General features: G+C 37.7%; 2 protein-coding genes across 7 annotated transcripts; both read left to right on the forward strand.

The window, feature by feature from the left end:
* The first annotated feature begins 4,876 nt into the window (after window positions 1-4,876).
* Window positions 4,877-11,281, forward strand: LOC103938067 (afadin- and alpha-actinin-binding protein). Of its 6 annotated transcripts, none has more exons than XR_007255618.1 (16): window positions 4,877-5,036; window positions 5,117-5,145; window positions 5,234-5,345; window positions 5,465-5,562; window positions 5,902-5,998; window positions 6,084-6,173; window positions 6,280-6,342; window positions 6,505-6,579; window positions 6,668-6,733; window positions 6,808-6,885; window positions 9,309-9,419; window positions 9,502-9,579; window positions 9,699-9,818; window positions 10,343-10,417; window positions 10,518-10,545; window positions 11,094-11,281. XR_007255618.1 is itself a non-coding variant. In XM_009348065.3 (16 exons), exons 1-16 carry the CDS (start codon window positions 5,004-5,006, stop codon window positions 11,106-11,108), a joined length of 1,170 nt encoding a protein of 389 aa, XP_009346340.1. In that variant the 5' UTR covers window positions 4,877-5,003; the 3' UTR covers window positions 11,109-11,281. The 6 variants fall into 6 exon arrangements, 3 of the variants coding, with proteins under 3 accessions (XP_009346340.1, XP_009346341.1, XP_009346342.1); XM_009348065.3 differs by having other exon boundaries at window positions 10,374-10,417; window positions 10,485-10,545; XM_009348066.3 differs by having other exon boundaries at window positions 10,374-10,417.
* Window positions 11,282-16,334: 5,053 nt separating this feature from the next.
* On the forward strand, window positions 16,335-17,242 carry LOC103938068. The gene has a single exon (XM_009348068.3). It carries the CDS (start codon window positions 16,376-16,378, stop codon window positions 17,132-17,134), a length of 759 nt encoding a protein of 252 aa, XP_009346343.2. The 5' UTR covers window positions 16,335-16,375; the 3' UTR covers window positions 17,135-17,242.
* The last annotated feature ends 54,847 nt before the right edge of the window (window positions 17,243-72,089 follow it).

The raw sequence follows: 72,089 nt of genomic DNA on the forward strand, positions 1-72,089 counted from the left end.
AACTTATGAGACATCTCAATCCAAATGTGTTGGGTTTAGTTTGGTTTCGTCAGTTTCTCTTCATATACTAGGGGAATTGCACAATCGATGCATGTGGTAGGAGAGAGTTACTTTCGGAAAGACCAAGTTCGTGGGTGAGAAATGGTTCATGTTAGTGATATTACTAAACTACCCATGAACTTAAAATATTCAAAATATTCAAACTAAAAGTGAAATGAATTCATCTCCTCTTTAGTCGGTAAAGAGAATTATCTAAGTTAGTAAATAAAAAAATGGATATAGTTATATATAATGTTCCTATTCACGAGCATACATCAAAGCGAACTTCATCTTTTTTTTTTTTTTTTTTTTTTTTTTTTTTTTTTTAACAAACGATATTGTTAGTGAGTTAAACAGTTTGTTGTTAGTGGCAACGGGAATCAGTGGAAATTTAAAAAAATACCACAAGCATTGTGGCTCATTAAGCAGTTTTTAAACATGTTAAACTAACAACTGAATCGTAAATTAAAATTTGTGTTAACGCTCAAAATTTGATAGGTTAGCAGAGACCAATGTGATTGGCCCTTGGTGGGCTCAGGGTTGGAAGAATGAGAACTAAACAACAAGATCTAATTGGCTCACCCCTGAAATTGGGCTGCGTCCAAGGTCGTGCTCGGAGTATATTGAATGAAGGTTACAACAAGCGATTGGGGTAATCTAGTCTTTTTCTTGTCCGACCCGTTATAAGGAGTACTCGTCCTCCTTATATAGACCCTTGGTGACAAGAAGCCAGCTAAACTATATCGGGTCTCTAGTAATCCTAATTTCAGTATCTAAAAGCAAATCAAGACATTTGACCAAAAGTCAACGACATGTCAACAACTCTATGTAATCAAGTGTAGAAGATCCGTATATCGAATTTCTGATCTGTAAATTCCTAGGATCCTCAAATATTATGTACCACCACATACTATAATTCATGACAATATAACAGTTAGATCTTCATCTACTACAAAGGTCAAATGGCGGCCATTTATGAAACTAGACTCAAACAACAAAATCTTGTCAAACAAATATCAAAATAGATTTAGAACACCGAAATTAGTCTAGAAAGACAAGGTTGGGTTATTGGCCGAGTAGAGCATTTTTTGTACCTTCATCGGAGCATGGTTCTGGCCGGAGGATGGCCAAATACGCCGAGAAATACCAAGGGTGGTCGAAAAAGTCGCGGAGGGCTTCCCAAGAGGGGGTGGTCGCCGACATGATCAACAGAAATGAGAGATCACTGCCGGGGAAACTCATAAATGCATGGGTTCGATCCGCCACAAACGACAGGCAAACAATAAGAACCGTGGAAAATGATCGTGGTGAGGAAATGAGTCATTTCTAGGTGGTAGCCAAGATCAATTCGTCAGAAAAACATCGAAATGGCATCGAAAATATGCCCAGAAACGGGTTATGCCACCAGGTTAGGGAAGGTAGCAAGGTCAACCCGCGCACGTCCACTTTCCCAAAATAGAAAGGCCGCTCCAAATTTGTTGGAGCTTGCCTTATATAGAAATGCCAAATTACCAATATGCTCCTACATTTGTTCGTTATTTCTCCTTTGTTACAACTTCGTTTCGCTAACGGTTTTCGCTTGCGCGTTTGTGTGATCGAGCTCTATCAAAAAATACTTAGTGTCACTCGAAAAGGTGTACAAATTTTTAATGGCTAACCACAAAATTGAAATTTTAACTAACTAACCATAAATTAATAAAATATAACTATAAATTCCCAAAAATACAAATTACGAAAATCGAACTGGCTTCCTACACATGATTATATATGTTATCCGTTTGAATAATGTTCCATAATTATCATGAACGATAACTATGTTGTACATTGTAGAATCATTGGGAACGTATCAATGTGAATGAACAACTACGATAATTGCATGATCATTTGTTGAGTCCCAAATTGAAAAAGTATCAGATTTATGGTAATATGGAACTAAAAGTAGTTTAGTCCACTCTGCACCTTGATATATGTTTAGCCCAAAGTGCACGAAATAAAAGAGTGAAGGCCTTCCGGTTAGAGTCTGATAAAATGATCTATTGGGGACAGAGAGTTTGACAAGATGACTGATGAAGAGAAAAACGGGGTTGCCTATTAATTTGGCTAACATAATAGGATGAAGAGGAAACATTGCATTCATGCATCATCATTGCTTTCTTGTATTAAATGCATTGTGGTTTTTGCCTACGGAGCAAGAAGCTCACCCTTTATGAATATTTAACAAGTGTTGAACAAAAGACCCGAAAACGTAGTAGATCTTAACTGTAGGTATAGAGAAAACATTTGTAATGTAAGTTAGAGTGTGATTGTGTTGTTGTGAAACATTATGATGTAAATTAAGAGATGTTTATTTTCTTTTTGTACTTTTTATTTGCGTGCGCATAGTTATTATTTTTCTACCAACTCTGGGTCAGGGGGGACGTGACAGCCATTGGCTTAACAATGCACGTGGGTTGAAGTAGCTCCAATGATTATTGCAGCCATGAACTTCGTCCTGCATAAATGATCTTGGTTGTTTTTGGTTTCAATGAATAATCTTACAATTTATTCTCGCTCGTTTTGGTGAGAGTCCATCTCTGTCCTTGAGAGCTTTTTCTCATCTCTTTGTGTGAGTGTTCTCCATCTTTCTAAATTCTTGGCAGGTGTTGGCCCTAAATGTGGCCAGGGTTGGTGGCAATCCTCCCCTCATTCTTCTTCTTTTCCCTCTTCCTGCCATCCTTATCGGTCTTACTCTTCAACCTCAAATCCGTCTCCGATTTGTATGTCTTTTACTAAAGTCTCAACTTCAATTTCTTTTTTCTTCAAATCTTTGTTGTCCATCCACTTCTACGGCTCTCATTGTTCCCTCTCAATCTAAATCTCCCATTTCCTTCACTCCCTTTTTGGGTTGGCTCCATCCTTTATCGTTTCTACCTCATTTCCGTAATCACCTTTTTTCAGGTTCTTTCAAAAGGTGTGTAGAGCTTTGAATTAAGTATACATCCAACCACCTTCCATTTGTTTGCCTTTATTGGCACTATCGCTGATGAGTTCTCCATTGGCTTCTTTCGATTTGTGGTTGTATTTGATGTGGTGTTCGTTGCAAGATGCTAGAGTCACGATCTTCACCTTTTCTGGGGTGTGAATTCTTGGCAGCGATGTTTGCAAAAGGTTAGATTTTTTTTGTTTGTGATGTTTCTATTTTTGGTCTTTTTTTTTTTTTTTTGCTGTGTATCACTTGTATTTGGACTATTTGTTTTTAGGGTAAATTAGACAAAACTACCTGAATTATGGGTCGAACCACAATCTCATACCTCATGTTTTAAGAATTACAATGTCATACCTTATCTTACAAATTTGTTGCAATGTTAGACCTCTGTCATTTGTCTGTTAATTTTTCTATTAAATGCTGACGTAGCTTTGGGTGGAGCCCACTCCCAGGCCTAACTGGATAAAAGTATTAATTAAAAATTAATAAATTAAAAAATAAATTATTTAAATATTTTATAAAAACATCTGGGACCCATCCCCTACAATTCTCTCCCTTTCTCCCTCTTTCTCTTGATTTGTTCCAATGGCGTCATTCTGCTTGTCCATCTCCACCTCCCTCCCATGGAGCTCCTCCCCTTCCTCCTCCTCACCAAATCCCTATCGCTCATGAACCCACCCCTTACAAACCCATCACCCTCATTCATCTTCCACGGTCCAAAACCTCAAATCCCATCCCAACTTTACTCTCTGGACACTCACTTTCTGTCACCATGCTGCCCTCCGGCACCCCAATTTCGCTTAACAATGTCAAGATAACTCATGGGTCGCTCATTTATGACGACGGGTTCCTCATCATTTTTGAAATTGAGAACGACCTCAAGCCTTATCTCCTCATCATCATGATTCTTGTTGCCTTAGCCGGTGACATCTTCTACCTCTACTTCGACCCCCGCATCTCGGCCTTCTACCTCCTATCCTTCCAGATCCTCAAATTCGACCCCGTCATGCTTGACGGGACCCACCTACAAAAGAAAATTTGGATTTTTTTCTTTCAAAATTTATCTTGTTCTAGGGAGAGAGAAGGAAAGTGGTGAAATTTGGAAGATGAAGGTGAAATTTTTTTGGAGAAAGAGGATGGTGGTGAATTTTTTGTTTTTTTTCTTTTCTCTTAGCCGATTTGAATTTATGGAAAAAAGATGAAATGGGTTGTGAAATTTGGAGGATGAAGGAGAAGAATGGGAGAAGAAAGGAAGAATCCCAAAAAACCGAATGTGAGAGGAGAGAGAAGAAAGAGAAGGGGTGGGTCCCACATGTTTTTTTATAAAAATATTTAAATATTTTATCTTTATTTTATTAATATTTAATTAATTTTTTTATCCAATTAGGCCTAGTAGTAGGTCATACCTCAAGCCATGTCAGTATTTAACAGATAAATTGACGAAGGTCTGACATTGTAACAAATTCATAAAATAAGATATGTCATTGTGATTTTTAAAACAAAAGATATGAGATTGTAATTCGACCAATAGTTGAAGTAATTTGACGTAATTTACCCTTGTCTGTAATTGTTTGTTGGGAATAAAATTTTACCTTTTGCCAAAACAAAAGCAGAATAATCTTACGATTTAAAGCAACACACGTTATAGCAAGAGGGTCCTCAATTCAACATTCAACCATGAATAATCACTTCGCTCACGCCTTTTGTGCCGTCTGGACACCCGCGGCATTGACTTCAGATCCCCTGCACTCAAATAAAACCATCACATCAAAACCCACCAATTAAAATACAACACGTCACTCTATAAACAGATCCACCCCGGGTTCCCCCAATTCTATAGGCGGATACACGAAACTTGAGTACACCGTTCCACAAGCGAATATCGAGAAACTAACCACCTCGATCCAAAACAAGTCCGAAAAAATTTGAAACACTGCTCAGATCTACTGAGAGACTCTCACTCTGGCCTCTCTCTGTGCGAGCTTCCCTGCTTTCGACAATGGCAGCGACGGATGCAGACTTCCATCTTAGAGTACTATTCCTCCAAACCCTAACAAATGCACTTCCATTTTATCCTCCATTTTCTCACAATATCTTTCTGTTTTGGTGCAGCCGTCGCTTCAGTCTGCCATGCCAATCGGGTCAGTTCCCTACCTCCATTTCTAGGGTTTTTAACCTATGTATTATGGGCATTGTGTGTGTATGGGTTTTTGAATTTTTGTGCTTCAGAGAGTTCGGATTTGCCGATGTGGGGAATTTGGAGCATTGCATTAAGTATTTGAATCAGACGCTTGTTACCTTCGGATTCCCGGCGTCACTCGATCTCTTCGCAAATGATCCGGTCAGTTTTGCTTTGGTTTTATAATTTGCTCCAGAAAAATCCTATCTTTTTTCTTTTTCTTTAGGATTTGATTTTATTTGATTTTTTTTTTTAAATTTGTTTGTGCTGTTATTTGGTAGGTTTCTGTTGCTCGGACTTGCAATTGTATGTATGCCTTGGTTCAGCAGCGACAAAGGGATGTTGAATTTCGAGAGTCCGCTAACGAACAGAGACAGCGGTATGATTCTTTCTAAGACTTATGCATATTTGTTTGGACTTAGATCTCTGAATCAACAATTTGAGTGGAAAATGTGTACAAAGTTCCGCCTTTTTGTTCTTGTTGGGGTTTTATACAAAATATGGGTTAATTTACTGTTATTATGTATTTGATTGAGCGCATTGTCGTTGCTTATCCTTTCGCTGAGCCTCTTGTGAGATTGATCCTTTCGACGAGTAATTATGTTAAAAACATGTTAAAAGATGTTTGTCCAATATGCATGGACCTTTAATTTAGTGAAAATTTTCAAATTTCATTGTACTGAGTGATACCATTGATCGGTTTTCTATATTGTTATAGGCTATTGTCAGACATATCAAGATTAGAAGCTAAAGTTGAGAGGCTTGAGGGGCAGTTACAAGTCAAGGACAGGGAGATAGCAACTATTACACGAACGGTTTGAAACTTGCATTTCTTTTAAAAGAAGTACTTGTTATTGGTTTTGTTTTTTTGTTGATTCGTTGGGAATTCTCTTTGATTAGGAAGCTAAAGCTACAGCAGCTTTTAAATCCCAAATTGAGAAGCTACAGCAGGAGCGAGATGAGTTTCAGAGGATGGTCATTGGCAATCAGGTTGGGACATTTGAATTTAATGAAATTTCTTTTCAGAATTTTGGTAGCTACTATGTGAAAATGGACAAATATTCTGACACTCACTGCTATGTTGATGCTGCCAAAGCAAGTTAGGACTCAACAAATGCATGAGATGAAGAAAAAAGAAAAGGAGTACATAAAGTTGCAGGTATAATATTTCCTACATCTACATGTATATGTATCATGTGAGGAGAACATATTGGCTTCCTTAGGCTTAGAGAAATTGGATTTTATACGTGACGACTGATGATTACATGAGTGGACGAGATATTAGATTTGGAAAGAAAGAGTGATGCCGTTCTAATTTTAGGAGAGGCTAAACCAAGTGTTGATGGAGAAAAAGAAGGAATCTAGATCAGGCATGGAGATAATGAATTTGCTTCAGGTACTCAAAGGGTGACTTAATTACCTTTTACAACATCAAGTTCATCCTCCTAATTTTGCTTCTCTCCCTTAATGTTACTTGCAAACAGAAAGAAGGGAGGCAGCGTGGAACATGGAATGGAAAGAAGGCTGATAATGATTTTCATAAAAAGATTGTATGTAGCTTAATTGGCTTATTTAGCTTTTTGCAACCACTTTCTTGTCAAATTTTGACTTTACATTATTTCAGGTGGATGCTTATGAGGCAAAAAATCAAGAATTAATGGCAGAGAATTCCGATTTGAAGGCATTATTACGATCCATGCAGGTAATCTTAATCATTATAGTCAGTTTTGTGGGTCATGATTCCCAATTTTCACCAGGTGTACATATTTTTATATGCAGCATCTTTAAATATTTTCACTGACTGCCATGGGCATTTTGGGAAAACTAATAAAAAGGGCTTCAAAATTTTGAATTTTAACTAAAAGCCATCTAATAACTTTACTAATGATAAGGACAAGAGAAAGAAACGAAATAAAAAAAAAAAACAAAAAACATCTTACCAAAAGCGCGTGCAACAAGAAAATGCTGGTGGGTTTGATGCTGGTCATGTTTCTAGGAATTGCCGTCTATTTGCTGCTTTGTACCATCGTCTATTCCATTTCTTCTGATGAAGGCGACCCTCTCAGGCGGTAGTTCGACCTTGCGAGTAGGGAAGCAATGGATGAATCTGCTGAGTGGAGGCTAAAATACGATGAAGAAGCCGAAAAGGCTACCAAGTGTATGAATCAACTCAAATAGAAAAAGGGATCGTTTGGGGAGGGTGATGGAAATGCTGCTACCATCAACCAGAAATTGTTGAATCTGCAAAAGGAAAATATGGCTTTTAGTTGAACGGATGGAAGCCATGAAACAAAAGTTTGAGGCTGAGAAGCTGAACTGCAGCATTTACTAGGTTAATATATCATCAAGGGTCAAAAGATTTAGCATAACCAAATTCACCACATTTTTCATTTTGTCCAATCCATATGCTTTCAACCACGAAACACACCCCATAAGCACTCCAGTTTGAAAGGTTTTATCTTCAGTGGTTACTTAAACCATCAAAGACATTTTTGGACGGGATGCATGTGCCCCCTTACAGCTCTTAATTCAACCTTACAGCCCTTACTTATCTTCATGATCAGGAGCCAATATAAATCGTTCAACCTTGAATGTACCATTTTCTATTCCTTGTAAAGTTCCTTCTTGAAGTGTTCAACCTTGAATGTACCATTTTCTATTCCTTGTAAAATTCCTTCTTGTAATAGATCTCCAAGATTTCTCAAACCCAAAAAAAAAAAAAAAAAAAAAAAAAAAGCGCATGCAACTGCACTTGCTTTTGACTTTGCAGCTTACCTGCTACCTCTGTTATTTGATCAAACGTGTTCGGTTTCAGAAATAGTTAGTTTAAGAAGTAGTGTAGTATCCGTATTCAGTTGAAATAGTCAATTTTCTGTTTAAGAGATAGTACTAGTACTCAGTTTAAGAAATAGTGACAGTACCTGTGTTAGTTTTCAGAAATAGTACCTGTGTTCAGTTTTCAGAAATAGTCAGCGTTCAGCTTAAGAAATAGTGAGGGAGATGAGAGAGAGTGTGTGTCATGCACGCGCAGGGGTCCTGTGCGTCGGTTTTTTATTACTATTTTTTTTTTTGTTATTTTTATTATATTAAAATTGTGTCCTTTTCATTAAAGTTTATGTCATTTCATTAAGGTTTAAGCCCTTTTCATTAAATAAAGTTATAGGATGGTTTTTGGTTAAAATAAATTTTGCCCAAGCCCTTTTTGTTAAAGCTCCCTTCATTTTTTTCATCCTGTTTTTGGTCTTTTTGTGTTTTGCTGTTTCATGATAAAGAATTATTTAAGGTGCAAGTTCTGCGTTTCAAGTCCTACCAACAATTTAGATAGGTCAATTTTGTGTAATATTCCTGTTCCTGTAGGTGAGGGGAAAATACCCAAAATAGTGCTAGAAACATGGATTGTTATGTTGAAGCATAACTCTTTGAGCTATCTACATCAGATTAAAAATCAAGAGCGTAATTTCCTGTGCTTGAGTTTGGCAGCAGAAGCCATACATAGGGTTATGGGAGATAGGGCCTGTTAATGTGCTTTTGGTTTGTTGGAACTATTGTCCTAGTTTACTTTGGGGTGATGTTCAGTCGGTTTTTAGGACACCCCGTATATAATGAAAGTTCTGCTTTTTCTGCCTGAATATTTAGGATCAGCAAGTCAATGCTATTGTGGCAGCCTTTATTTTTCTCCTTCTGCATCATGTTTCTTCATATTTTAATTCCTATCCCTCTGTTTTTTCTTTAATTTGTAATCTTTTCTTTGGTCCCCGTTTACTTGTCTGTTTCTATCCTTTTTTTTTTTATTTTTTTTTATGGGCATTTATCCTCGTGCCATGTAGCAAACTGATCCGTATCGGCATTAGATATATCATAATTTGTGGATTCTTTTGTGATAGGAGTTCAATGTCTTAATTTTGTCAAGTTTCTGAGTATGTTGAATATGGGCGTGGTAATTGGGGACTCTAATCAGCACATAGGAAGCACCTTCCCCTTATCCAACGTCTTTACTACACCATACTAATTTCATGTTCGTCATACTTTTAGTCATATATTTTTTTGAGGGAAGTCTCCAGTTTCTTTTTCTTTTTCTTCATATTTCAATGGGTCGTGACTTATACTGGATTGGTTGCCTTACAGGTCGATATGCGCGATTTCATAAATGCTCCAAATGGGCTATCCAAGCAATCCCGTGATGTAAATGAACGAGTTGAAACTGACTGCACCCAGTCTCCATTGGGTGGGAGGACGGTATTACATTTTCTAAATGGTGCATGGATGAAATGTTTCATTGGTTCAAGACTATTTATATCACTGAGTTTACTCCTTGCAGGATGTCTTTGACTTGCCTTTTCACATGGCTAGAGATCAAATAGAAGAAAATCTTCGAAATAAGATGGCTTCCATAAAGGTAGATTGTTTTCCATTAATAAATGTTGATCGTGAATCTTCCATTAATAAATGTTGATCGTGAATCTTGCAAAAGATGAAATACTGATGGCTTTCATTTCTTATGTTACAAATTTGAAGGAGCGTATGGTTCAATTGCAAGATGCACAAAAAGAAGCAGAGGTTACATCTGAAGTAACCGAGAGGGAGCTTGAGCTTGAAGCTCAACTTGTCGAGGCAAGGAGCATAATTCAAGAGCAGGTCTCATCCTTTTACTCATATGTGTATATATATATATATATATATATATATATATATATATATATACATATATATAGAACAATGATCCCTGCCCGGATATTTGGCATGTTAGTTGCCAGGCTGTGGATCATGACCGCATATTCAATGATTCTACCTCATCAACAGTTTTTATCCGCAGTCGGACAACATAACATGCTATATTGTCTGATATCTTAAGACTTGGTTACCTTTTGATGCTTTTTTGTAGAATGTGCTTAGATGGACTTCTTCTCCATCTATTCATCTTTATTTATTTAAGTTATAGTTTCCTTTTTATTTTTATAGTGTCACCAGAAAAGTGCACAAAGTTGCAACGTTCAGGAGCTGAATCTCCAACTTTCTAGTTCTGTTTCAAATGCTAGAATTTCTTTGAGAATTTATATTCCTGTTGAAAAATGTTGTTCTTGCCGTTCAGCTTGTGCAAGTAGAGTGGACTAGGCATTTACGGCGGTGTAATTCAGCTGTTTATTATGTTTTTGGTTCAGGAATAAACATAGAGAATTGGTTTTGTTGCAGGCATCCATAATGTCTAAACAATTGGCCAAGTCCGAGAGGCCAAGGTATGCCCCTTTTCCTTTTACTCTTTCTGTGAAGTAGATATTTATATGGTTATGCATAATTATGTAGGAATCTGAATGGCGGCCATTTGAATTCTGGCAGGGATTCTAATATTTCATCACCTGCTGAGGTAAAAATAAGATTTTTATACAAACTTCTTCTAATTCTTAGGTTTTATTGAGATCGAGCTTCCATGGGGGATAAATTTATCTAAAATTTGTTGTGTTAAACAAAGGATAGATAGTCTTATTTTAAATAATGGCATAGCAAGTGCCTCCAATATTACGTCTTGCATGGAGATGCTTGGAGTGTGGTTTTGGTTTGAAAATTGTGGATTAGGGTTTTTCTGATTCACATATGTTCGTCCAGAGATTCCCCATAATTTTCTATGCTCTTTAAAGTCCTAATCATCTTATGTATGAATTGAAAAACCGCGGTAAGTTTGGGAACATGTTTACTTTTTACCAATAGATCGTTGATGACCATGCTTTTTGAGATGTCAGACTCAATTTCACCCTCTCAGACAGACATTTTTATACTGTGGTAGTTTTGAATTTCTCTTGCGTTGCAGTTAAGACCTACTTTCGAATGGTCGCTTCTTGGCAAAGTAACTAACGAATGTAAGAAGTGCGATGTTAGCTACATATTCTTCTCATTTTGTTCTTGATTGATGTTCAGGGGGTAAGAAATTAACAAGCCTGGAGATGAATGTCAACAAGCATGTAAACTATTCTGTACTTGTTTCTGACCGAAGTATTCACAACACTCATTCGGTATGTGGCTGTAACATAGAAGGCTATTAATCTGTATTGCCGTGTAATTATTATATTACTTTCCGGTTAATCGAGTTTTAGTTTGTCATTGTATTTTCATCTCTACTTTATGCTCGTTCTTGCAAACTCCTCTCACTGTACTAGATCTCTCATTTGTTCTTTACTGTCGTTTGTATTGATTTTTGTTACCTTCACAACGGATGCCTTTTATAGAATAGCAACTTACATGAAACAAGTTCACTGTCACAAAAAGCTTTCCGATCCGGTAATTCAACGTCATGTCATGAAAAACTTACACGTCATTATTTTATTAGAATGGGATGCAATTGTAATGGTGGACATACTCGAGTTCACTGTCAAACAAAGCTTCCTGATCCGGTAATTCAATGTTATGTCTTGATAAACCTACACATCATTATTTTATTAGAACGAGATGCAACGGTGATAGTTGACCTGTTTGTTATATGTATGTACCGTCGGTAGTGGAGATATTAATGGGATGACAGGATTTTTTGTTTTGGTCAAAGAGGAAATTTTTTTGGTCAAACGATAAATTTTGTTAAATTAGATGTTAGATTAGTTATTGACGGAATTTATATCTACATTATTATGCAAGGACTCAATATCTTTCCACCATTATGGTAAATGGTAATTTGCGGTTAAAGAGGATTGGATTACAACCATTTGGAATGTTTAATATAGTTTGGTTAACTACTTCCCATCTAATCTCAATAATTAAGTAATGTAATCATTAAGGCTTCAAATCTTCTGTACCCAAGATTTGTGCCGCAGAAGTATCAGCCTCTAATATTATGACATGTGGACACTTACTCAACCGCCACTTAACCCCAAACGTTAACAATTTTCTTTGTCTGAAATATAAAAATAAGAATGAAGTACATCAAATTTTAAACCTTTTAGTGTCATTCTAAATTGGTCTTAATCTTTTAAAATATTCTAAATAAGTATTCAACCTATTTAAAATCTCACATCCGTTAAGTCCCATTTAATTTTTTCGTTAAATGCACATCTGACAAGAATGCGTCCCACTTTTAGTTTACATGGACACTATTAATAATAAAAATAACTTAAAAGAAGACATGAAGGTTGGGATATATCAAGCTCCCACCAACTCCAAGCTCAACCTGGTAACCTACGGCCACCAAAACCACATCCCAACCTTTCTATTCAAAACCCACCAACTGAGTATATCATGGTTAACATTATATTAGTTGCCTCAAAATCTAAAATTCAAACATAAATTATATATTATGGAACCCAATGATATAACATGTATTGAATTCAATTGAAAATGAACCCAAATTGAAATTATATCAGGAGGGCAATCTCCTAAAAAAGAAGAGGGCTAATAATTTAGATAGGGTTTCAAGGAGCTTGTTTTTGCTCATGTGATTTCCTCATTCGGCGATTTTCGCCTCGTAAAGTTTCCAGTTCTTCTTTGTGGGCGGAGAAGATAGTGATAGTCGCATCATGGGAGTCCATACTATTTCAGCAACTTCCATAATCTTTTTCTTGATGTTGCATCTTGAATTGAACGATGTGACAGGTTGTCCCGAATTATTTTTTTATCGAGGGTGTGAAAAGACTGAATTGCCCTTGGACGTTAGTTGGCGTTGTGGGGTGTTGTTTAGTTTGTTCTTTGGTTTGGACCCATTTGGAACTAAGATTTTTATTTGTTTTTGGTTGGTGACTCAGCTGGACATCACACACACACAAACCTTTCCCGCTGACTCTTTTTCTCGGATTTTCTTCCATTTCCGTACAATCGTACGGACAAACCTCAAACTAACCCTTCCAGTTGTAGATCGAGATCGTTGTTGGTGTTTTTGGATTCCTTGCAAGCTTAGGAGTCGATTCATACCCTTGGTTGGACATGAAACCTTCTAAAACCCTAGTTTCTCATGAACTCCGATTTGGGTACTGTTCATGCAATCATGATCGTGAAGTATTTAGAAATTTTTAAGCTTCTAGGGAGCTTTGGAACATCTTCACGAAGCTCAGAGAAGAAAAACGAAGTGTTTTGGACGTCAGGAAGTCCTGGTTCGAAGAGTTGTAGAGGCGGCCAGAGTTTCGAAGTTTGTCTGGCGAGTTTTTGTGAGATTTATGTCCTGAAAGTGGTAAGGTTTTGTTCCTTGAATCATAAGCTTCATTTTGGTTCAGATTTCATGACTTTTAGTGAAGAAACGAACGAGTTATAACATTTAGAAGTTTTTCCTAGTTTCAAGCGACTGCGACGGGGACGGCGGCGGTGGTTCACCTGAGAAGAAAAGAGAATATTCCGGCAAAGTTGATAGAATATTCCTAACTGCAGCTAATGGCGTCAGGTTATTTTTAACGGAATATTTCTTACGGCGTTAACTTTTCCGTTAGGCGTGCCAGGCACGTGGCTGCGCGTGGGTGATTGGAAAATTTTTCTAAAAATATGGGGATGTTGTTGAGGTTGTGTAGATCATGGTGGTATATTCAAACATCCCATTTGAGCATTGTATGAGAAATTATTACCTAGTTTTGTTTATGTGCATTAAATTGACGTTTATATAGTTGTTTCGCATATAGGTGAGACCTATCCTGGGGATGAGCGTAGTCAATCGAGGCTCGGGGGCTACGATCCTTCGACATATCAGTGAGTGGGCTTTTGGTTTTCAGTATATATCTATATACTTGATTTTTCCCAGAAAATTATTTTAAATGAAAGTATGTTTTGAGTACCATGCCAAGTGTTCATATATTTTATACATGCATTAGTAGTTGCACATATTTATGGTTGACGCTGTGGACGCTCAGGTAAGTACCAGGTGAGTTATCGAATGTGTATGTAAATTGAGAATTATGTGAGATGTTTAGAGAGCTCATTAACCTGCACCCCGGTGTTAGTGCTCTGCCAGAGTTGAGGGCCTAGCCTTCACGTGATCATTCACCTCTCGCACCACACACGCTTACCTTGGATCCAAGGTAGGTGCCAGCTTGTCGTACAGACCACTTTAGGTGGTTCCGACTTGTAGGTGACTTGTGATACTTCGCACAGCCTTCACGTGATCGTAGCACTAGAGCGCATTTATTTACACCTAGCTTGTCATACTGACCACTTTAGGTGGTTTCGACTTGTGTGCAGGCATATTGTTGATGAGATATATATATATATTGTTGAGCTCTAGATTCTGCTGTACAGGTCACGTTAGATGACTCTGGCTGACTTGACATTTTTATTGTGATTTAGCACCTGGATTACATGTTTTATACTGGGACATTTGGCATGGCATAATATTGATGCATTTTGCTTTTGAGCCTAATTTGATATATGTTTATATATTCTATTTTATGGGAAAAGGTTGCAGGTTTTACAGCGAGGGGTTAGAACTTTTGAGAAATGAAATGATTTTGAAAAGCTTTGTTTTTGCCCACTCACACTTTTTGTTTTGTGCCCCTCTAGGTTCTAGGTAGGAATTCTCGTTGCTGGCTTGCGAGGGCTTCAAGGTAGTTATGACAAACTACCAATGTAGGATTATCTTTGAGTGTTACTTAATTAGTACTTATCTGGCTGGATTGAAATTTGGCTCCTTATGCTCTGATTGTGTATTTCACACTTATTTTATCTCTAGTACTTTGGTAGTTGGTTTTTATCTACTCATATTTCCCTTTATCTTTATCGCTTCCGCACTGTGCACATGGTTACGTCACTATCACGTGACGGCCAGCATGCCTTGATTTCGGTCAGGGTGTGTCATACGGTGAAGTTGGTGGTTATGCATTGGGTTTGGATGTTATAACCTTATAGGGATGGTGGTGACAGTTAATGGAGGCCATGCTTCCATGACCTTTTATTAATTTTGGAGACAAGTAAGCTCGAGTTAATTTAACAGGATTTTAATTGGGGCTTAATGGATGCAACCTTTTCAATGGGTTGTGTACTTGTTTGAAATATTTAAAAAGGTTAAGATCAATTTGAAATGACACTAAAAGGCTACGGTTTTAGGTACTTAATCCTAAAATCTCTTCTACACTGCTCACAAGTGTAATTTTCTTACTAATTATGGAAAGTTTGGAGTGCAAAATAAGATTTTTGAAGTGCTACACTTACCATCTATTCGTACTATCACTTCTACCATCTCTTCAATAAAGGTAGGGCCCACTAATGCATGTGGATCCCATTTTTATTGGAGAGATAATACAAATAGATGTTTAAAATAATATTATTGGAATTATAAATGCAAGAAACACAAAACATGAAAAGTCAACTTTATAGGCGATTTTACGGTTCATTGAATCAAGGATGCTTTACAAACACAACATATTATCTATTCTTGTCATTGAAAACCAAAAAAGGGCATTTCTAACTTTCTAGACTTCTAGATAATATGTTGATTAGGGACACATCGTGATTTTGTGTAAAAATTCTCTCTTGCGCATATGGTCGTGTGCATGAGCTCCATTTGACTTGGAAACGACAACATTACAACTGAATATCAATGTCATGTTAACGAGATTTATTTTTCTGTAAATTGTTCTTGTCATTGACCAAAAATAACGGGTGGTTTTGATTTTTTAGATTTCTGAATAACACATAGCTTTGTAACACATATCGATGTGACTGCGAACTCAAATTTTTTGTCCAATAATTGTCGATTTATTTCCTTTTAGGTAATTAGAGGTCGCATATGCACAATATATTAAGGGTAAATTGTCGTTTAACCTTATGAGCTATCACGTGAGTGTCAATGTCCTCCTTGAACTATTTTTTTTAGCTACTTGATCCCTTGAACTATGTCACCATTAAGTTTTTCAAGTTCGATCCAAATTGCCTTCAAAATTAAGGGCAAATGTGTCGTTAAGGGCAAGTTCCATCCAAATTGCCTTCAAAACTAAGGGCAAGTGGTAAATAAGAAGCAAAGGTGCCTTGTCTTAAGCGTTTGGTAATAGCACATGCAAGACAGGCCGCCCAACACCAATAGCGCTTTTGATTGGATGCGTGTTGAACGTAAGCTTAAGAATAAAGGTAATATTCCTATCTCTCTTTGCCTTCCTTACCTATATCACTTGCAATATTCATATAAATCACAAGTACATTGCATATAAATTAACATAAATTAACTTAAATTAACTTTTTAGATTGCCAATCAATCTTCAATCATCAAAACAAGAGGATCATGCACCCTAAGACACCATCACATGCCTTCAAAACTGGATTCAAATCTCTCTATATTTATACACTACCATTCTATAAACTCAATACTTCCCTCAAACTTCTCATCACTGCCTCGAAAACCCAGGAAACAAAACTGTGAAACACATCGATTCAAGTCCTCAATTTCATTCGAAATAATGGGTTATGAGCCTCGAAGGAAAATGGAAACGAAAGGAGTTTCGGTACTTGGAGGGGATCAAGAGTTTTTGTTCAACAGAAACCTCTTAAGAAACTCCTCATCCTCATTGGGTTGCTCTTCTAGGGTTTATTACTGCAGGAGCACTGAAGGGGTTCCATTTAACTGGGAACTGCAGCCAGGAACACCGCGGAACCCACCAAAAGAAGAAGCAATTCCACCAATAAGCCCTCCTCCGGCTGTGCTCAGCTTAGGGCTACCCAAGCCCTGCATTGATCAGCAGCTTCATACTAATAAGCCTCCAACAAGCCCTCTGCATAGGCTCAAGTTTTGGAGTAAAAAAAGTAAGGGAAAACAACAACGTAAGAATAATTTGCAACACAATGGTGGCTTATATAAGTTTGATAAGGTCGAGTCTTGCAGCTCTGATTCTGAGTTCATGGCATCGTCAACTTCACCTCGGAACTCAAGCTCTTCATCTTCATCTTCATTTTCTTTTTCAAAAGGGCAGTGCTCGAGTTTAAGAAGTACTCCGGCAAGGGATTCTTTCACTAGTTCTGGTCATTTCAGCTGCAGTCCTTGGAAATTAAGATCTTTTTCTCACTAGCGCTGCAAGGCGAGTTTGATACAGCGTGTTGTTAAGTTTTGCATTATGCTTTGTCATATACTACATACAATTATTCGTTTCTAGAAAGGCTTTTTTTAGCCAAATTGACTTTTGAGATTGGCATAACTCTTCATTTTGGTCTCTGAGATTTAAAATCAATAGAACTGATCATTGAGTTTGTCTACTATCAACCATTTTGGTCATTCTGTTAAAAATCTCAGTTAAATAAGAATAAAATAACAAAAATACCCTTAATTTTTGTCAAATCATTTGGGCTTTGTTTATTAAATTGAAGATATTTTTGTTATTTTGATCCTTATTTAGAGGATATTTTTCACAGAATGATCATAATGATTGACGGTGGACAAGCTCAGAGACCAATAGTGCCAGATCCAGGATTTTAATATTGGGTGGTCCCAATATAAATGCTCCAAAAAATATTAGACGAAATCAGTGTTCTAAAAATCGGCCTAAGAGCTCGGTGGTGAAGACCCGTCCCGATTTAGGGCAAATCGTTTCAAAAAATGCGTCTAGAGCTAGGCCGTCCTAGGCGGCACCTAGGTGGTCCTAGACGAATTTGGTTTTTTTATTTTTATTAATTGTGTGTTTTTTATTTTATTTTTAGTTTATAGTGGTATACTTGTGGAAATGGTGTACCTAATTTGCAAATGATGAAATAACACACCCCGACCCCGAATGTCCACTAGGACTCCGAATTGAGTTGTGCTGGCCGACACCTGGGAGGTGACGAAGCCATAAAGTGTGATGATGTGGAAAAATGTGAATAAATTTAAACCTAAGAGTGCCTAAATACCAGAGTGCGCTGGTGAGCAGGAATGAACCCACTTCACACGTGACGTTAGAGCATAAGTAAGTACAGTGGAGTGGATAAGAATTATACCCTCAAAAGTAACCACCTATCCTTAGATTTGCCAAGAATCCTCGTCAATACGAACCTTCAGCAATTAAAACCTGGAGGGGCGCAAAACAGAAAATGTGAGTGGGCAAAAAAAAAGCTTTTTAAAAACCATTTCAATTATCAAAGGTAGTAACCCCTCGCCGTAAAACCTATATAATTTCCCAGAAAATAGAATATATACATATATCGAAACCATACTCGAATTAGCAAAATCCACATATATGCCTTGTCAAATATCTCAGCATAAAATATGTAAGCATGGTGATATCAATCAATGCAAATGATATGTCAGCCGGAGTCACCTAACGTGACTTGTACGGCTCAACTCCACATCTCAACAAATATACCTGCACACAAGTTGGAACCACCTAAAGTGGTTTGTACGACAGGACTGTGTGTAAATAAATACGCTCAAGTGCTACGATCACGTGAAGATTGTACGAATAATCGCGAGTCACCAATGAGTCGGAACCACTTATAGTGGTCTGCACGACAGGATTATGCACCTAAATTGGATCCAAGATGAGCGTATGGTGCGGGAGGTGAACATCACGTAAAGGACTGTGCCTTAACCATGGGTGGGAGCACTAACACTGGGGTGCAGGTTTATGAGCTCTCAATGCATCTCAACATACTCATCAACTCACATTAACAATCTATAACTCACTTGGTACTTACCTGAGCGTCCACAGCATCAAATCACACAATATGCATACTATACTAACTCATAATCTAAGTAAAAATCATGAGGCATGGCATTTCAAAACATAATTCCATTTAAACGCATTTTCTGGGAAAAATACCAAGCATACATATATATACTGAAAACAAAAGCCCACTCACCTAGAGTTCACGCTACAACTCCCTAACACAACCATAGAGGCGTCATGAACGATTAGCGCCTAGAACCATTATCAAATCACAACTCAGAATTCTTATCAATAAAATATGTAACTTACATAACACACATCTATACGTAGTTTGGTTCGGAAGATCTGCATCATGGATTTCTGATCCCTTACTTCCAAAGATCCACATTATACTTCTAGACAACATCCTAAAGTTCTATTACGATCCAACGGTCGGATCTCCGCCAATTGCCAAAACCAAGTGGCGGTTAACATTTTATTTTATGAACTAACAAATCCAAGTCGAGAAGATCCGTATATCGGATTCCCGATCCGTAAGTTCCTATGGTCCTCAAATATTACGTACTATAACGTATTAAAGTTTGGTGACGATCCAACGGTCGGATCATCGATTCACATCTTTACCAAGTAACATATTGTAATGAATTTAGGTCCAAATGATCAACCTACGTCATACAATTACCAAAATTGAACTCAAGACATCTAATTTATTCTAAGAATAACATCATCGACCCTTGGCCACACACCGCCGCATGCGCCGCCGTGGGTGGCGGTTGGCTGCCTCGACTCGCCGGAAAATCCAACTATTTCCAAAAATTACCAAAATTGACAGGAATGAAGATCTCAATGAGTAAAGTAAAATTTATACCTCCAGCCAAGTCTAATTTGACCAGGAAAAGCTCCAATTTTGCTCAAACCCATCGGAACCCTAGAAAATGGTGGTTGTCGATTCGTCATCTTCGAAGCTCCACCGCCCCAACCACCGCTTGGTTCTTATTCCTGGGTCCAAGGGAAGGCTAACTGTGGTGGTAATCAAAGGAAATGGTTGTAGGAATGGCGGATTCGTCGTTGTGCACCCATCGGGTTCCCGATTCGATTTCTACGAATTAGGCCCCAATTGACTTAGATTTTTGGTAGAAATAGGAAAGGAGAGGTCGTGAACAAATTCCCAGGTGAAAGCTCGGTGAATTTCACCTGAAAAGTTGCTAGAGGACCCCATAATTTGGATTGGAGCTGTCGGGTCTACATGCGGGTCATGGTCTGAAACGGGTCAAGGAGAAAAGGTTCCTGATCCCCTGTTCTTCATTCCATCCTTGGCCCTCTCTTCCAACCTCCCGATTGGCCATCTCCTCACCTCCTTCTTTTGGTTAGTCACTCACTCCCTCTTCTTTCTAATTGGGCAGTAGCCCTTCTTTCTTTTCTTCTTCAACTTAAAAAAATAACTAAATGATAAATAAATATAAACATTATAAAAATATATAAATAGTGACTAAAACAAAAGTACTTCTCGAGTTTACAGTTCCATAAAACTTTAACCGTAACCCCAAATCCTCTTCTGCTTGCGCCTATGAATCCGTAATGTCGAGTACTTCAGGAAAATGCTAAAGGATTAATTCATACATCTCACTATACGTTGATCAACGAAAGTCAAGACCCTCGCCTCTAAGGGCATTTTCGTAAAATCACGCTTTTAAAATTTGTAAAAGCATAAGATTAGGGACAGGTCCAAAAATAGACATATAAAGCATAACATAGGGTCCAAAAATAAAATAGACGTATAAAGCATAACATCAGAATACATTTGTAGTGAAGTAAAATTAAAATAGTTATACTGAAATCAAAAGCAAAGATAAAATATTTTTCACAAACGCACTCATAGTATAACGTACTTCGAAACTAAGTTTGTAATATCTTTGGGTCAAGCCCAAACAACAAATTACTACTTAAATAAGTAAATACAAATACTAACGTAGAATGACCTACTTGTTTACTTGCTTAACGAACCCAACAAATAAATTATTGATATTATGGTCTACAACCCGCAATATTCACAACCACCGTTGTCTCGATAAGCAAGTAACAATCCCCGAGGGTGCAATATTACCATCTTGCCCCTCATTGGGAAATACACATATACGCCTCGATCGTGCTCATTCACTACCTTCTTAGACAACATCGTCAATAACATAAAATTTTCTACATAACAAATTCAATCATTCAAATACTTATTCACAATACTCTTTGTAAATCACAAGTTGCGCATGCAACAATATTTATATTATCTCTCAAATGATGCCATACTCCTAATCAGGAATGTAACCGTAGTTACCCATAACTCTAACAAAAGTAAGCGTCTACCAAATGTGCACTATGCATAAGGTAGGTATGTTAACTCCAATGGTAACATAGCTAACCCAAAATTGAAACCGTGGTTACAAGCAACTAAAATAGAGATAATGGTATGATGCAACCATGCTAATGGTGGGACGAACAAGGTGCAACTCGTCCACTAAGGTTTGAATAACTCGTTTCAGACTAATCGTTAGTCTAGGGGTAGAAATGTGATACTAAACAACATCTAATACTCAAAACCTTCATAAAGACTTCCAAAGGCTTGGAAGTGAAACATGTAGCACGATGAAATATAAATACACCAACGTTAATCAAAAGCGAGGTGTATCTAGAGTGATGATTCTCTTCAAACACATCAAAGGGAGCCTCGATTTTATTCCTTTCCTACCTCTACCTTTGATCATGTGACAATGAGAACTTCTTGATCACATCACATGGAGAAGTTAACAGCGTCCCACTTCTATCTTAGTTGTCTTCACAAGTGTTTTGTTGTTGAAATTCCAACGCCCATTTTCCGGAATGAAATCATCGCCAATACTTAAAGCCTTGAAGCTGGAAGAATACGGCTTCCCACTTAAATAAAGCTACCACCAATTAAAACACTACATAAGCATAACCTTGGTTCGGCATCAAGATTATTGACCTTCACATTCACTACCCATACAAAATACCTCGTACAGAGAGCGTATAATGATACTTCCCAACTCCATTCATATAACAAAAGTGATTTACCATTCGAACTATTCTTGATGAGTCAAAAGTAATTCCATAACGATACTTGAATTCTCTAACTACAATAGGATAGAATAAGCTGAAAATGATCAAGTACAGTTATGTCCCTTAATTGCCGCCATGAAAACTAAGCTCATTCCAAGAGTAAATGTATTTAGGAAATTCTAAGGTTGATAAGGATTTTGGACCCGTTCTCCACAGAGAAATGTCATTTGATTTTCAAGCAAAGATGGTAAATTTCGACTCTAAGTCATAAATGAGATGGCTCATTCTAAACAATTCTACACATTAGAAATATAGATGAAAATCCATCATGCTGCCTCTGCACAACTGAAACATCCAAAGATACATCGTCATGAATCTCCCAGAAGATCAACATCATCGAAGAATGTAAAGCAATGGTGAACTGAGACAATAATTTCATTACCAGAAACTTTATTCATATCCAACTTTCCAAAACAAGCTAACTTTTCTTGGCCGAAAAGTGAAGAAGGATATTGTAGCTGAGAATTCACTGATAAATTGTCGATAAAATTGACAAGACCAAGAATATCACGAATTCACAACCCTTTGTGAGAATGTCAACTTTCTTCCATTACAAGCTTTTTGAGAAAAATAATCTCATCCATTGAGGTTGCGTCTCTCAAGAAGAGTATCAATTTAATCAAAGTTTAAAATCGAGGAATTTGGTATATAGCTAATTAACAAAGCTTAAAGAATTTGGTCTCACTATTGAGGTAGATAAGAAAATCACCGATAAGACCACTACGAATTCGTCAGACCATGGAGACAAACTTGGATTTATAAAGGTCAGTCAACTAGACCATCAGTTTGAAGTAAGGTTTAAATGGGTTCTAATCGCCACCCGATCAAGTTGCCAAAGTCTAGGTACAAACCTAGGGTTCAATCTTTCACCTTAGCAAAAGGTTTAAAGTTCCCTAAGTAAATGTTTGATTGGGTAATTCCCTACTTGATACGCTTTAGGAATTGAATTCTTTTAAATGGTAGAAATTACTCGAAAGGACGCAAGGAAATTAGTGAATATGAGAAAGTAGATCGATGATAATATCTCAGGTAAGGCTTTGGAATATGATGTCTGAATGTACGTCCTCAAAACGTACCATAAATTTGAGGATTAATCACCCAAACCTGTATACCCTACGTACAAACACTGATCTTGCCTCACGCAAGCAAAGATGACAACTGAGATTGATACGTACCTCACACTGCTCTTGCCTTCGAGGCAAAAAGGGAAGAAATTGTTTCACAATCTAATTTAGCATGCAAAGATACCAAGAATAAAGAATTAGGGTTTCAAGTTTCGATCGATGAATAGCTTGATATGCTTAGTGTGCTTCTTAATTTTATCAATTGAATGAAAGCAATATATAGTGAAGGTTTTGGAATTTTCTCTTCACCTTCTATCATGTTTGTGGCGAGTCCCTCCTTCCTGAATTTCAACGTTAGATTGATTTGTTTTTTTTTTTTTTTCCTTTTCGGTTATGGAAAAAAAAATCTTACCTAAAAGCCCAATCATGTCGCAAAGCACAATCATTGTAAACTGTCACAAGTGCAACATAAATTCATGCAGAAGTGTGAAAACGAGGGGTATATGAATCTACAATCACGCCATGCCAATAAAATAATAATTTATAAATTGGACGTTTGTGTAATCATGCCAAACCCATCCACATCCATGCATATTTAACACGTTAAGCCATGTTATGACGTTAGTGTTGTAAATAAATCATGCCAACTACGCTACATGCTAAATGGGCCCAATCCACATGTCGGGGCTTGCAGAGTGGATCATCATGTGGATGGTCACGAAAGTTTACTAGGCCTATGTGGAACTAAGGTTGCAGAAAACTTTAGGCTGCTTGTGGGCACATAAAGTCCAAGCCATATTCTTTGGCTTCATGTGGGAAGTCTGAGAGAGCAAAGGCCAAGTTTCCCTTACAAACCAAACAGGAAACTTAAGAAACAACCAAAACCCAAAATTAAGTTGCCTGAATCCTAAGAAGAGCCATTCCAAGCTTACATAGGAAAACTAGAAGACAAGGAGCTGCGCCCCTCATTACTCTTGATCACATTGTTTGATTGATAGTTTATTCATGTCTACTATCCAATGTAATTATCTTGCCTATATGATAAACTTGAATGATTTGGAACATACTTCCTAAATCTCATCCATACTCTAGCTAATGATTCTTAATCATATCATAGACTATTCTACCTCAACGGTTTGAAGGTTAGAGATCCCTTGTTATATATTAATATGACCACATGATTAAGTAGCTTAACCTCAACTATGCTGTGGACATAGTCAAATATTGAGGACCTAGCCACAAGATAACTATGACAACTTAGGTCAAATAACTATGTTGTATTATCCTAACTAATGAGTTCTTATATTACATGAATATGAGAACTCTTGGTGATCGTTGTTGGAACCAAATTTGTACACCATTGTAGGAGGTGGAGATGCACAAATTTGAGTAACCTGTAAAAGAAAAAACAATCATGAGTTAGCCAAAGACCGGGGGGAAGGGGTGGGGGAGGGTAGTGGTGTAACGTTCAAAGGATATCCGAGGCTCAAGTTAGTAAGCAATATAAGATTCATGCAGTGAAAAAGAGAATAAGTATGTGATAATTACGTTACCAGAGATGAACCCAATAAGTGTATGTTTATACCAATCGAGGATGAAACCTTTTAGGATAATAGAATCCTTATTAAACTGGGAAAATCCTAGAGGATATATAAGAAGTGAATATTGTATCGTCTTAGGAGTGTGATTTCTTGTGGCACACGCCAATCCTTAGATTGTAAGGACTTTAAGATTACAGGGAACTTGCTGATTTCTTCTTGGATTAGGTTTCCGTATCTTGTGGAAAAAGCATGGTCAATCTTAGCGAAGTCATCGGGCTTCGCCCCTAATTACGGAATAGGATGATAGTGGCATCGCTGCTTCTTTTATTCAGCTTTGCAGGGTGGCTGTTGATTCCATGACAAGACTTCCAAGTTATGCATATTATGGTTCGCTTTACTCCATCCTTGGAAAATCATGGTCCCATATTCCCCTAACTATATATCTAAAATGACTTGTTCCCCTAGAGGTTGTATAGTTATCCAAAGACTATACCTTTCGGAGTAAGTCGGAATATGTATTGTTTTAGTTATTCTGACAGGTGGTATCTTGGATTTGACCCTTGGGAACTTTTGATGTTTCAAATTCAGACGTGCATTCTCGAGAGCCATAGCACGTAGGTAGCATTGATGAGGGATTTCATGTTACTTGTGCATATTTAACAAGGGGTAGCCCTTTGCTTCACCGAGTGACTTTGGCTTTTAGACACTTGAATCTGTAAGCAAGACTTTTCAAATTTGATGGTAAGCTTTTTTGGCAACTCCTTTTTAAATAGCCCAACCTTAGCTTTATTTTGCAAACCCTTTCTCTTGAGTTCTCAACTTTTCCATGGATCCTCTTTACTTCTGATGCGATACGAATGTGACACACAAATTAAACCCTATTTGTGACAATTGTAGTAATGATGTAAGTAGGGATCGTTCTAACCGGGGATTAACTAGGGGTGCTAAACACTTGACTCAAATAAATAAAACTAACCTTTAAAACGCTTAACTCGCTTAACAAAAACTCAAAACAAGTCCACAAGACACCAAATACTTAAAAACACAAAATAAGATAGATTGTAATGACTAAGACTTAACAAAATATTGGGGGGGGGGGGATTGAGGTTTTGACGAAATTAAACTAAAATGCACAGATTGTAATTAAGGGCAGAATATAAATATGAATGTGATGAAAATATGGATGAATGCTAGCTAGAAGGTTCTTCTCCACACATGTTACACTTGCATACAAGATGATTTTCGGTTGGTCTTTTGATGAATTATGAAACTCAACACCCCGGGTTAATTAGGTCCGCTTAAATTAACCGTCAAGTTCTCCTTAAGTTAATGAATTGGATGGATTATTGATAGGAGCATATTTAGGCGACTTACTTAGCTTGTTTTCGTGCATCTATGTTGTTAATTCATAGTTGTTTTAGTAGTTTAAGCCATTTTCGTGTGTTTTTAGGTTCATATGGCTAAGGAAGCAAAAAGATGCATTTTGGAGCATTTTGAAGCAAAATTGGGCTTGGAATGGATAGCATATGATTGGAGCCAAAGTGTTGGACGAATTTGAAGGCCTTGTATTCATTTTGGACATAAAACAAAGGGCCTAGCCCATTCTCTCTTAAACCAACCCCAAGGCCATGCATTTCCTTCCAATTCCAAAGCCCACAATCACTTCAAAAGCCATGCAAAGAACCATCCATTCCATCAAAAACAATCCATCAATTCACATGCAAAACCACCATTAACACACATGCACCCAAACAAAGCCAACCTAGCTAACCCTACATGCATTCTTTATGCAACTCTTCATCATTCCACCATTCATTCTTTATTCCACAAACAAGTCACATGCATTTCCACCTTCCTACTTCATCATTTCACCACATTCTCCCTCTTTAACTCATTTCATTATTCATTCACTTTGCATTCATTCAATTCCACCCCACATGCACCCTTTATTCTTCATCATTGCAACCATGGCACATTTACACCAACAAAACAACTCCCATGCCATGGCCTACTCATATTCCCATTTCCTTTCCAACATCTCACATGCATTTCCACCTTCCTACTTCATCATTTCACCACATTTTCCCTTTTATTTCCACATGCAATTCTTCATCATTGCAACCACAAACACCTTAAACAAATAGCCATATACATCTCCACTCCTCCTATAAATACCCTTGCATTCATTCATTCAAAAATCATCTCATTTCATACACAACACACAACAAACACTTCCATCTTCTCCCTAGCCGTGAGTTTCTCTCCATTTCCTTCCATTTCTCCTCCATTTCTTCCATTTCCATAATCCCCCAATCCATTCAACACACCAACAACATCCCTTAGTCCTTGTGCCACAATAAAGAGGAAGATAAGAGGGCCTAAACGTTCATACAATTCACGTTTGAGTTGTTGGAATGTTTACGCGTTTCTTTGATTTCAATGTTAAATTCAATTCTCTTTGTTTTGTAATATGAGGAATGGAAGAAAAGAGTGCCTAAACGTTCATACAATTCAAGTTTGAGTTGTTGGAATGTTTAGGTGTTTCTTTGATTTCAAAGTTATGAGGAATTAAACCCTTTTTGGCTAGGGGTGATTTCAATACCATGATTATTTATGTGATATGAATTGATGAATTCCGGTTATGAACTCTTGATTCGTGAATGCAATTGGCTTAACTATTTTATGATTAACTTATTTGTGTTTGTTGATTGAGGGTCGACACTTAATTAGCATGCATGAATATGTGGCTAAAGTTTAAGAAGGTTTCACATAATCGTTACTAACTTATACTTGAAAGTAGTGAAGGTCGCTTGTCACGATCGCGCTAAGTTTAATTCTTAGCATGAGTAACATGATGTCATAGTTGCAAATGCTTTGTCAATGCTTATGGTTTTCATTATTCTTAATGATCTTCGATTGTATCTCTATTATGATGACATGTAGGGAACTTTTGAGAATGTTTTGGGTTGTCGAATGATGCCATCCAATCCAATAATATAAGGAAAATCTGAGGGTTAACTAGTGATGTCACGGTTAATTTGGGGCATTGTCGTTCATAATTCAATGAAGGAATAACTGGAAATTGATTCATATGCATAAATATCATGTGTGGAGAAAGAACCTCTAGCTAATTCACCAACCATCTAATTTCACAACACTTGTTTACAATCTGCCCATTTTTGTTTCCAAGTATCCAGTTTATTTAAATTTTCGTCCAAATCCAATCCCCCTTTATTTTGTTTAAGTTTTAGTCTAAGTCTTTCTTACTTTTAGTTTTGTATTCTTCGCATTAATTAGTGTTTTAAACTTGTGTTTATGTTTTTAAGTCAATTTAGAAGGTTTTAGCAATCCCTCCTAATCCCCGGTCCAGAACGATCCCTACTTATACTTATACTACAATTGACAAAAAGAGGGTTTAATTTGTGTGTGTATAAATCTCGCATCAATTAGCGCAACGCAATTCACAACATTCTCCAAAAGTCCTTTACGTGAAAAGCACAATAAAGATACAATAAAAGATCATTAAGCATCATGAAAACTGTAGGTGTTGACGAGGCATTCGTTACTATGATGAGCATGAAACTAGTGCCAAGAATTCATTTAACGCGATTGTTTATAAGCAACCTCCACTACTTGTGAATATAAGTTCATAACTATTAGGTGAAACTCACTTATATTCTAGCGTCATATTCATGCATGAAAATTAAGCGTGCACTCTCAATAAACATACATAAATAGGTTATCAATCAAACAGTTAAACAAATTGAATCCACAACTCATGAAATTCCAACCAAAGGTAATCAATTCATATTGCAAGCGTAAACATGGTTTCGAATCACCCCCTAGCTAATGGGGGGTTTAGTTCCTCATACGTACAAGACAAAGATAAGTAAATTTAACCATTGAAATCAAGGAGAGAAAACACCTAAAAATTCCAACAACTCAAACTTGAATTGTATGAACGTTTAGGCCCTCTTCACCTCCTCTTTGTTGTGGCACAAGGTCTAAGGATAGGTTTTGGGGTGGTATTTGTATGGAGGAATGGATGTTTGATGGTGTGAAGTGTGTTGGAGGGATGGGAAGTGCTGGAAATGGAAAGGGAGGCACGGCAAAGGCTTGTGGATGCTGGAATGGATGGTTTTGCATGGCTCTAAGGGAAGTTTATGGTGTGAAGTGTGTATGAATGATCTTTTGTGGCTACAATGGATGTTTATTTATAGGTGGATGAATGATTAAAAGAGGGAATATGACAGCTAGGGAGAGAATGTGGCTGCCATCATGAAGAGTGCATGGGTGTGGCTGAATAATGAAATGGGAAAGCATGTGGGTGAATGGATTAAAGAGGGAATGATGATGGGAGAGCATGTGGGTGACAGCTAGGTTGGTTGGTGGCTGAATTATGAAGAGGGAAAGCTGGAAAGGGTGCTGTTTTGCACGGCAAAGGAGTGTAGGGTGCTGGAATGTGGAATGTTATTGCACGGCACAAGGGATTTTTGGGATAGAAAAGGTATGTGAGATGTGGCTGAGATTTAGGTGAAAAATGAATGTGTTTTAATGACTTAGAATAGGAAATAAGGACCTCTCTTGCACGGCAAGGAAGGGAACCACTTATGGAAGGCCACGGCAAGGCAATTAGGTTGCAAAGAAGGCTTGATTTGTGTTCTAAAATGCATAGGAGTCTTCAATGTTGCTCAAACATGAGGTCTTTTAGGATTTAACTTTCCTACTTCAAGTCTTCAATTTCGTCCATCCTCTTGGCTCCAAGCATATGATATCCATTCCAAGCTCTAATTTGCTCCAAAAGTCTCCAAAATGCTTCCTTTTGCATACTTTGCCCTTAAATCCTGAAAATACATAAAACTAGCTTAAAACACTACTTTACTAAGGAAAAACACTTTAAATGCACAAGACAAGCTAAACTAAGGTGCATAAACAAACAAACTAAACAAAACGAAACGAAACGAAATGAAACAAAACAAACAAAAGACAAAACGAAACGAAACAAAACAAACAAACTAAACAAAACGAAACGAAACAAAACAAACAAAAGACAATCTAAACTGTCCAACGTTGCCTCAGGGATTTCCAATGCACATGACATGTTAAAATTTGTTATCTCCATAGATTTTAGTTATCTTCACACTTAGGTACATTCTTAATCATAGTCACCACATACTAGTTCACAATTAAGCATTTAAAACCATGTTTTGAATGTAGTAACATGCCTTAGAGAATTTGCTCAATTCCTTACAAGATATGCGCTCAATTTTCACTCAGATTTTCTAACTACACACCTTAATCTAGTTATATGTGAGAAGATTAATGAAAACGAACACTCACATATATATATATATATATATCACAAAGAAAGCAATTTCTGGAGTTAATCAGCATGTTTAGATATGATCTCATGAATGGAATGCTATGACTTAGATGCGAGAACCAGTGACACCATATGCTCATACCAACTTCAAACTCCACAAATTGAAATGCACAACACTCAAAATAGAAGTCAAGGGTTGTAATGGGGCTTGGGGTATTGGTTAACAATGGAAGGATAAAGGAAAACAAAGGTTCTTAAAGCAATAGCAAGCGAAGTAATGAAATTGAGACTTAGAACTCACTTTAAAACATAGAAATCAACTTTTAACACAAGGGGAAGATCTAAGCAACACTCAGGGCCATATTCAACATTTTGGACCTTTCCTCAACTACCACAAACATGTGAACTTATTTTCATTTATTTCATACTCTTTTTTTTTTTTTTTTCTTTCTTTTCACAACTTTTTCTTTTCTTTTTCTTTTTCCTTTTCTCTTTTCCACCCGTGCCTATGGCACACTAACTCACATGAAACCTACTTCCCCCACACTTGGGTTCTGCCAAACATTAATCAAAGGGAGTTCAATTCAATCATGCTTTGCTATGCTTCAAGAATAAGGGCATGGAAAGTCCTAATCTAGGCTAGGTGAGGATAGTGTGGGTTAACAAAGAATGTAAGCTTAACAAGGCTCAATGGGGTTAACTTAAACATATAATGAAGTAGGATACACGGCAATTTGGCTTTGGTGGTGGTCACTACACAACTTCTTCTTGAATATGTGTTATGCAAATCAATAACATGCTTTGAATGAAATGGGCATGAGTTCTAGCATTTGGAACTATATGATGAAACGCCTTCTAAGTAGTAACCAAGCAAAGAATAATGAGATCATGCAACGACTTTTAGAAAACAATAATGCACAGATTTTAACTCTCCAAATAACGTTTAGGCTCAAGTCTCACAAGGTTGTAGCGTTTGTTTGAGTTCCTTCCTTCAAGCATGTTACGAAAACTAATTTTTCTTTTATGATTGCATGTGAAGTTATACATTATAACCATAACCAAGCATATACCAAGAGTAAATCAAACTTTTCTTCATGTTTATAACTCTTTTTAACAGTCATGCAATTAAAAACCAAATCCTCATCATTGCGTTGGAAGGTATCCTAAGACACAAACACACAAAAACGACTCAAAACACTCTTTTTAGGCTTTTCAAAACATGTTTTTCAAATTTTTATGTGATTTTCGGAGTTATAAAACAAAACACACTAAAACACTCCAAATCAGCTTAGAAACATTTTAAAACAGCAAGGAACAACACTTGAAGTTATGGGTGATAAAATCCAACGAATTTGCATCAACATCCTTAGTTACCCCCCACACTTCAATCAAACATTGTCCTCAATGTTTTAAGCCTAAATTCACACCAAACAAAAGTCAACACATAAACAGCAACTAAACATACTAACATGGCAGAATGTATCTAACAAAGAGAAAAGTTTAGGGACGCAAATCTGGTTATAGAGTGTAAATTCCATCTTCTCCTTGGTGATTGCATTGCGGCTTGATCTTGAGTTTTTCCACAGGCTAATCTTGAACTGGGCTAGAGGATTCTGACACATGGCAGGCAAGCACGAGGTGGAGGTGATGACCTGTTTCTTTGTTCAATCTTTCCAATTCGTATTGAAGAGGGTTAGAGGATAACTCAGCATATGCAGTTGTTGCGTTTGCTGACTATCCATAAGATTGATGTTTCATTGTCACTCGTCTTAGCTGTTCTCCAAGCAGATGTGGTCCCTTCTCTGGAAGTGTATCAACCGTTGAAGATGACTACTCGAGAGCAACGCTAGGTAAGCAACCAGGGAATAGATTCCAGGTAGTCGGTTCCAGATCGGAAGACTGACTCCAAGTGCCGGCTGATTGCTCTCTTTCACTTTGCCATGCGAGTAATAACAAGGACAAAGGAAAAGACAGGGAAAGAGCATGATATGAGATACCTTTGCTTTCGCCCTTGATGATATGAGATACTTTTGCTTTTGAAGAAGCAGCGAATGAATCAGCACATATATTTGTTGCGCTTGTCTCCACATGCTTCGATCTACCGTTTCCTTCTGCCTTATCTGTACTCCAGGTATCTGGTATCTTCTTTGGGGGTACATCAATGGTTGAATAGGTGTTCTCAAGAGAAGAAGAAAACTGAGCATGTTGAGAGGTTTGGTTGCAGCTACATTCTCGGCCGAGAAGAAAAGTCATGCGTTTTTGGGTGTATGCCTTGCCATGAATGTTGACGTATATAGGAATTGTAATGGCGAGTAGTAGTGCGGATGCGGCAATGACCTCCACGCGTTTTCAACTTTGTCAGAGAGCTTTTGACAAAGTTGCACGCTTTATCTGAAAAGCCGAGATTGCGGCTTTGTCATCCACGCTTGTCGGCAAAAGTGTGTAGCTGGGATAATGACCTCCACGCGTTTTCAACTTTGTCAGAGAGCTTTTGACAAAGTTGCACGCGTTATCTGAAAAGCTGAGATTGTGTCTGAAGAGTTGGTGAACTTTACGCAGGAAAATCCGGCTTTGAAGAGTGGTGTCTCTTCAATTTTGAATCGGTGGTTGTGTCGCCTTTCCTTTTATAGAGGTATCGATCACCTCTAACATGCACACTTTGAAGATTGCCCATTCGTGAAAATCGTCTCCGGCCCTTTGTGATTTTACTCCATCCAACCCTTCTCTTTTAACTTCTTGAAAATGGCTAACCCATCTAATATTTGCTTAGATTTGAGTCTCAGCAGTGATCTGGTTGCGCCATGTCAGGGTAATGTATGGTACCCGTCTTTCTTATCTTCTAATGGCCTTCTTATAGGTGAAGACTCCGTGATGACGGATGCAACAACAGCTACGATAGTAGCTAGGAACCTCCTCACTCCTAAAGATAGTAGGCTGCTTTCAGGACGGTCCGATGAGTTGGCTGTTCAAGAGTCCCTAGCTCTCAGTGTTCAGTGTGCGGGCTCTGTGTCCAACATGGGCCAACGCCTACTTGCTCGATCCCGTCAAGTTGAATCATTGATGGCAGAGGTGGAAAATCTCAAGCAAGAGATCAAACAGCTTAAGCACGAGAATAGAAGTTTGCACGTGCTTGCAAATAATTATTCGACGAGCATGAAGAGGAAGCTTGATGAGCTGCAAGAATATGAAGGTCGAATTCAAAGTGACCGTCAAAGGCTTGCGGCTTTCTTCCAGAGGCACCTTTTTCCTGCATCATCTAGTGTTCCACCAAGTATTGAGGCCTTGAATGATCTATCTTCGATGCTTCCTGCTCCGATGCCTCCTGCTCCTAGAGTTTTGCCACGTAGTGGGGCTTCACGTAAACAACCTTTGTGAAGGCTCCATATTTCTCTCTTTTATTTTATTTTATTTTATTTTTTTCGTACTTGTAATTTCTCGGAGATCAATGGACAAGCTTTATTTTATTCAGTGTATTGGGTTGCCTCCCAAGTAGCGCTTTCTTTTACGTCTTGCAGCCGGACGAGACCTTCTTTTCTCACTTAGGACCCATAGCATGCAATGGGATCTCCTCCACAACATGCTCAATAAAGTTCTCGTAGTACGGCTCAATGAATGGGGGGGGATAGTGATCCTCCCTGATTCTGGCGTTTGGATTCCTAAAGCCCCTGTAACTGATCCCACCACCTTGAAATTGATTGGGTACCTGCACCAAACAAGGTAACAACCTATTAGTTGAAATGGGAATCGGAATTGGGATCGGAGACTTACTAGCATATTGTAGTGAAGGCTCAAAATCGGCAGCCCTATCAACAATGTCCCCATTTGAAGTTTCGGCCATATTGGGTGGTTGTAGGGCAATCACTCCAAGTTCTTCTCCAATGGTGGTGCTTGATACATCCTTCGTGGTAAGTGTGGATCCTTTCGGCCCTTTGTCCTTATGCACACCTACGACAAAACAAGAATGACTATCGTTAGAATTCTTAATAGAGTCATAAACATTGAATTTAATTATTTCACCACCAAACTCCATTGTTAGTGCTCCCTTGGCCACATCAATCTTTGCTTGAGCTATTTTCATGAACGGGCGGCCTAGCAAGAGTGGCAATGATGGAGCATGGCTCGAATCCTCCATTTCTAAGACATAAAAATCTGCAGGAAAGATGAGATGATTGACCTGTACTAAAACATCCTCAAGAACTCCCTTGGGATAAACATTAGAACGATCGGCCAATTGAATTATAACACCATCTTGTTTTAACTCACCAAGATTCATAGATGCATAAATGGAATATGGCATGACATTAATAGAAGCACCTAAATCTAACATGCATTGTTCAAATTTAGTGTTTCCAATTATGCATGGGATAGTAAAGCTCCCTGGATCCTTACATTTTGGAGGTAACTTTCGTTGCAAAACCGCAGATACATTTTCACTTACCTTCACAACTTCTTTGTTTGAAATTCTTTTCCTAGTTGTGCATAACTCTTTTAAAAACTTTGCATACCTGGGCACTTGCTTAATGGCATCCAGTAAATGAATGTTTACTTGGACCTTCCTAAACGTCTCCGGAATGTCTTTCTCCTGCTCCTCCTTCTTTGTTTGCATAAACCTGCTAGGAAAGGGCACGTTTGGTGGAATCACATTAGAAACAATTGAGTTTGGACCTACCTTACATTTGTTGGACGGCCTAGGAGCTTGAAGTGGTTGCGGTAAGGGTTGCTCCACCCTTGCCGTGGCTTTGCCCTTCCTCTCTTCCTCTTGCAACAACTTTTCCTCCTCGTCTTGGCTTGATTTTGGTGGTTGTGAGGTGGTTCCAATTTCCTTGCCACTTCTTAAGGTGATTGCATTGGCGGTTTCAAACCCACCCTTTGGATTGACCACCGTAGTGCTTGGTAACTTACCATTTTCACGAAATTGTCCCAAAAATTCGGCCATTTGTCCCATTTGCTTCTTTAGCTCATTAACCTCTTTTGCTTGGTTCTGCATTCCCCGTGCCATTGTGGTTAATAATTGATATGTTTTATCATCATTCATAGACGTACCTGAGTTGGTTTGGGATGATTGTGCTTGAGGAGGTGGTTGTGGTGCCATTGGCCTTGGAAAGAAACCCGGGGGTTGTCGGAATCTACTTTGTTGGGCAGGTTGTTGTGCATCTCTCCATCTGAAATTTGGGTGGTCACGCCATCCTTGATTGTAAGTATTGGAGAAAGGATCACCCCTTGGTTGGTTTTGATTCCCATAACCCACGACATTGGCAGATTCCCACCCTCCATTCTCAATTAATTGAGGGCATTGATCAGATTGGTGTCCTTGAATGAAGCATACACCACAGATTGTAGCTCCTTGCGCTCTGGGGCCTTTAACAAACTACGACAACATAGACGTAAGGTTAGCCATTTGGGATTGTAACTCAGAAATAGAACTTACCTCATTTACATGATGTAGCCGTGGGGTGTCTCTCTGCCCAACACCTTCATATTGTTGTGCATTGAGTGCTCGATTAGCAATGAGAGTTTTGGCATCCCTGGGTGTCTTGTCCACTAGAGCTCCTCCCGCGGATGCATCCAACATTTGCCGTTCAAGTGGTAAAAGACCTTCGTAAAAATATTGAAGAAGTAACTCCTCCTTCATTTGGTGCTATGGACACGAAGCAACAAGAGTTTTAAAACGTTCATAATAAGTTGGAAAAGATTCACCTTGGCTTTGTTGAATTCCACTAATCTTCTTGCGAAGAAGAATGACTCGTGATGTCGGAAAAAACTTCTCCAAGAAGGCTCGCTTCATACTCTCCCATGATGTGACAGTTCCGGGAGCCAACTCATACAACCAATCCTTGGCCTTCTCCAACAAAGAAAAAGGAAAAGCCTTCATCTTCAATATGTTGTTGTCCACATTCACCGGTGTCATGCTTGAGCATACTACTTCGAACTCCTTTAAATGCTTATTGGGGTTCTCCATTGATAACCCATAGAACTTGGGTATATGATGTAGCAAACTGGACTTCAACTCAAACTCATCGGTCTTCTCAGGGGCTGCATTGGGATATTGGATGCAAAGAGGGGCTGCATTGGCCAAACCCGAGGCAGAAAGCTCCTTGATGGTTCGATTGTCCGCTGCCATGGTTGGTACTTCCTCTTCAAACTTTTCCGTGGCCTCCTCTTCAACCTCAACTTCTTGCTTTTCTACTTCAGGTTCGGGATTAGGAGGATTAGACTCTTGCAATTTCCTGTTCCTTCTCAAAGTCCTCTCGAAAACGCCGTCAAAGTCAGAGATATGCTCACGAACAGGTTGTGAGCTACGGGTCATAAACTAGTACCTATACACAAGAGCAAACGAGAAAAGTAACCAACTTAATAGATTCGGCACAAGTAAGAAAATAAGTTGCCACTCACGGCACAAAAACAAAACACATACACACGGTGCAAAAATTAAAACGAAACAGAAACCAAACAATTTAAACAAGACTCAAGACAAGGGATTAGCAACTTTGCTAATCCCCGGCAACAGCGCCAAAATTTGATGCGTTACGAATGTGACACACAAATTAAACCCTATTTGTGACAATTGTAGTAATGATGTAAGTAGGGATCGTTCTAACCAGGGATTAACTAGGGGTGCTAAACACTTGACTCAAATAAATAAAACTAACCTTTAAAACGCTTAACTCGCTTAACAAAAACTCAAAACAAGTCCACAAGACTCCAAATACTTAAAAACACAAAATAAGATAGATTGTAATGACTAAGACTTAACAAAATATGGGGGGGGGGGGATTGAGGTTTTGACGAAATTAAACTAAAATGCACAGATTGTAATTGCATACGGGTTCAACTTGAGGAAAGTGTCGATATTCTTCAGTGGGTTCTTCTTTGTTGGAGATTTCCCAATCCTTATTTAAAGTAGCATTCTCCTTGATCGGCCTGATGACAAATTGAACCTCATCAGAGTTGATGATTATGGCCAAGTTAACCTTCTTAGCATCCTTAGGAATAATTTTGTACTAGGGGTAACGACATGTCTCCGCCAAAGAATTGTACTGCTTTTGTGCTATTTATGGGACTTTTAATACACATGTGCTTCATGTTTAAGAGAATTGTAACTATATTCAAGTCATTAATCATGTTGGAATAAAGCATCTCGAACTTTTCAGCCTTTGCTTCCTAATTGCAGAATAATATTTTAATCCAACAAATATTTCAAAAGTAATCTAATTTTGGAGTAATGAACGATCAAGTGAAACACGAATAAGCTTGTAGGCCTGGGATAGAGCTCTAAGCACCTTTAGGTAACACTGATTCAAAAAAATATTACCTCCCAAGTTGTGTGTTTATAAAGATTTTCACTGCAATAACTAGACTACCACCTTACTTTGACACCAGGTCTAAATCTATGAGAAATCTTTTACTCTACACTTTCCATGTTACATTGATCTAATTAAAGATGAGAACGTGAGAGATTTTGGAATGAAATGTCCTCATACGCATCGACTTTGGTGTGTCCTCTTCAAGAAATATGTTGCTTGCTTTTTTGTTCACCTTGCCCAATTTCGGGTCTGAGGATTTTGATGATTGTAACGTGTAGCCAAGAAGAGGCTGCCTTTGCAGTCCAAATTGCATGTTCGTTCCTAGTGAATCTTAGTTGAAGGTTTGTTAGAGACTTGGTCTCTTGCATGTGGGGCAGGAACACCTTTGGAATCTGAGACCCATATCGTTGGACCTGAGCATTTCAGATCAGACTACACTTATTAACTTGGCTAAGGACTTTCTGTGTATCGAAGCTCATTTGGAATGAAATTCCACTTAAGGATTTCCTAGTCTGGATGCTTTCTTCGGGTCTACTTAAACACATGGTGTTGCAGAACATACTTGACTTAGTACACTTGCCCAAGATAGAAGTAATCATACTCAAGATTGAAACTTAGAGCCACCAACCATATAATTTTTGAATCACCCTTTGGATTATTCCCTGGAATGGTGTAGAGCTCAGGTTTGAATGTTATAACCCACCCTTAGGTTATATAAACTTTTTCGGAGGCAAGATGATGCATTGGACTTCTGGGTCGAAGGTCATATCCCGTGCCTATAGGCCGCCTATCGTAACCGCGCTTAATACGACTCGAGCCTCCTAAGTTGCTAGCCAGACACTATGGAGAAGGCTAAAGGAGACTCCTCTGACACTATCACTTTGAATTTTTAGACTTGCAATTATGCGAAGTTTCAAGATTGTGTGTTATTCAAGATTTTGAGGTATCCCATGCACCGTTTTGATCTGGTCTGGTTGGCTCTATTCTGCTCATGATGACCAAATAATCGAGGAAATGGCCTAATGCTACTCCAAATTGAGATTGAGCTTGAGCTTGAGATTGAGATTGAGCTTGAGATTGAGCTTCATGTTATAATTATGGAGTATGTCAAAGAATCCCTAAAGGTGAGTGACATGGTCTTTTTTTTTTGTTTTTTTTTTTTTTTTTGCTTTTAACGACCATGTCGTCTATGTAGACTTCTATCATCTCTCTAATCATTTCCTTGAAGATTTGATTGCCAAGTCTCTGATAGGTTGACCTTGCATTTTTAAGATCAAAGGCAATAACCTTATAGCAGTATGTAACTCGACCAATGACCATTGATGTCTTCACCTTAATAACTTTCTTTGCACCATAACCGACTTTGTGGTTAGATCCAAGTGGAAGAGGTGATGGCAGATTATGGAGGGTCCATCCTTTTCATATCTTCTACGAACTAAGCAAACACGTCATTGTTTGCTTGCAGAAAGGCAGTGAATAACTACTTCTCGTGATTGGTCAACTTCGTAATGATCCTCATTTGGCACTCCAGTTTGTTGGGGCCCAAGCTAATGTAGACAATACTCTAGTTCGTTTTAGATTTCAGAGTGCTATCATCTTGGGGGTCAAGGTTTGGTTAAATTCCTTATAGTTCGTCTGTTGGCCCCTAGCTTGTGAGTGTTATGGGAATGCTAGAACTCCTCTCCTTCTACAGATCATGTTCGTAGTTTCGATAGTTTATCATTGTGCTACTACCTGATCATATTTGACTTTTTTAACTCCGCTGGGCGTTGGGTAATAACTGATGGTAAGGTGAGGGGATTGCCAGTATTTCATAAAGCCAGTTTCGATCGAGTATAGGATTGTGCTAGGGCTGGGCAATCCATAACGTAGCAAGCCACTAGATAATTGTACGACTTGGCATGAACCACCAACTTCACTATTATGAGAGATCGAACATGAGTCTCATTGAAGGTGTGGATGGTGGTTTTACTTTTGTTGATGTTGTCTAAGAGCCTTATCCTCTCGTTGAATCCTTGAAGAGAATGTTAACTCTAGATCCATTATCCACCTTAACGTGACTTACCATTGCATTGGAGATTTGAACCTTAATGGCCAAGGCATCATCATGGTGGGAGTGGACATGTTCTTAATCCCAATAAGAGAACATCAAGATGTTCGAGTTAATAGGAAAGGGCTTGTTGATGGTAGCCACCATCATAGGCTTTTTGTAATTCGCACGGGGCTTTCCATCGGGCCCTGACTTTCTTGTGTAACATTTTGGGAGTGGAGCGGCAATGATTCGCACGTGATTTCAAATCAACAATAGAACTGCTTTTTTACGTCGCACAAACGATGCTGTAAACGGTTATTCATAGAGTGAGCACCCAAGCAGTAAAATCCACTGTCGTAAATTTTTTTATTGTCAAATACGACGTACTTTACTAGTCGCGAACAATTTAAGCAAAACACATCGCAAATGCTCTTGAAGACGGGCCTTGTATGCCTTAATTGGTATTAGATAAGGCGTTAATGGAGTGTTGCAAAAATAATTACGGCATACCTATGTGTTGTAATTTATATTATTTGATACGACGTTTATTAAGTGTCGTATTACTCTGAAGAAAATTACGGTAGTACGTTGTACATTGTAAAATAAGACTACCATCAATAGTTGCTGTTGATTTTGCATGCCATAATTTATATTAATTTAATTTTTATTTTTAACAATTCATGTTAGACAAACCTCACTTCATAACATCTAAATTAATATTGTATGGAATACAATATAGATATAACAATAATCATCATAAACACATTATGTCACATCCCGGCCCGGGGCGGATCACTTCCCAGGCCCGCTCCACCACTGTAGCATGATATTGTCCGCTTTGGTAGCTCACTGGCTTCGGGTTCCGTAGGAACTCCGAAGTTAAGCGAGAAGGGGGCTAGAGCAATCCCATGATGGGTGACCCATTGGGAAGTTGCTCGTGAGTTCCCAAAAACAAAACCGTGAGGGAATGGTAAGCCCAAAGCGGACAATATCGTGCTACGGTGGTGGAGCGGGCCCGGGAAGTGATCCGCCCTGGGCCGGGATGTGACAATTTGGTATCAGATCCTAACCCTGGTCGCGTACGTGCCGACGAGGACGCCGGGCCCCTAAGGGGGGTGGATTGTGACATCCCACATCGCCCAGGGGAGTGATCCTTAAATGTATATTCCCATCCCTACCTAGCACGAGGCCTTTTAGGAGCTCACTGGCTTCGGGTTCCGTAGGAACTCCAAAGTTAAGCAAGAAGGGGGCTAGAGCAATCTCATGATGGGTGACCCACTGGGAAGTTGCTCGTGAGTTCCCAAAAACAAAACTGTGAGGGAATGGTAAGCTCAAAGCAGACAATATCGTGCTACGGTGGTGGAGCAGGCCCAGGAAGTGATTCGCCCCGGGCCGGGATGTGACACATTAAACTCCAAATACTTAGATTAATTAGTAGAAGTGGTCAATTACAATACAATTGGAAGTTTTGACATAAACAAAAAAATATGAATTGTTTTGTTCATCTTACATTTGATGCACATTCTAATGTTTGTTGTAGTCTACTACAAAATATGTAGCTTCAATAGTATGCAATCTAGAAGAAACTAGCCTTTCGAATCAGTTCAATCATTACAACCCTAGCTGCATCATCATTTTTCATTTTGTAGCATATCCAGGTTGTCAGCCGTATAACTAAAAGTTTTGCAAAGTCCCTCAGCCGAAGCTCATTGCATAGTGGCTACGTGGACTCATCTGCTTCTTTAAAAGCAATGTGCTTGATTGTCGGTCTTATAGCTAAAAGTTTCATGATACAAAGTGAAATTATGAAGATGGAGTAAAGTAGTTTATCGAATTTCTAGCAAGTTGATAAACTTTCACGAAGGCCACCAAAATTCGACACAAGCTAAACAAAGCACACTAATTATTAGAAGTTTGGATGACCATTAGCTTTTTAGCAGCCACCCTGCCTCCAATGGCCATTCTGCATTTAACAATCACTTTGCACTTAAGAGTTTGCTCATCTGAGATTTCATCTTCAGCAGCTCTAATCTTGGCAACCTATCTTCAACTACTTAATCTACAACAATTGAGATATCAAAATCGAGCAGTTTCCTCCTTTTTGGCAGGCTACACAGATGTTGTAGCAGCAAAAGAAGCAAGTTTTGACGTCTCTTTGGCAAACGAATCCACTTTCCCAGGTGAAGAATTTTCCTACCTACTTCTCATAATGGTGAGCTTTTTAGAGGCCAATCCAGACTGAGTTATAAATGGACTCTTCACTTTATCTCTGAACCCAAACGCTTGAGGCAGGCATAATTATTGCCCTGAGTGATCTTCTTAACCAAGATTTCAAGCTCTTTCCAGAAGCAGCATAACTCCAATGAGTAGAGGAAGAGTCTTAGAATTCTTCTCCACTGAAGATTTAGCAAGCATGACAACCAACCAACAAGGTTGACAAATCAAATTTGAGCAGTTTCCTTCTTCTTAGCACACATCATAAACATAGTAGCAGCAGAAGAAGCATGCTTTGCCGTCTTTTTGGCTGTCGAATCCATTTTTTTGAGTGACAAACTATCCTTCATATCTCTCATAGTGGTGATCATTTCAGAAGTCAATCCAAACTTAGCCATAGATGGACATTTCACTTTATCTCAGAACCTGGACACTGGGGGCAGGCGAAAATTTTATGTTGAGTCATCTTTTTAGCCAAGACTTCAACTATTTCCGGAAGTAGCAGAACTCCATAGAGCAAAGGAAGAGTCTTGGAATTCTTCTTAAATGAAGATCTAGCAAGCAGGACAACCTACCACAAGGCCCCTTGCTAGCTTGCAGCACCGTGCCATTCATTCCTCGGCCCTAGCTAAGCTGAGCTAGTACTTGGCCTCAGCCAGCTGGGCTGCGTCAGTCAAACGGGTCCCCTGAGTTGACTTGCAGTAGCACCATAGCTTTCCAACCATGCTTTTCACTTCCTCAATCTTTGCCTAGCCATTACGTTAAGCCTTGAAGCTCCCAAAAACATAAACAAGAAAGAAAATTAATTTTTCTTACCTTTGCGGTGCGGAGAATAATAAAAACAACGATGAATAACTCTTTTCTCTCTTTCTTGTTGGAATAAGAATTGCTCTCCAAATTTATTTAACCATCCACTTAAGGTAGACTTATATAGGTTTTGGAGGCAATTGGTTTCTCTTTCTCAGAAGACTTCATATCCAAGTTAAAAATGATCTACATCAAATTGGGAATTAACCATTTTCTCACCTATAGAGCCAAAATAATCCCAAAAATCCTAGAGATGACACATGAACTTTTTTTTTTTTTCCTTAAGAAGATGAAATTGCCCTCATTAAATGGGTAGGGCACACGAATATTCACATACGTTAGTATTCCTGAATGTTCAAGCGGTTGACTACAACTGCTCTCAACTCCCCTGCTTATGGCATGGGATAGTCGAAGGTATTAAAGATAAGATTAATAATCAAATCCTATCTTTAATACAACCCTAATTAAAGATCAACCTAAACAAGTAAGGAATCCTCATCACAATCAATTAGGGATGCTTCCATCATCATCCTAAGATATTATCTCCTAATTAATATCTTAGGAATATTATTTTCTCATCCATCATACGGATGACACAACCTTGACCAATGATAAGTCACCACATATAGGGTATAACCCTACATCTAGTCCGGTCACCTCTTTAAAAATACTCCATCTACACCATTACTGATAATCTTTAGCTACATACACAAGCCCTAAACGCTTATTCTTTCAGATATACTGCCTTAAGCATTGAAGATTCATTGCCAAACGCAACCCAACCTCTTGGTCACGAATGGCTTTGGCCTTGATCAAACGTGTTGATTATTTTGTAGGTACAAATTCATCAAGACTAAAGACGGTGGCTTCGTGCTACCACAGTAATTATCTTGCAGAAATATAGTATATGTTAAATTTGGAACCATGATTGTCTAAAGCTTGAGTAAGGTTGATTCAAATACTGTTACCTTAGAAGTCCTATCATGGACTCACCAGCTCTTGACATAGCTGTATCAGATGAATCATGGTGCCATCATCACTCTACTCTGGGGCACTAGGCGGAGTCTTAGCGACTTTGCTAGATGACTATGCTTGTTCTGCAAGACATGCGACCTAATCCGGATATGGACACAATTAGATCCTATAAGTCTTAGAATTCCTATAGTCTAGGGATAGGCGTGTGCCACAAGTAATATAGTCTAGGGATAGTTGTGTGCCACAAGTAATCACAACTCTTAGGGGGATGCAATATCTACGTACTAGATATCCTTGAGGATTCTCTAGGATTAGATGAGGATTCTATCTTGAAAAAGTCTCTCTTCCTACGGTCTAAATACACCCACCTAAGGTTCATCTACATTAACACAATATATACCCTTCAATGTCCACTACTTGAGTCTACAATCATTCACTAACTTGACCGTCGAAGAGCCTTTGGCATCCCCTTCCCAGTCTTAAGCTTGCTCATTGTTGTTTATTGGTTTGCAGGTTGTCAGGTTTACTTGAATTTGCGCTCAACCGCTGCTCACAGAGGTGCATGAATTTGGTTCCAACACTAGAGATGAAACAAAACCGAGGGGGATTGTTCAACAAGAAGATAAAAGGCTTGCTAATTGTTTGGAGTCAGCCAAGTGGTCTCTCATTTGTCTTCAGCACGTGGCTAATTTGGATTTTTGACGTTTTAGACATAATATTGGTGGTGATTATAAGTGATTGGATTGGAGACCATCAAATATTTGGATCATAATTGGTCTTATATTAGTATATAGTTCCAGGAGAAGATTAGGAATGGATAAAGTTCCATTTGATGATATAAATTGGATCAGGATTGGTTGGTCTCCAGATGATACAACAACAACAACAACAATGCCTTTTCCCACTAAGTGGGGTCGGTTATATGAATCCTAGAATGCCATTGCGCTTGGTTTTGTGTCATGTCCTCCGTTAGCTCCAAGTACTCTAAGTCTTTTCTTAGAGTCTCTTCCAAAGTTTACCTAGGCCTTTCTCTACCCTTTCAACCCTGGACCTCTGTCCTGTAGTCGCATCTTCTAATCGAAGCATTAGTAGGCCTTCTTTGCACATGTCCAAACCACCGTAACTAATTTTCTCTCATCTTTCCTTTAATTTCGGCTACTCCTACTTTACCTCGGATATCCTCATTCCTAATCTTATCCTTTTGTTGAATTTCCTTTCGAGTGCAAATATAAAGATAGTATAGCGGCACAAGTAAGGGTGTCGAACCACAGGGACTGAGAAACAACTTAGTAAAACCTTTGACTTTTACAAATTAGCATTAGTTAAAGACTCATATGACTTAAAATGGGGGGGTTTGAGTAATTTTGGAATAGAAATAAAAACAGAAAGAAAAGGGAACAATTAGAACTATCTAAAAACAAACCTAAGACATGGAATAGGTTAAAAACATTTTTAGCACACAAATCTGACTTCAATTAAACAAAGGCCTTCCCCTAAACATTCCTGAATCAGTGATATGATCTTTTAACTTATCCCTTTCAAATGCACAACTAAGATGTTCACATATCTAGCATGGCATATAACTAGATTGTATGAATGTCCTCTTACTTTGCATGTTAGATGCATGGCATATACATAAAACTTATATTTGTAGGTGCAACCTAGCTTGGCATATACTCAGATTTAGCACCTAGAAACTTATTAAGAACGAAGAGGATTATGAACATCACATGAACCCTAGAACATGGCATTTGTCCTAGAACTTCATGGAATCAATTTACATGATTAGTTTTGAACCTAACCACATGTTGCTAACGAATGAAAGAAGTTATGGCAGTCATCATTATCATTCTCAACAGAAAGAAAACATAAATAAGGTAGCTAAGCTTGAAAATATGTGCTTGAAATGATTAAAACAGAAAACTGATTCTAGCTTGCAAATGAAATTGATAAACTAAAACTGCATCAAAACATTAATTCAATCATGTGTAGGGCTTCAAAGCAGCCCCGAATATCCATAAACTAAATTAAAAACATAGCAAAATACATAAAAAATTAGGAAAGCTAGAACCTAGAAAGTGCTCAAGGTTGAAGACTCTTGCTTTCTCCAGATTCTCTTTCTTTGTTGTTGTGTATCTCCTCCTTTTTCCTCTTTTTTTTCCTCATATAGTGTATTTGTCTACTATTAACAAGCTTAGGACTTATCTAACATCTGACATAGTTACATCCTTGAATTGACTCTCATTTATAACTCATAACAACTAGCTTTTTGTATTGGAATAACTGAAAACTAGTTGTTATCAGAATTTGTAACTGAACAGCTCTGCTTTATTCTGTGATAACTTCTTGTCAAAACGTCCAAATGACAAGTTGTAAAGACCATCAGAAAAAAGACTTCCAGGGCTTTCCAACCATATATGGCCTATTTTCTAATTCTTTCTAAGCTCTTCGAGGCAAAGCTCGCAAGTTGGATGTTTTGCAAGGGCCTTTTCTAGCGGATCTTAGGCCACTTGTAATATTCAAAATAAGATGATTTCTTCAAGCCCTTACTTTCATCTTGAAATACAAAACAAACAACAAAATACCTTGTGATGCATAGAGATTTTAAGTAAAAAACCTAAGTAAAAGAGGGCATATAAACATAACTTTATGCACTCAACAAATACCCCCAAACTTAGATTTTGCTAGTCCTTGAGCAAACCAAAACTAAAAGAAACAAAAACACCAAAAAAGACAAACATAAGTTAATCTAAGACCAATTCCGTCGGTGAGACGAATGCATTCAGCTTATGTATCAAGCCTTTAAACCTCTAGGCATCCCTAGTGGAGGAGTTGTGTCTCCTAAGGGTTTAACAGTGATGGTACCCATAAATGTCTAAAACAACCTACAAAACAACGATTAGAGCAATTTTGAAACAAGATAATAAGAATCAAAGCTCAACTATGCCTTACATTCCTAACTTTGACTTTACCTTTCCAGCAATCAAATCTGCATGTTAGCGAGGTGCTCTTGCTCAAATTAAACTTGTTACTAAGTTACAAGCTCGAGCAAGGAAGATAAGATTTGTCTTAACTCTAATCTCACAGATTCACTCTTTCACTTGATTCCTAAGGCTTGCACTCCACAAGTATATGTGATGAGGTTATGTAATGGAAAGCAAGATGTTCTCACACATAATGCAATTAGAAACAAAAGCACTTTATGGACAAGATCTCATGAAAGGAATCAAATACTAAGAATAGGATAACACACATACTTACTAACATCCATGAATACATCCTCAAAGATCAGCTAGGTCTTTCAAAAGGTTGTAATGTAAGGTTTTTAGGGTAGGGGCTGTGAAAGGATGGATAAGGATTACTAGAACTTGAGATATACCAAATTGTCTTCCTTGCAAAACCAACATGCTCTCCTTTTGAATTGATCTTCTTTACTTGTTCTTGGTGTCCAGGACCCATGGATTAAGAAATTGCATCTTCTTCTCTTTCTTTTTTTTTTTTGTTTTGTTTTTTTTTCTCTTCTTAAAACGTTTTCTTTTTCCCTTTTATTTTCTTTTCTCTTATTTTGCAAATCCAGCTCATGTTACCTCGGTACACGCCACTTTCTTAGTTTAAAGCTCGAGCATTTTGTCCTCATCGCTTTGGTATTACCTAAGCTATAGGGAATGGCTATTGTGGGGTAAAACGGGTAGAGTTTAGTGTGGGTGATGAATGATATGGCTGTGTTTGGCTTCAAAATGGGTAATGGCTCACAAAACAAAGGTAGGGAATTAGGTCATTTACTAGTTAAAAATGCACAGCCTAACATCATCTCAATAAATTCATTCATGGTTGATAATAAGCACAAGTATCCACAAAAGAGAATAACTCTTAGTATTCAATAAAAACTGAATAATGAGATCATATGAAATGAATTTGAAAGAAAAGAATTAGAGTAGAAATAGTTTAATCCCTCTAAAAGAAGCAAATAGGCACAAAATTTCACAAAAGGTAGTCTCCACTAGCCTTCTTCTAAGGCTTGAACTAGTAACTTTTCAAAAGTATTCTTAGAACAGTGAGCAGTGGTAATATATAGCAGATACAACAACTTTCAAAGCATAGCCAAAGTTATGATTGCAAGACTAAGTTAAACATGTACATTCTCATTATATAATTGCAAATAGCTTTAATCAGGACTCAAAAAGACTAAAAATTCAATACCACACACCCCTATACCTAAACAAAGCATTGTACCCAATGATTACAAATGAATGAAATGAATGCAATGCAAAGTATGGCAAAGAATGTCATAGTAAAAATACTAACAGAAAACAAAAAAAATAAATAAAAATAAAGGAGAGAAAAAAAACTTAGTTGGGTTACCTCCCAACAAGCGTTTGATTTTATGTCTAGGCAAGACATGATGTGAAGGTTATGTGGCTCATGGTGGTGGTTGATGGAGAGTCTCAGCAACCTTAGGAATTGGTTTATAAGCATCGTAGTATGGCTTAAGACGATGGCCATTAACTTTGAAAGTGTTCCCTGTTTGGATGTTTTGAATGTGCACTGCACCATGCGGATGAACATTAGTGACAAGAAACGGACCATACCAACGGGAACGAAGCTTACCAGGGAAGAGCCTAAGGTGTGAATTGAATAAAAGAACTTTTTGTCCAATCTCAAACGACTTCCTATGGATTGCTTTGTCATGATATGCTTTGGTCCTTTCTTTGTAAATTCGAGAGCTCTTGTATGCATCATTCCTAAACTCATCAAGCTCATCAAGTTGAAACCTCCTCAAATGGCCTGCCTCATAAGCTCTATGTTCTAGCTCCACAGGAAGATGGCAAGGCTTTCCATAAACAAGTTGGAAATGTGACATGCCTATGGGAGTTTTATATGCTGTTTTATAAGCCCATAATGCATCATGCAAGCGTAGCGACCAGTCTTTTCGAGTAGGGCCTACAGTCTTCTCAAGGATTTATTTGACTTCACGGTTAGAGATTTTAGCTTGTCCGCTCGTTTGAGGGTGGTATGGTGTGGAAACCTTGTGCGTGACTCCACAACATTTGAATAAAGCCTCAAATAATTGGTTGCAAAAGTGTGTATCTCCATCACTGATTATAGCTCTGGGAGTTCCAAATCTAGCAAATATGTATTCTTTAAGAAAACTGAGAACCACTTTAGAGTCGTTAGTCCTAGTGGGGATTGCCTCAACCCACTTCGAAAAATAATCAACAACAAGCAATGTGTATAAACAACCATGAGAATTAGGAAAAGGTCCTATGAAATCAATGCCCCAAACATCAAAAATTCAACAACTAGGATTGGGTTTAAGGGCATTTGATCACGAGAACCTAAGTTACTTATACGTTGGTAGCGATTGATAAGAGCATATCTATGCATCTTAGTTAGCTTGTTTTCTTGCATTTACATAGTTAGTTTCTATTTATTATAGTGATTTAAGCTATTTTCATGTGTTTGTAGGTTTAAATGACAAAGTTGGCAAGAAAGTGCAATTTGGAGCTATTTAAAGCAGTTTTAGGCTTGGAATGGATAGCATATGCATGGAGCAAGGTGGATGGACGAATTTGAAGTTAAAAGAGGCTAGGAACATGCTACAAATTTGGAGAAACAAGTTCAAGACAAAGAAGATAAGGAAAGAGCAAGAAACAAGGAACATTACCCAAACAACCTTATCTTATCCAAACCTTATCCAACCTTATCTTATCTTATCCTAATCTTTTCCTACCATAATTCCAACTGCAAAGAAGACTCCTTTTCACATTAAATCACCTAAATATCAGGTTCTAGAAGCCCTATTTTTGTGCCCTTAGTTTATGCCACATGTTACCCTTCCAGAAGTTCTAGAATCTGCCACAAGGACCATTCCTTGTCCTCCCTGGAATCTGATTGAAAGTGACCTTGTTCTTTGGTGATTTGGAATCCTAATTCCTCTCTTTTTGAGCCCAATTTCGTGCCTTACCTTCACCCTATAAATACAAGATGCCGCACCCATCATTTAACACCACCCTCTACCATCAGATCACCACACCATCCACCACACTTCAAGAGCCTAAATTCAGAAAATCCCCATTGTGCCGCAACAAGGAAGGAAGGAGGAGCCACTTGGAGCCATGCTTGCCATTCAAGATGTTGGATTGTTGGAGAGTTTCTAGGTGTATTCTATTCTTTATTTTCAATGTTTAAATTTAATTATCTTTGTTTTGCGAACATGAGGAACTAAATTCGTTTTGGCTAAAGGAGACTTTGAAACCATGATTATATTTGCAATATGAATTGATTACCTCTAGTTGTGATTTCATAAATCATGAATGCAATTTACATAACTGTTTGATTAATAACTTATTCTTGTATGTTGATTAAGGATGCATACTTAGTTTGCATGCATGAATTTGATGCTAGAATATAAGGGAGTTTCACCTAATCGTTATGAACTTATATTCATAAGTAGTGGAGGTTGCTAGTCACAATCATGTTAAGTAGATTCCTGGCAGGAGTATCATGCTGTTCATAGTTACGAATGCCTTGTCAATGCTTATGATTTTCACAAAGCTTAATGATCTTTGATTGTATCTCTATTATGCTGTTCATGAAGGCAACAATTGAAGAATAATTTGGTTGCTGATGAGTATTCCATCCAATTCAATGACTTAAGGAAAATCTGATGATTAATTAGTGTTGTTCACGGTTAATCTGGGGTGTTGAGGCTCATGGTTTGTTGGAAAAGAACTGGAAATCGATTTGTATGCAAGTGTGTCTTGTGTGGAGAAGGACCTTCTAGCTAGCCATATACCCATTTAAGCACCCAATTTCGTCCAAAGTTGTTTAGAGTCTTTAATCTACTTGTTTTGACTTTAAATTCGTCAAAAATCCAATCCCCTTTACTTTGTTGTGTCAAATTAGTTAGAATCTGTCCAAATTTGTGTTTTTAAGTGTTTTGAGTCAAGTTAAAAGTAATTTTTGTCAAAATCACCCTTTAGTGTCTAGTTTGAGTCTACTTGGTTGTTTTGTGCTGTTTTGAGTCATTCTAGTTTGTTTTAAGTCATTAGAGTCTAGTTAAGTGTTTTTAAGCTTAGTTTAGTGATTTAGAGTTTAAATTGAGTAGATTAGCATCCCTTCTAATCCCCGGCCTAAAACGATCACCTCTTTCATATACTACAATTATAGGGTTTAATTTGTGTGCTATTATATATCACATCAAATTTTGGCGCTGTTGCCAGGGGTTAGTAAAATTGCTAATCCCTCAGTTGTTTTTTTTTTTTTTTTTTTAATTTTTTTTTATTTTACTTTTGATATTTGATTTAGTTTTCTTTCTTTGATTTTAGGTACTACAAAGCAAGACATGGCAATTGCTAGTTTTCAAACTCAAATTGCGAATCTTACTTCTCAGTTGTCGCAGTATATCCAAAAGGACCACAATGCAAAGTGTCCCTACATTTGGTGTGTCCGATAGGCAATGATATCAAACTCATCAATGCCCATAATTAACTGAAAATGGAGGTGCCTGGGGTTATCAAGGCAATAATTGATAGGAGCATATTTATGTGACTTTGTTAGTTTAATTCCTTGCATTTAATGAGTTAGTTTCTATATATTATAGTGATTTAAGCTATTTTCGTGTGTTTGTAGGTCCAATTGACTAAAGTGGCAAGAAAGTGCAATTTGGAGAAATTTGGAGCAGTTTTGGGCTTGGAATGGTTAGCACATGCTAGGAGTAATGTGGATGGACGAAATTGAAGACCAAAGGAGGCTAGGAATCTGCTAAGGAGATGGAAGAAATTAATTCAAGACTTGGAAGAAAAGGAATCAACTACAATGAAGGAAACATGAGTCAAACTTCCTTATTTTGACTTAGTCAATCCTAATCTTTTCCTACTTATTTCCTAGTTGCAAGGAGGGTTCCTAATTAATTTAGGACACTTAAATATATTCTAGAAGTCCTAATCCCAGTCCAAGATGGAGCTGCACCTTTCTTATCCTTTTCTTCCAAAATTTGCCACATATCTACTTTTCCCTTTTCTCCTAGTCCTTGCCGCATATCTTCTTACCCTTTTCTTCCAAAATCTGCCACATATCTTCCTTCCCCTTTTCTCAAAGTTGTGCCGCACCCCACATTCCCTTATTCCCTCTTTCTGCCGCACATCCCTTTCCCTTTTTCTTTGGATTCTGATTCAGTTAGCTTTCTCCCTTTTAAATATAAGTTTCTGCCGCATTAAAAAGACACCCCCCCCCCCATTCACCCATTCATCCATCCCATACTAGATAGCCACTCCATTCATTCAGCCATCATCCACCCCCTACCACCATCCAACCCATCCATCCATCACCATAATTCATACCCAAACACCCTTGTGTTGTAGCAAAGAAGGAGAAAAAAGAGAGGAGAAGCCTTGGACGTTTTGGCCATTCAAGCTTGGATTGTTGGAGCGTTTCTAGGTGTAATCTATCTTAGTTTTTAATGTCTAATTTATATTCTTTTTGTTTTGCTGTAAACATGAGGAAATAATTTCGTATTGGCTAGAGGAGACTTTGAAACCATGATTATATTTGCAATATGAATTGATTACTTCCAGTTGTGATTTGATAAATCGTGAATGCAATTTACTTAACTGTTGGATTAAGAACTTATTCTTGTAAGTTGATTAAGAGGGCCCGCTTAGTTTGCATGCATAAATTTGATGCTAGAATATAAGGGAGTTTCACATAATCATTATGAACTTATATTCATAAGTAGTGAAGGTCGTTGGTCACGATCGTATTAAGTTGAATTCCTGGCATGAGTATCATGATGTCATAGTTACGAATGCCTTGTCAATGCTTATGATTTTCACAAAGCTTAATGATCTTTGATCATATCTTTATTATGCTGTTCATTTAGGGAACTATTGAAGAATAATTTGGTTGCAGATGCGTTGTCCGTCCAATTCAATGACTTAAGGAAAATCTAAGGATTAATTAGTGATGTCACGGTTAATCTGGGGTGTTGAGGTTCATGGTTATTGAAAAAGCAACTAGAAATCAATTTGTATGCAAGTGTGTCATGTGTGGAGATGGACCGTCTAGCTACCGAATCACCCATCAATTCACCCAAATTCGCATTCCTTTACTTAGTTTCTGCAATTTACTTGTTTTTACTTTAAATTCGTCAAAAACTCAATCCCCTTTACTTTGTTGTGTCAAATTAGCTAGAATCTGTCCAATTTGTGTTTTTAAGTGTTTTGAGTCAAGTTAAAGTTAGAATTCGTCCAAAGTAAGTCCTAGTGTCTAGTTTGAGTGTTTTTGATTGTTTTGTGCTATTTTGAGTCTCTTTAGTTTGTTTTGAGTCATATAAGTCTAGTTAAGTGTTTTCTAGCCTAGTTTTATGTTTTAAAGTCAGTTTTAAGTAGATTAGCAATCCCTCCTAATCCTCGGCCTAGAACGATCCCTACTTGCACCTGTACTACAATTGTCATCAAGAGGGTTTAATTTCAGTGCTATTATATATCACATCAAATTTTTGGCGCCGTTGGCAACTTTGCTAATCCCCTTTGTTTCTGTTCATGTATTTTAATTTTAGTTTCTGATTTTTGTTTTGTTTTGTTTTATTGATTTTAGGTACTAGAGAAGCAAGATATGGCAATTGCTAGTGTTGAAGCTCAAATGGCGAAACTTACTTCTCTTTTGTCATAGCATATCAAAAGGACCACAATGCAAAGTGCCCCTACATTTAGTGCTTCTTATAAGCAAGAATATCAAGCAAATCAACGTCCACAAAGAGATTGGAGTGATCATTCAAACTCTATGTGGTGGGAATCTCAACAAGTTCAACACGAAGGATATTAGCAACCATATGAGGAGTTATATTCAAGCCCTATGCAACCACCACAGCCTCCCCCACAACAATTCCAATCGAATTCAAGTATGTCCATGGATAATGATAAAATTCTTGATGAACTAATTTCTTTGATGCAGGGCTTACAAAACCAAGCTAAGGAGATAAGCGAATTGAAAAATCAATTTGGAGAGATTGCAGAATTCATGGGGCAAATTCGAGAACAAAGTGAACTCTCTAACTCAACTATTGTAAATTCAATGGGAGATTTTGAAATCGCTGAAGCTATCACCTTGGGAAGTAGTTTAGAACTGCTGCAAGAAGAAGAAGAGGTGGAGACCACGGCAAAGGAAGAACACCTTTTGCTGCAGCCTTCTAAGGCTCCTACGCCATCCAATTTAGGTAAGGTTGTTCCAAATTCAATTCTTTCTAAACCCATTCCACCAAATGTCCCTATTCCTTACAGGTTCATGAATTCCAAGGAAGAAGAAAGTGAAAAAGACATCTTGGAAGCCTTTTCAAAGGTGCAAAGTAGTAATACTAAGAATTCATCAAAGATGATGTTTTTGAGACAACCAACCCCAAAGAAGTTGAATTTTATGACATAGGACAAGTCACAACCCTCACATCAAATCTGACCAAGTGCAAAGTTCCTAAAACTTTCAAAGAAGTGGTGTTTATCCTTGAGTTCTTGTTGGAGCACATAGCTAAGCCACCTCCTCCAATTTCAATTTTGTTTTCTACTAATAGGTTGTTGATGATTCAAGCACCCAATCTTGAATTTAAACCATTACCGGATCATTTCAAGTATCACCTTCCATTCAAAGATCAATTCCATGCCGTGGGCTCTAATGAAGCTTGAAAGGAGGTATCGTCCGGATGAAAGACGTTAAAGCAAGCACTTCTTAGGAGGCAACCATGCATTTGAATAAAGAAGACCTAGGAACCACCAACAATCCACAACTAGATTTGTGTTCCTAAACCCTACTCCTTAATGCTTTTACTTTGCCATGATAGTTGTGTTGTTTGTTCGATTATGTGTGAGTCTTTGTTTGAAACATTGAGGACCATGTTTGATTTAAGTGTGGGGGGGGGGGGGTAAACAAGCTGTTTTTGCATGATTTTCATGGGATTTTATCACCTATCACTTCTAATGTTGTTTCTCATTGTTTTTAAGTGTTTTTAGTATGTTTTGAAGTGTTTTAACGTGTTTTGAACACAAATTAAAACCCTCTTGTGACAATTGTAGTATATGAATAAGTAGGGATCGTTCTTAACCGGGGATTAGGAGGGATTGCAAAATCACTTGGAAACTGACTCAAAAACGTAAAATAAAGTTTGAAACACTAAACTAACCTCACAGAATGCAAAACTAAACAATAAAAACACTAAAACAAATCAAAAGACTCAAAACAACCCCAAAACACTCAAAACTGCCTTAAAAACACTTTCCGGGCAGTTTTGAGCACTTTGGTGAATTTGGACGAATTTGTGTAACAACTTGAATCAAAACACTTAAAAACACAAACTAAGACACTTTCTAACTAAGTTGGACACAAAAGTAAAGGGGGATTGAATTTTTGACGAAAATAAATTAAATGCACAGATTGTAAAATTAAGGCAGATTCTAAAGATGAATGTGATGAAAATATGGATGAATGCTAGCTAGAAGGTTCTTCTCCACACATGTCACACTTGCATACACTTTGATTTTCAGTTGGTCTTTCGATAAATTATGAAACTCAACACTCCGGGTTAATTAGGTCCGCTTAAATTAACCGTCAAGTTTTCCTTAAGTTAATGAATTGGATGGGTTAGCGCAACGCAATTCAAAACATTCTCCAAAAGTCCTTTACGTGAAAAGCACAATAAAGATACAATCACAGATCATTAAGCATCATGAAAACTATAAGTGTTGACGAGGCATTCGTTACTATGATGAGCATGAAACTAGTGCCAAGAATTCATTCAACGCGATTATTTATAAGCAACCTCCACTACTTGTGAATATAAGTTCATAACTATTAGGTGAAACTCACTTATATTCTAGCGTCAAATTCATGCATGAACATTAAGCGTGCACTCTCAATAAACATACACAAACAAGTTATCAATCAAACGGTTAAATGAATTGAATCCACCATTCATGAAATTCCAACCAAAAGTAATCAAATCATATTGCAAGCATAAACATGGTTTCGAATCACCCCCTAGCTAAATAGGGGTTTAGCCTCTCATGTTCACAAAAAAAGAAATACAATTGAATTTAAACATAAAGCACAAAGGATTGATTACACCTAGAACGCCCAACGAATCCACTTGAATTTCGGCGCGTCCAAGCTCCTCTTTCCTCTTCTCCTTGCTGCGGCAGAGATGTTGTGTGGTTAATTTGGGTGATTTTCTGGTTTTGGGATGGATTTAGGGTGTTAAAGTGGTGCGGCAATGGTGGTGGAAGGTGTGGGATGGTGTGGGAAGTGGTGGAGAGGATGCGGCAATAATGGGAATTGGCTGCAATGGCCGGGGGAAGGCACGGCAGAGAAGGGAAATTATGGGATGGTGGTGACGGCTGAAAAAAATGGAGAAAAAGGGTTATGGAGGCTACGGCTTAGGTGGGAATTATCGGAGAATGAATGGAATTAGGGTGAATTTTAGGGTGGTGGGTGATGGTGGCGGCTAGGGAAAAGAATTAGAGAAAAATGATGGTGGCTACGGTTTTTTATGGTTTTTGTGTGCATTCTTGCCGCTTAGGGAGGAAACATGGAATAGAATATTAGGGTCAATGGTGGCTGCGTGAATTTGGGTCAATGATAGAATAATCACGGCTTGAAGAATGAATGGGATGAAAGGGAATGGAATGCACGGCTGAGATTCTTTTTTTTTTGTTTATTAGGGTCAACGAATAATGGGAGCCACGGCTTAGAAGGGAATTAGGTTTTGTGGCTGCATGATAATATCAATGAATGGCTTCTTGCGGCTGTTTGGTTATTTTTCCTGAAAAATATAAAAAGAAAAAAATAATAATAGGTCCCTAAGGTGCGGCTAAATGGTGGAAACCCTAGGGTTTAGAAATTCAAACCCTCTTTTATTTTTATTAACTAAAATTCACCTAAAGGCTACTAGAATTTAGGAAATAAAATCAGAAATTAAGAGGGAATAATTAAAGGGTGCGGCTAGGGTTAGGTTAGGAGAGGGAAATAGGGTTTAATTGCACAACATTGGACAAAAGTGCCCCCCCCTTGCACGGCAAGGGAAGGGAATTAGGGTTAAGGCACGGCAAGGTTGTGTAATTGGGCTAGGGCCTTGGTTTTGTGTTCTAAAGTGCCTACAAGGACTTCAAAGTGGCTAGAAAATACGAACGTTTAAGATTAGGAAAGGTTACCAAAACGGGAAACTTAGGGTTAACTTTCCTAAAATAGGAAACCTTGTTTGAGTAGGATTCCTCGTTTTGGTAAGAATTCATCGTTGGAGTAGGATTTCGTCGTTTCTTCAAGTCTTCAACCCATTCGTTCCTCTTTCACTCCAAAAGACTCCAATTTGCATCTTCTTGCACACTTTGGCCTTATAATCTGAAAATACACAAAAGTGGCCTTAAACACTAAAACAACTAAGTAAACACAACATAAATGCATGAGAACAAGCTAATTAAGTCGCATGAATATGCTCCTATCAAATTCCCCCACACTTAACTTTTGCTAGTCCTCGAGCAAAACAAACAACTAAAGTAAACAAGATGGAACAAAATAAACAAAACATAACCTAAACCTTCCAACGTTTGCCTCAGGGATTTCCAATGAAACATGACATGTCAAAGATCATTACTCACATAGCTTTTAGTCTTCCTTCCCCTCAAGCACATACTTAATCATAGTCACCATTCACTAGTTCGTATTTAATCAATTAAAACACATTTTGAATGTAGTAACATGCCTTAGAGAATTCCCTCAATTCCTCACTAGTTATGCTCTCTATTTTCACTCAGATTTTCTGACTACACACCCTACACTAGTTATATGTGAGAAGATTGATGTAAACATGAAAGACTAGTACTCACATATGTTATAACAAAGAACGCAATTTCTGGAGTAATTAAACGTGTTTAGATATGATCTCATGAATGGAATGCTACTACTTAGATGCGAGAACCAGTGACACCATATGCTCATACCAAATTCAACCTCCACAATTGAAATGCACAACACTCAAGATAGAAGTCAAGGGTTGTAATGGGGCTTGGGGTGTTGGCTAACAAGGAAAGATAGGGATAAACAAAAGTTCCTTAAGCAATAGTAAGTAAAGTAATGAAATTAAGACCTAGAATTCCCTTAGAACGCAGAAATCAACTTTTAGACAAATAGGGGAGATTCAAACAACTCTTAGGGCCTAATTCATTGTTTTGGGCCCTTACTTCAACAAACAATACTTTTCAACTCTTTTTCACTTCTTTTTCTTTCTTTCTTCTTTTCTTTTTGTTTTCTTTTTCTAGTCGTGCCTATGGCACATAAACTCATATCAATAATCCTTCCCCCACACTTATTTTCTGCAACACATTAATCAAAAGGGAATTCATTCATGCTTACTATGCTTCAAGAACAAGGATACGGATGGTTCTATTCTAGGCTAGGTGAGGATAATGTGAGTTAACAAAGAACATGGGCTAACATGGCTCACTGGGGTTAAACTTAAACACAAAATGAGTGAAGGGCACATGGCTGTTTGGCTTTGATGGTGGTTACTACACAACTTCATCTTGAATATGTGTTATGCAAATCAATAACATGCTTTGAATGAAATGGGCATGAGTTCTAGCATTTGGAACTAAGTGATGAAACGCCTTCTAAGTAGTAACCAAGCAAAGAATAATGAGATCATGCAACGACTTAGAAAACATTAATGCACAGATTTTAACTCTCCAAATAACGTTTAAGCTCAAATCTCACAAGGATGTAGCGTTTGTTTAAGTTCTTTCCTTCAAGCATGTTACAAAAACTAATTTTTTCTTTTGTGATTACATGTGAATTCGTAAACTATAACTACAACCAAGCATAAACCAAAGAGTATATCAAACGTCCAACCATGTTTGTAACTTTCTTTAACCATCATGCAATTAAAAACCAAATCCTCATCATTGTGTTGGAAGGTGACCTACGACACAAACAAACACACAAAAACAACTCTTTTTGGGTTTTTCAAAACAATTTTTCAAATTTTTATGGGATTTTCGGATTTTTAAGTCAACACACACTAAAACACTCTAAAATAGCTTAAAAACACTTAAAAACAGTGGGAAACAAGTTTAGACATGTTAGGTGGTAATACCCTACGAATTTCATGCACAAATATCTCAAAATAGAATGTTACCCCCCCACACTTAAACTAAACGTTGTCCTCAATGTTTTAGACACAATTAAACACATTACACATAACATAAAGTAAGCACAAAGGAAAGGGTTTAGGGACGCAAATCTGAGTGTGGAGCGATTCCCAAGTTCTTCCTTTGTTGATTGCATGGGTTGCCTCCCAAGTAGCGCTTGCTTTAACGTCTTCCAGCCGGACGAAACTTCCATTCAAACTTCCCTAGGTCCCACGGGATGGAATTGATCCTTGAATGGAAGGTGATACTTGAAGTGAACCGGCATTGGTTTGAATTCTAGTGTAGGTGCCTGATTCATCAAAATCAGCCAGTTAGTATAAAATGTAATGGAATTTGGAAAAGATGACTTACTTGTTTTGTCTGACAAGAACTCAATGACAAACAACACTCCTTTGAAAGTTTCAGGGATATTGGACTTGGCCAGATTGCATGTGATGGTTATGACTTGTCCAATGTCATCAAATTCAACTTCTTTGGGTTTTGTGGTTTCAAATATGTCCTCTTTGATGCCTTCTACATCTTCTCCAGCCACTACCTTCTCTTGAATCATTCTTCTTGGTGTACAAAGTCCTTTGAAGAATTCAACACCATCTAAAACTTGTTGTGTTGCACCAAGAATTGGAATAGCATTTTGCACCTTTGGGAAGGCTTCCACGATGTCCTTTTTACTCTTTTCTTGGTTGGGAATCAAAAACCTGCTAGGAAAAGGGACATTGGGTGGAATAACATCAGAATAACATGGAATTGGGACGTCCTTACTTGTGGTGGGTGGTTTAGAGGGCTTAGGGGGCTGTGGCAAGGGTTGTTCTACCATTGCTGTGTGCATGTCTTCTTCCTCCTCCTTAATTAGCAGCTCCTCATCCACTTCTAGGCTATGTTTGGACATTTTTAGGTCAGCTCCAACCTCCATAGCACTTCCCAAAGTGATAGCATTATGGATTTCAAAATCTTCCTTCGAGTTTTCATTAGTTGAGTTGGAGAGTTCACTTTGCTCTTGAATTTGTTTCATGAACTCCATAATCTGCCCAATTTGCTCCTCCAATTTACCCAACTTCTTGTCTTGATTTTGTTTGTCCTGCGTCAAAGAGGTTAGTAATTGAAAATTTTTATCATTATCCATGGACATACTTGAACTTGATTGGAATTGTTGTGGGGGAGGTTGTGGTGGCTGCATAGGTGTTGTATAGAACTCCTCATATGGTTGCCAATATGCTTCTTGTTGAGCCTCCTTGGCTTGATTTTGTGACCCCTGCACCAAAGAATTTAATTCATTAAGAATTTGATTATAATCTATTGACGAACTTGAATTTAATTGAGCATATTGCATATGAAGTTGTGGTGGCTGCATAGGTCTTGAATAGAACTCCTCATATGGCTGCCAATATGCTTCACTTTGAACTTGTTGAGCTTCCCACCACATAGAGTTTGAATGATCCCTCCAATCTCTTTGTGGACATTGATTGGCTTGAAATCCTTGCCTATATGAAGCACCAAATGTAGGGACACTCTGCATTGTGGTCCTTTCGGCATACGGCGACAATTGAGAAGTAAGATTTGCCAATTGAGCTTGAATGCTAGCAAAATCCATATCTTACTTCTCTAGTACCTAAAATCAAAGAAAGAGACTAAATCAAATATCAAAAGTAACAACAAACAAAGAAAACAACACTAAGTTAGAAACTAAAACGAAAACAACTAAACCAAAAAGAAAAGAACCAAGGGATTAGCAAAGTTGCTAATCCCCGGCAACGGCGCCAAAAATTTGTTGCTAAATAAGTAAGCACACAAATTAAAACCCTCTTGTGACAATTGTAGTATATGAATAAGTAGAGATCGTTCTTAACCGGGGATTAGGAGGGATTGCAAAATCACTTGGAAACTGACTCAAAAACGTAAAATAAAGTTTGAAACACTAAACTAAACTCAAAGAATGCAAAACTAAACAATAAAAACACTAAAACAAATCAAAAGACTCAAAACAGCCCCAAAACACTCAAAACTGCCTTAAAAACACTTTCCGCGCAGTTTTGAGCACTTTGGTGAATTTGGACGAATTTGTGTAACAACTTGAATCAAAACACTTAAAAACACAAACTAAGACACTTTCTAACTAAGTTGGACACAAAAATAAAGGGGGATTGAATTTTTGACGAAAATAAATTAAATGCACAGATTGTAAAATTAAGGCAGATTCTAAAGATGAATGTGATGAAAATATGGATGAATGCTAGCTAGAAGGTTCTTCTCCACACATGTCACACTTGCATACACTTTGATTTTCAGTTGGTCTTTCGATAAATTATGAAACTCAACACTCCGGGTTAATTAGGTCCGCTTAAATTAACCGTCAAGTTTTCCTTAAGTTAATGAATTGGATGGGTTAGCGCAACGCAATTCAAAACATTCTCCAAAAGTCCTTTACGTGAAAAGCACAATAAAGATACAATCACAGATCATTAAGCATCATGAAAACTATAAGTGTTGACGAGGCATTCATTACTATGATGAGCATGAAACTAGTGCCAAGAATTCATTCAACGCGATTGTTTATAAGCAACCTCCACTACTTGTGAATATAAGTTCATAACTATTAGGTGAAACTCACTTATATTCTAGCGTCAAATTCATGCATGAACATTAAGCGTGCACTCTCAATAAACATACACAAACAAGTTATCAATCAAACGGTTAAATGAATTGAATCCACCATTCATGAAATTCCAACCAAAAGTAATCAAATCATATTGCAAGCATAAACATGGTTTTGAATCACCCCCTAGCTAAATAGGGGTTTAGCTTCTCATGTTCACAAAAAAGAGAAATACAATTGAATTTAAACATAAAGCACAAAGGATTGATTACACCTAGAACGCCCAACGAATCCACTTGAATTTCGGCACGTCCAAGCTCCTCTTTTCTCTTCTCCTTGCTGCGGCAGAGATGTTGTGTGGTTAATTTGGGTGATTTTCTGGTTTTGGGATGGATTTAGGGTGTTAAAGTGGTGCGGCAATGGTGGTGGAAGGTGTGGGATGGTGTGGGAAGTGGTGGAGAGGATGCGGCAATAATGGGAATTGGCTGCAATGGCTGGGGGAAGGCACGGCAGAGAAGGGAAATTATGGGATGGTGGTGACGGCTGAAAAAAATGGAGAAAAAGGGTTATGGAGGCTATGGCTTAGGTGGGAATTATCGGAGAATGAATGGAATTAGGGTGAATTTTAGGGTGGTGGGTGATGGTGGCGACTAGGGAAAAGAATTAGAAAAAAATGATGGTGGCTACGGTTTTTTATGTTTTTTGTGTGCATTCTTGCCGCTTAGGGAGGAAACATGGAATAGAATATTAGGGTCAATGGTGGCTGCGTGAATTTGGGTCAATGATAGAATAATCACGGCCTGAAGAATGAATGGGATGAAAGGTAATGGAATGCACGGCTGAGATTCTTTTTTTTTTGTTTATTAGGGTCAACGAATAATGGGAGCCACGGCTTAGAAGGGAATTAGGTTTTGTGGCTGCATGATAATATCAATGAATGGCTTCTTGCGGCTGTTTGGTTATTTTTCCTGAAAAATATGAAAAGAAAAAAATAATAATAGGTCCCTAAGGTGCGGCTAAATGGTGGAAACCCTAGGGTTTAGAAATTCAAACCCTCTTTTATTTTTATTAACTAAAATTCACCTAAAGGCTGCTAGAATGTAGGAAATAAAATCAGAAATTAAGAGGGAATAATTAAAGGGTGCGGCTAGGGTTAGGTTAGGAGAGGGAAATAGGGTTTAATTGCACAACATTGGACAAAAGTGCCCCCCCTTGCACGGCAAGGGAAGGGAATTAGGGTTAAGGCACGGCAAGGTTGTGTAATTGGGCTAGGGCCTTGGTTTTGTGTTCTAAAGTGCCTACAAGGACTTCAAAGTGGCTAGAAAATACGGACGTTTAAGATTAGGAAAGGTTACCAAAACGGGAAACTTAGGGTTAACTTTCCTAAAATAGGAAACCTTGTTTGAGTAGGATTCCTCGTTTTGGTAAGAATTCATCGTTGGAGTAGGATTTCGTCGTTTCTTCAAGTCTTCAACCCATTCGTTCCTCTTTCGCTCCAAAAGACTCCAATTTGCATCTTCTTGCACACTTTGGCCTTATAATCTGAAAATACACAAAAGTGGCCTTAAACACTAAAACAACTAAGTAAACACAACATAAATGCATGAGAACAAGCTAATTAAGTCGCATGAATATGCTCTTATCAGGTAAACAAGCTGTTTTTGCATGATTTTCATGGGATTTTATCACCTATCACTTCTAATGTTGTTTCTCATTGTTTTTAAGTGTTTTTAGTATGTTTTGAAGTGTTTTAACGTGTTTTGAACAGAAAATATGAAAATTTGAAAAAAATTAGAAAAACAGTTTTGAAAAAACCAAAAAGAGTTGTTTTTAGAGTCATTTTTGTTGTGTGTTTGTCTCTTAGGGGACCTTCCAACACAATGATGAGGATTTGGTTTTTAATTGCATGACTGTTAAAGCAAGTTACAAACAAGGATGGAAGTTTGATTTGCTCTTTGGTTTATGCTTAATTGTAGTTGTTGTTTACAAATTCACGTGTAATTACAAAGAAAAGAAATCAGTTTTTGTAACATGCTTGAAGGAAGGAACTCAAACTAATGCTACAACCCTGAGAGACTTGAGCCTAAACTTTGTTTGGAGAGTATTAATCTGTGATTTCTTGTTTTCTAAGTCATTGCATGATCTCATCATTTCTTTGCTTGGTTGCTACTTAGAATGTGTTTTCATCATTATAGTTCCAAATACTAGAACTCATGCCTGTTTCATTCAAAGCATGGTATTGATTGCATAACATACAATAAGATGAAGTTGTTTAGTAAACCAGAGCCAAAAAGCCCTATCCTTTGCATATGTATTGTAGGTTTAACCCTTTTGAGCCTTATTTAGCCTATTTTCTTTGTTAGCCACATTATCCTTACCTAGCCTACAATAGGACTATCCACACCCTTGTTCTTAAAGAATAGTGGAGCATGACTCAAAGGGAATTCTTTTTTATCAACATTTTGCAGAAAAAACAAGTGTGGGGGAAGGGTTTTCATTGAAAAAAGAAGAAAAACGTGAAAAAGAAAAGAAAAAGAAGAAAAAGAGTTGAGAAATAAGTGAGAATGAACTCACAAGTGTTGGTTGTTGAAGAAAGGGTCCAAAAGTCTGAATTTGACCCTAAGTGTTACATGCATTTTCCCCTTGTGTTTAAGTTAGTTTTTGCCATCAAAGTGAATTCTAAGTTTTGATTTCATTACTTTGCTTCCTATTGCTTTAAGAACCTTTGTTTTTCCTTACCTTTCTTTGTTAGCCAATACCTTAGCCCCATTACAACCCTTAAACTTTTATCTTGATTGTTATGTATTTCAATATGTGGAGATTGAAATTGGTATGAGGATATGGAATCCCTGGTTCTTGTTCTAAGTAGTAGCATTCCGTTCATGAGATCATATACATGTTCATATTAACAATCTCAGAAAATGCTTTCTTTGTTATAACATATGTGAGTGCTAGTCTACATGTTTACATCAATCTTCTCACATATACTTAGTGTAGGGAGTGTAGTTAGAAAATCTGTGTGAAAATAGAGAATATATCTTGTGAGGAATTGAGGGAATTCTCTAAGGCATGTTACTATTTTCAAAATGTTGTTTTAATTGATTAAATGCGAACTAGTGAGTGGTAACTATGATTAGGTGTTTGCTCAAGTGTAAAGAGAGCTAAAATCTGTGGGACTAGTGATTTTTAATACGTCATGTGCATTGGAAATCCCTGAGGTAATTGTTGGAAGGTCTAGAGTTTGTTTTTGTTTTGTTTTGCTCGAGGACTAGCAAAAGCTAAGTGTGGGGGAATTTGATAAGAGCATATTTATGTGACTTTGTTAGTTTAATTCCTTGCATTTAGCGAGTTAGTTTCTATTTATTATAGTGATTTAAGCTATTTTCGTGTGTTTGTAGGTCCAATTGACTAAAGTGGCAAGAAAGTGCAATTTGGAGTAGTTTTGGGCTTGGAATGGTTAGCACATGCTAGGAGCAATATGGATGGACGAAATTGAAGACCAAACGAGGCTAGGAATCTGATAAGGAGATGGAAGAAATTAATTCACCACTTGGAAGAAAAGGAATCAACTACAAAGAAGGAAACATGAGTTGAACTTCCTTATTTTGACTTAGTCCATCCTAATCTTTTCCTACTTATTTCCTAGCTACAAGGAGGGTTCCTAATTAATTTAGGACACTTAAATATATGTTCTAGAAGCCCTAATCCCAGTCCAAGAAGAAGCCGCACCTTTCTTATCCTTTTCTTCCAAATTCTGCCACATATCTACTTTACCCTTTTCTCCTAGTCCTTGCCACGTATCTCCTTACCCTTTTCTTCCAAAATCTGCCACATATCTTCCTTCCCCTTTTCTCAAAGTTGTACCGCACCCCACATTCCCTTATTCCCCCTTTGTGCCGCACATCCCTTTCCCTTTTTCTTTGGATTCTGATTTAGTTAGCTTTTTCCCTTTTAAATATAAGTTTCTGCCACATTAAAGAAGACCCCAGCCCCACCCCCCCCCCCACCCACCTTCACCCATTCATCCATCCCATACTAGACAGTCGCTCCGTTCATTCAGCCATCATCCACCCCTACCACCATCCAACCTATCCATCCATCACCATAATTCATACCCAAACACCTTTGTGCCACAACAAAGAAGGAGAAAGAAGAGAGGAGAAGCGTTGGACGTTTTGGCCATTCAAGCTTGGATTGTTGGAGCGTTTCTAGGTGTCTATCTTGGTTTTTAATGTTTAATGTATATTCTCTTTGTTTTGCTATAAACATGAGGAACTAATTTCGTATTGGCTAGAGGAGACTTTGAAACCATGATTATATTTGCAATATGAATTGATTACTTCTAGTTGTGATTTCATAAATCGTGAATGCAATTTACTTAATTGTTGGATTAAGAACTTATTCTTGTATGTTGATTAAGAGGGCTCGCTTAGTTTGCATGCATGAATTTGATGCTAGAATACAAGGGAGTTTCACATAATCATTATGAACTTATATTCAAAAGTAGTGAAGGTCACTGGTCACAATTGTGTTAAGTTGAATTCTTGGCATGAGTATCATGATATCATAGTTACGAATGCCTTGTCTGTCACATCCCCGCCCGGGGGGGACCACTTCCCGGGCCCGCTCCACCACCATAGCACGATATTGTCCGCTTTGGGCTTAGCATTCCCTCACGGTTTTGTTTTTGGGAACTCACAAGCAACTTCCCAGTAGGTCACCCATCATGGGATTGCTCTAGCCCCCTTCTCGCTTAACTTCGGAGTTCCTACGGAACCCGAAGTCAGTGAGCTCCCAAAAGGCCTCGTGCTAGGTAGGGATGAGAATATACATTTAAGGATCACTCCCCTGGGTAATGTGGGATGTCACATTGTAAATGCTTATGATTTTCGCAAAGCTTAATGATCTTTGATTGTATCTCTATTATGTTGTTCATATAGGGAACTATTGAAGAATGATTTGGTTGCCGATGCGTTGTCCGTCCAATTCAATAACTTAAGGAAAATCTGAGGATTAATTAGTGATGTCACGGTTAATCTGAGGTGTTGAGGTTCATGGTTATTGAAAAAGCAACTAGAAATCAATTTGTATGCAAGTGTGTCATGTGTGGAGAAAGACCTTCTGGCTACCGAATCACTCATCAATTCACCCAAATTCGCATTCCTTTACTTAGTTTCTGCAATTTACTTGTTTTTACTTTAAATTCGTCAAAAACCCAATCCCCTTTACTTTGTTGTGTCAAATTAGCTAGAATTTGGCCAATTTGTGTTTTTAAGTGTTTTGACTCAAGTTAAAGTTAGAATTCGTCCAAAGTAAGTCCTAGTGTCTAGATTGAGTCTTTTTGATTGTTTTGTGCAGTTTTGAGTCTCTTTAGTTTGTTTTGAGTCATATATGTCAAGTGTTTTCTAGCCTAGTTTTATGTTTTAAAGTCAGTTTTAAGTAGATTAGCAATCCCTCCTAATCCTCGGCCTAGAACGGTCCCTACTTGCATCTTGACTACAACTGTCAACAAGAGGGTTTAATTTGAGTGCTATTATATATCACATCAATAATCAATCAAGGAACAACCTGTTTTCCAACACTTACAATTCAGATTGGAGAGATTATTCAAATTTTCTGTGGAGGGAACCTCAACAAGTTCAACAAGAAGGATACTGGCAGCCATCTGAGGAGTTTTATTCAAGACCTATGTAACCACCACAGCCTCTCCCACAACAATCCTAACCAAATTCAGGTTCGATATTTGATGATGATCAAGTTATTCAATTACTAACTTCTGTATCGCAGGGAGTACAAAATAAAAATAATAGAATAGCGAACCAAGACAAGGAGATGAGTGACATGAAGAAGCAAATAGGGCAAATCTCAAAGTTCCTTGGGCAGTTTTGAGAACAAGGCAAACTTCCTAGTTCAACCGTTGTGAATCCAAATGGAGGCTTTGAAACCGCCAAGGCCATTACGTTAAGAAGTGGTAAGGAGCTTGGAAATCACCCAAAACCATCCAAACAAGGCCTTAACGAGGATGAAAAGCTAATGCAAGAAGAAGAACAGGAAGCAAGGGCCACGACAAGGGAAGACCAATCCTTACCACAGCCCCCTAAGGCCTCAAAACCGTCCCAAACTACCAAGGTAAGTCCAAATTTGAATTTTTCTAGTTCTATTCCACTAAATGCGCCCTTTCCTAGTAGGTTTATGCAATCTAGGAACGAAGAGGATGAAAAAGACATTCTGGAGACGTTTAGGAAGGTACACGCCAATATCCCACTCCTTGATGCTATAAAGCAAATCCTGAAGTACGCTAAGTTTTTGAAGAAGGTTTGTACAGCAAGGAAACAGATTTGGGAGAAAGAGGTGGTACATGTAAGTGATAATGTCTCTGCAATGTTGCAAAGAAAGCTGCCACCTAAATGCAAGGATCCAAGTAGTTTCACTATCCCTTGTGTAATTGGTAATACAAGGTTTGAACATGCTATGCTATATTTAGGTGCATCAACTAATGTCATGCCATATTCTGTTTATGAATCTATAAATCTAGGAGAGCTTAAAAACGATGGTGTTATTATTGAATTAGCCGATCGATCTAATGCATACCCGAAATGAGTTTTGGAAGATGTTTTGGTGCAAGTAGACCACTTGATGTTTCCTGCAGATTTCTATGTGTTTGACATGGAGGATTCAGCCCACTCTCCACCATCGCCAATCTTACTTGGATGACCTTTCATGAAAATAGCCCACACCAAGATTGACGTGGCCAAGGGAGCCTTAACTATACAGTTTGGTGGCGATATGATTAACTTTAAAGTTTTTGAATCTATTGAGAATCCTAATGTTGTTCATTCTTGTTTTGCCATTGATGTAATTAAAAATATAGGGTAGCAACGTTCAACACCAATTAAGAAGGATGCATTTTGGACCACCAACGAAGAGGGAATTAGAATAAAGCACAAGGGACATACCCCTGCCATCAAGAAACCCAATCTGGCCGAAAGCACCCCTAGTGATTTTGTTGACAATGCCACTACTTTTGAGCCTTCATCGCAATATATTGGTGAGCCACCTATTGTAATTCTAATTCCCATTTCAACTAATAGGTTGTTACCTTCTTTGGTGCAGGTTCCCAATTGAATCCAAGCTGGTGAGAGACTTTACATGGACTTTAGGAAGCTCAACGCCACAATCAGGAAGGATCATTATCCCCTTCCATTCATTGAGACTTATTATGAGTATTTTGAGCAACATGTCCTGGAGGATGTACCCCTCCATGCCGTGGGCACTAATGGACCTTAAAAGGAAGTATTGCCCGGCTGGAAGACGTTAAAGCAAGCGCTTCTTGGGAGGCAACCCATGAGTTCAACTAAAGAAGACCTAGGAATCTTTGGCCCCACAACCAGATTTGCGTTCTTAAACCCTACTCTTTCTTGCTTTTACTTTGCCATGATTGTCATGTTTGTTAGTTATGTTATTTGTTTGTTTGTTTGTGAGTCTATGTTTAAAACATTGAGGACAATGTTTGGTTTAAGTGGGGGGGGGGGGGTAAACAAGTTGTTTTTGCATGATTTTTGTGGGATTTTATCACCTATCACTTCTACTATTGTTACTCACCGTTTTTAAGTGTTTTTAGTGTGTTTTGAAGTGTTTTTATCTGTCTTAAACAGAAAATCCTTAAATTTGAAAAAAAAATTGAAAAAGAGTGTTTAAAAAACCCAAAAAGAGTCATTTTTAGAGTCGTTTTTGTTTGTTTGTTTGTGTCTTAGGATACCTTCCAACACAATGATGAGGATTTGATTTTTAATTGTATGACTGCTAAATAAAGTTACAAACATAGATGGAAGTTTGATATGCTCCTTGGTTTATGCTTAGTTGTAGTTGTCATTTACAAATTAACATGTAATCGCAAAAAGGAAAAAATTAGTTTTTGTAACATGCTTGAAGGAAGAAACTCAAACTAACGCTACAACCCTAAGAGACTTGAGCATAAACTTTATTTGGAGAGTTATTAATCTGTGATTTTTTTTTTGTTTTCTAAAGTCGTTGCATGATCTCATTATTTCTTTGCTTGGTTGCTACTTAGAATGCGTTTCATCACTATAGTTCCAAATACTAGAACTCATGCCCATTTCATTCAAAGCATAAAATTGAGTGCATAACATAAAACAAGATGAAGTTGTTTAGTTAAACCAGAGCCAAAAAGCCTTGCCCTTTGCATATGTATTGTAGGTTTCACCCTGCTGAGCCTTAGTTAGCCACATTATCCCTACCTAGCCTAGAATAGGACTATCCATACCCTTGTTCTTTAAGTATAGTGGGGCATGACTTAGAGAGAATTCCTTTTGATCCACAATTTGCAGAAAAACAAGTGTGGGGGAAGGTTTTTCATTGGAAATCTATGAAGATGTATTATTTGTGTGCCAAAGAAAGAAAAGAGCACGAAAAAAAAAAAAACGTGAAAAAGAAAAAAAGAAGAAGAAAAAGTTGAAGAAAAGAAAGAAAAAAGAGTTCAAAATAAGAGAGAATGAACTCACAAGTATTAGTTGTTGAAGAAAGGGTCCAAAAGTTTGAATCTGGCCCTAAGTGATGTGTGAATCTTCCTTTTGTGTTTAGAGTTGATTTCTGCATTCAAAAGTGAATTCTAAGTGTTTATTTCATTACTTTGCTTACTATTGCTTTAAGAACTTTTGTTTATCATTACCTTTCTTTGTTAGCCAATACCTTAGCCCTATTACAACCCTTAGACTTCTATCTTGATTGTTATATGTTTCAATATGTGGAGTTCAAAATTGGTATAAGCATATGGTATCCTTGGTTTTCGCGTCTAGGTAGTGGCATTCCATTCATGAGATCATATCATATACATGTTAATAATTCCAGAAGGTGCCTTCTTTGTTATAACATATGTGAGTGTTAGTCTACATATTTACATCAATCTTCTCACATATACCTAGTGTCGGGAGTGTGGTTAGAAAATCTGTGTGAAAATAGAGAGTATATCCGCTGAGGAATTGAGGGATTCTCTAAGGCATGTTACTACCTTCAAAATGTTGTTTTAATTGATTAAATGTGAGCTAGTGAGTGATGACTACGGTTAAGTATTTGCCCAAGGGTAGGGATAGCTAAAATCTGTGGGAGCAGTGATTCTTAACATGTCATGTTGCATTGAAAATCCCTGAGGCAATTGTTGGAAGGTTTAGGTTGTGTTTTGTTTTCTTTGTTTTGCTCGAGGGCTAGCAAAAGCTAAGTGTGGGGGAATTTGATAGGAGCATATCTATGCGGCTTAGTTAGCTTGTTTTCTTGCATTTACATAGTTTCTATTTATTATAGTGATTTAAGTTATTTTCGTGTGTTTGTAAGTTTAAATGACAAAGTTGGCAAGAAAGTGCAATTTGGAGCTATTTAGAGTAGTTTTGGGCTGGGAATGGATAGCATATGCATGGAGCAAGGTGGATGGACGAATTTGAAGTTAAAAGAGGCTAGGAACATGCTACAAATTTGGAGAAACAAGTTCAAGTCAAAGAAGATAAGGAAAGAGCAAGAAACATGGAACATTATCCAAATAACCTTATCTTATCCAAACCTTATCCAACCTTATCTTATCTTATCCTATCTAATCTTTTCCTACCATAATTCCAGCTACAAAGAGGACTCCTTTTCACATTAAATCACCTAAATATCAGGTTCTAGAAGCCCTATTTTCGTGCCCTTAGTTTATGCCACATGTAACCTTTCTAGAAGTTCTAGAATATGCCACAAGGACCATTTCTTGTCCTCATTGGAATCTGATTGAAAGTGACCTTGTTCTTTGGTGATTTGGAGTCCTAATTCCTCTCCTTTTTAGCCCAATTTCGTGCATTCCCTTCACCTTATAAATATAAGATGCCGCACCCATCATTTAACACCACCCTTTACCATCAAATCACCATACCATCCACCACACATCAAGAGCCTAAATTTGGAAAATCCCCATTGTACCACTGCAAGGAAGGAAGGAGGAGCCACTTGGAGCCATGCTTGCCATTCAAGACGTTGGATTGTTGGAGCGTTTCTACGTGTATTCTATTCTTTATTTTCAATGTTTAAATTTAATTATCTTTGTTTTGCAAACATGAGGAACTAAATTTGTTTTGGCTAGAGGAGACTTTGAAACCATGATTATATTTGCAATATGAATTGATTACCTCCAGTTGTGATTTCATAAATCGTGAATGCAATTTACTTAACTGTTTGATTGATAACTTATTTTTGTATGTTGATTAAGGATGCATACTTAGTTTGCATGCATGAATTTGATGCTAGAATATAAGGGAGTTTCACCTAATCGTTATGAACTTATATTCATAAGTAGTGGAGGTTGCTAGTCACAATCGTGTTACGAATGCCTTGTCAATGCTTATGATTTTCACAAAAGCTTAATGATCTTTGATTGTATCTCTATTATGCTGTTCAGGTAGGGAACTATTGAAGAATAATTTGGTTGCTAATATGTATTCCATCCAATTCAACGACTTAAGGAAAATTTGAGGGTTAATTAGTGCTGTTCACGGTTAATCTAGGGTGTTGAGGTTCATGGTTTATTGGAAAAGCAACTTTAAATTGATTGTATGCAAGTGTGTCATGTGTGGAGAAGGACCCTCTAGCTAGCCATTCACCCATTTAAGCACCCAATTTCGTCCAAAGTTGTTTAGAGTCTATAATCTACTTGTTTTAACTTTAAATTCATCAAAAATCCAATCCCCTTTATTTTGTTGTGTCAAATTAGTTAGAATCTGTCCAAATTTGTGTTTTTAAGTGTTTTGAGTCAAGTTAAAAGTAATTTTTGTCAAAATCACCCTTTAGTGTCTTGTTTGAGTTTATTTGGTTGTTTTGTGTTGTTTTGAGTCATTCTAGTTTGTTTTAAGGCAATAGAGTCTAGTTAAGTGTTTTTAAGCTTTCTAGTCCCCGGCCTAAAACGATCCCTACTTTCATATACTACAGTTATAGGGTTTAATTTGTGTGCTATTATATATCACATCAGCGTCACATGTGACAACAAACTTCTAAGCATCTTTGAACAAGCAAGGCCAATAGAAACCACTTTGAAGAACTTTAAGAGCTGTTTACTGTGCTCCAAAATGACCTCCATAAGGTGAATCATGACAGAATGTTAAAATAGAATGAAATTCAGATTCAGGTACGTAACTTCTTATGATCAGGTCTAGGCAATATTTCCATAAAAATGGATCATCCGA

The sequence above is a fragment of a genome, unplaced genomic scaffold, assembly GCF_019419815.1.
Source record: "Pyrus x bretschneideri cultivar Hongxiangsu unplaced genomic scaffold, Pyrus_bretschneideri_v1 Contig98, whole genome shotgun sequence".
Taxonomy (NCBI): domain Eukaryota; kingdom Viridiplantae; phylum Streptophyta; class Magnoliopsida; order Rosales; family Rosaceae; genus Pyrus; species Pyrus x bretschneideri.

Coding starts and splice junctions, on each gene's coding strand:
- LOC103938068 (XM_009348068.3), top strand. CDS start 16,376: ATGCCTTCAAAACTGGATTCAAATCTCTCTATATTTATACACTACCAT.
- LOC103938067 (XM_009348065.3), top strand. CDS start 5,004: ATGGCAGCGACGGATGCAGACTTCCATCTTAGA. Junction 6,174..6,279: donor GGATGGTCATTGGCAATCAG/GTTGGGACATTT, acceptor ATGCTGCCAAAG/CAAGTTAGGACTCAACAAAT. Junction 9,819..10,373: donor GGAGCATAATTCAAGAGCAG/GTCTCATCCTTT, acceptor GTTTTGTTGCAG/GCATCCATAATGTCTAAACA.